Source organism: Ruditapes philippinarum, unplaced genomic scaffold (assembly GCF_026571515.1).
Source record: "Ruditapes philippinarum isolate M1 unplaced genomic scaffold, ASM2657151v2 ctg316_1_1_1_1, whole genome shotgun sequence".
Taxonomy (NCBI): Eukaryota; Metazoa; Mollusca; class Bivalvia; order Venerida; family Veneridae; genus Ruditapes; species Ruditapes philippinarum.
In genome coordinates, this window is record NW_026855923.1 from 149,842 (window position 1) to 221,930 (window position 72,089).

The 72,089-nt window shown below is 31.6% G+C and overlaps 5 protein-coding genes and 1 long non-coding RNA gene across 11 annotated transcripts; 3 read left to right on the forward strand and 3 right to left on the reverse strand.

Annotated features, from left to right (window-relative positions):
• Positions 1-4,960: 4,960 nt before the first annotated feature.
• Positions 4,961-8,855, forward strand: LOC132744848 (probable serine/threonine-protein kinase roco6). Its single transcript, XM_060733638.1, has 4 exons — positions 4,961-4,982; positions 5,537-5,574; positions 6,312-7,991; positions 8,508-8,855. The coding sequence occupies exons 1-4, from the start codon at positions 4,961-4,963 to the stop codon at positions 8,853-8,855; spliced, it is 2,088 nt and encodes a 695-aa protein (XP_060589621.1).
• Positions 8,856-14,584: 5,729 nt separating this feature from the next.
• LOC132744819 (uncharacterized) lies at positions 14,585-24,091 on the reverse strand. 3 transcript variants are annotated; one of them, XM_060733602.1, is made up of 8 exons: positions 23,956-24,091; positions 23,173-23,218; positions 22,323-22,394; positions 21,973-22,042; positions 21,094-21,155; positions 16,047-16,527; positions 15,484-15,547; positions 14,585-15,351 (listed from the first exon to the last, which is right to left on the reverse strand). In XM_060733602.1, the coding sequence occupies exons 2-8, from the start codon at positions 23,210-23,212 to the stop codon at positions 14,713-14,715; spliced, it is 1,428 nt and encodes a 475-aa protein (XP_060589585.1). In that variant the 5' UTR covers positions 23,213-23,218; positions 23,956-24,091; the 3' UTR covers positions 14,585-14,712. The 3 variants fall into 3 exon arrangements, with proteins under 3 accessions (XP_060589585.1, XP_060589583.1, XP_060589584.1); XM_060733600.1 differs by having other exon boundaries at positions 15,481-15,547; XM_060733601.1 differs by having other exon boundaries at positions 15,481-15,547; positions 23,173-23,215; positions 23,956-24,082.
• A 2,591-nt stretch (positions 24,092-26,682) lies between these two features.
• LOC132744825 (uncharacterized) lies at positions 26,683-35,247 on the reverse strand. Of its 4 annotated transcripts, none has more exons than XM_060733611.1 (6): positions 35,027-35,247; positions 32,135-32,193; positions 31,394-31,451; positions 29,878-29,992; positions 28,814-28,883; positions 26,683-27,767 (listed from the first exon to the last, which is right to left on the reverse strand). In XM_060733611.1, the coding sequence occupies exons 3-6, from the start codon at positions 31,428-31,430 to the stop codon at positions 27,204-27,206; spliced, it is 786 nt and encodes a 261-aa protein (XP_060589594.1). In that variant the 5' UTR covers positions 31,431-31,451; positions 32,135-32,193; positions 35,027-35,247; the 3' UTR covers positions 26,683-27,203. The 4 variants fall into 4 exon arrangements, with proteins under 4 accessions (XP_060589594.1, XP_060589593.1, XP_060589592.1 ...); XM_060733610.1 differs by having other exon boundaries at positions 29,878-29,995; positions 35,027-35,246; XM_060733609.1 differs by lacking the exon at positions 32,135-32,193.
• A 3,444-nt stretch (positions 35,248-38,691) lies between these two features.
• LOC132744826 (orexin receptor type 2-like) lies at positions 38,692-40,789 on the forward strand. Its single transcript, XM_060733612.1, has one exon. The coding sequence runs from the start codon at positions 38,981-38,983 to the stop codon at positions 40,187-40,189; it is 1,209 nt and encodes a 402-aa protein (XP_060589595.1). The 5' UTR covers positions 38,692-38,980; the 3' UTR covers positions 40,190-40,789.
• A 22,503-nt stretch (positions 40,790-63,292) lies between these two features.
• Positions 63,293-67,201, reverse strand: LOC132744849 (uncharacterized). Its single transcript, XM_060733639.1, has 3 exons — positions 66,565-67,201; positions 66,079-66,180; positions 63,293-65,508 (listed from the first exon to the last, which is right to left on the reverse strand). Exons 1-3 carry the CDS (start codon positions 67,199-67,201, stop codon positions 63,293-63,295), a joined length of 2,955 nt encoding a protein of 984 aa, XP_060589622.1.
• A 558-nt stretch (positions 67,202-67,759) lies between these two features.
• On the forward strand, positions 67,760-71,181 carry LOC132744827 (uncharacterized). The gene is made up of 2 exons (XR_009627750.1): positions 67,760-67,994; positions 70,508-71,181. It is a non-coding gene; the product is annotated as an uncharacterized LOC132744827 (long non-coding RNA).
• The last annotated feature ends 908 nt before the right edge of the window (positions 71,182-72,089 follow it).

Below are 72,089 nucleotides of genomic sequence, written 5' to 3' on the forward strand. Positions count from 1 at the left end.
TGCTGTGATTAATGTTTTCTAGGGATCACTATTTATCCAGTTTTCATACTATATTTTAATAGCGCAAAAGACGTTATGTCAAAAAATATGCACGTCCATGCAATACAATATTTTACGGAGTGATTATAGCGCGTACAATCAAAACTATGTCTACCACTATTTTGTGTAAACATTTGACGTCAATTGATAGAAATCAAGTTTATATATTCAAAGTAGACAAAATCTACTTAATTTAATATATTCTAAGACCCCGATGTTAACGTTAACTCCGAAGTTATCAGACATTGGGTTCGGGTCAGAAATCCTGTTACAGACAAGTTTCATATTTAAAAGGGAAAGAATGGGGATCAATATGGTCCTTGGCACTGATATTTTGCTGACATAAAGGTAAATTGTGATAGACATGAAGATATAAATTATTTTATTAGCAGGATGGCAGTCTCATTGTGTAGAGTCAACGTGACTTTTACCCGTATAGACAGTGTTGTAAGTTCACCAAAAGGGAGAGAAAGTGGAAAAATAATAATGTTTAACTTAATCAATTAAAACCTGTTACCGATGCTTGTAAAATGTATGCATAAGCAGTTTCATTTTTATTTACACTGTCTCAAAACAATTCGCACAACCTTTTTAGTTGTGTTTATTTAACACAACGTAAAGAGAAATAGTTTAATGTAAACGGTCCTGGAGAAATAGTCATTTTCAAACTTAGGTGTTCTCATTTGATATAAAGGTAGGACAATAGGTAATGGCAATTTCACCCCTGTTCATTTTCTTCCTTGCCTATTGTTAAAACATATTGAGTCATGTTACTACTGTATGTATACGGTTTCTAAAGATAAAGCGAGGTAATAATAACGATACTGTTGATAACAATAGTTTCAGATAAACTGGAGATCGAGAAAAATGACTTGGAGGTTTTTGGGCAAATCGGATCAGGAAGATTTGGTGTGAGTCTAATATACATTTTATTTAATATAGTAGGCATTTTAATATTAACGTTGTTTTTGTAAACAACTTTTCAATGGATACAAATTTTCTTTTGAATTAAGAAAAATGATAGTTTACTTTTCTTGAGTGTTACTTTTAATTTAGCAGCGAATCAGTTTTACAGTCCACAATCGACTATGAATCAGAAAGAGCATCGAAACAAGAGGGTATCTGATTTTTACGAAGGGAGTGTATCCCCGAGTATACAATGATACTGCCGAATCTTTTGTATTATATGGTAGAATGAAAACCCTTTCCCTGATCTCTGACACATTTTCAATAGAAATGTCCTTAAGCTAACACTATAGTTTTATTTTACATTCATTTGAATTTCAGGTAGAAAAAATGGAATTATATGCGTTAAAATGTTATTTATCAATTATCAGGTTTTACATAGAGGTAAATTTGGAAAGACAGAAATAGCAGTTGAGATTGTTAAAAACATTCATAGTTTTCATGAATATATGTTGACGGAGGCCAGAATTATGTCGTAAGTTACTTAACTGAGTTATTTTCATCTAAAATTATTTATTTATATCGTCAAGTACTAGAATACATGGCATCCAGATTAGTCTTTTCAAGTATTTCTTTCAACATTTAAAAAAGTCTTTATAATAGATAGTCAGTGGGATGTGGGATATTATTGTTTTACATGTTTCCTTGATTTTTTTCAGTCATTTAAATCATCCAAATTTGGTACAGTTATACGGCATAGTTTCCAAATCATTACCGTTGATGAAAATAACAGAGTTCATGCAGAACGGTTTGTGCTTAAGTTTTGTTTTATCGTTAATTTGTTGTAATCAATTAATAACAATTTTCCTCTGACAAGATTAACAGCATTACACATGTTGGCTTTAAGAAAGAAAAAAGTGGACCATAACGTGTGTACTTGATATCTATATCTCATATATTTGAATTATTTAACTCACCAAACCACAAAATGCTCAGTGTTAACAATTTAGTTCACCCTGTGTCCGGCATCGGTCATTTTTTATTTTTACTTCCCGCTTAGCCCATGCAGCAACAGCGAAAAGTAGAAAAACCTTTAAACGACACCCCCTTCTTTAGCACTTGGAAGATTTTCATTAACCCATACAGTGGGAAGTCCTTTTGAAATATGCATATGGTTCCGATCTGTTACAGAAGATGGCTGATAAATCTAAAACTAGAAATTAGTTTTAAGGATTACGGGCCCTATCGGACACATTCGTTTTTTAATGTAAAAAATATCACCATAAAATATTGAAACTGTTTTAATGTTAAGTGCCGCACTTACTACAACTTTTATCCTGGGCTTACATAAAGGAATTATTTTTTACGTATAAAATAGGTTTGTTTGATGGTTTGTTTTTATTTATTTATTTATTTTTTTTGTAAAAATTAACTATGGTTTTGTATTCATTTTGTTTCTATAGAATTTATAAATTGGCTAAAAGTAAAAATTGGTCATTGATTTTAAGAATTTATTTTCATCTACTTTCCATTTCACAAGCTCAAGAAGTTTTCAAGCAACTTGAGCAGCGACTATGTGTAAAAAATCTCATAACATTTTAATAAAACATCTACAGATATATATTATCATGCTGTAAACATGTATAGCACTCTGAACATATATAACAATTTGTGTTTAATATTTGCTTGCTTGCACCGGGATATGTACCCTAGGTAATCCCTTTTAAGAAACCTTGGTGCGCACATTTGTGAAATAGTTGTGCATCGCACATGAATAAACGTAATTAAAAAATAATTTTATGCTGTGTGTGTGTGTGTGTGTGTGTGTGTGTGCGTGTGCGTGCTGTGCGTTTGTGCATGGGTAGGTGTCTCGGCGCGCGCGCGTGCGTGTTTGTGTGTGTGTGATTTCCTTTTCTTTTGCTATTTTCTTGTCCAAAATAACCAATTTGACAAAATAATTCTGTAAGAATCTTTAGTATATCAAGTAATCTCTTATATTTGCGTTTTTGATAGCTGTACATTCAGATCGATATTTTGGTTGTATTTTATTTTTAATAATTTTACAATTTATTTAATTTCATGTAATCTCTACATGTTATTGGTTTTATTTGAAATAATTCGTCCCTATTTTATTACTTCAGGAAACTTATACAGTTATCTTAAAGCAAATAGACTAGGTCTTTTACTTGATTGTGAAGTCTTGACAGATATGTGTCGTCAAGTTTGTCGAGGGATGGAATATTTACATAATCAAGGATATATTCTTTGTAACTTATCAGCAAAGAATTGTTCGGTAGGCAAGAATGGGATCGTTAAAGTTTCAGATTTTGCTAGGGCGAGGTTAGTATGTCTACTGTATTTTTTTTAAATATAATTTTAATATGAAAAATAAAATGAAAAAAAAATATAAAAATTGAAAGTATGTCATTTATATTGATTATCGGAATTATTTTAATTATCTCCCCTAGCACTATATTATACCTTTGAATAAATACTATGGCTTGCTGTTTTAGCAAAGTTGCTTTCAGAAAATTCTTACATTTTCCGCTAAAGATGTTATCCTTAATTCTGTGAAAAAGGGAGATAATTTGACGGCATGATTTTATTGTAACTGTTTGAAACAGAAAGTGTACTTTTTTGAAAAAGGTAGAAACCTTTAAATTTGACAACCTTTAACTTAAAAAAGTAGTAAACCTTTTAACTTGTAACATTACAGGAATGAAAAGTGAATAAAGTAAATGCATTATTACCATTTCCTTGCTGGTCATTGCAATGTCGTACTTACCTCATAAAATTATATATAATAAAATGAAATGAGAACACTGCCACATTTTAAAGTGAACATATTTATATACAATGTCCAGTAGTTAAAAGAAAAAATAAAGAAACTTTTATATTTGATTTTCATATTTAAGTTTGTATTTGGCTTACCAGGTTTATAAGAAAAGGAGAAACTGTGAACTTTAATGCCATACGGGTTCCATGGGCACCACCCGAAGTTTATCACTCTGGTAAAGGAGATATCAAGTCAGATATCTGGTCATTCGGTAATTATGCTATTTTGTAATAACATTTATTCGTTTAGTAGTAATAAAGAATACATTTGCAGTCAGTAACTTATTGTCCGTCTGAATATATCATAAATAATCTCATCATTTACAATGAAAACATTTTGTCTGTTACAATACACCCTGATGGTATTAAACACTTTGTTTACATCAGGATTTTGTTATGATATTTCATTTTTACTTTTTTAATTCATAAATAATTACTCGATATGTTTTCTTCACAAATGATAAACCTAATTTAAGAAATGTTGAGAAAATGTTATAATTGTGAATTAAAATGCCAATTTGAATACAAATCTCAGAAGCGTGACAATACCACTCTCCAGAATAGAAAAGCAAAATAATGCAAGATTCCCTTTACGCAAAGTGATATTTTACTTAACAAATACTTGTTTTATACATAATACAATAAAAAAAACCTTTCAGGCAGATTACTCCTCAGAAATGAATATGTTCCTTCTTCAGAAAGAGCAAACATGAAGTTAATAAGGTTGATATAATGGCTTTAGAATGTTAGATGCTGAGCGCCAAAGGTGAAATTGTTTGTCATCAATGTAGCAATCTGTAAATTAAAGGAGTATTTTGACTTCCTTTCAAAATGGTTAAAAACTATAACTGCCCTAGTTACTTTGGAAACTAAAAAAGGACACAAAAATTGAAAAACTGGTGTTAAATAAAAACAAAATCTTCGTGACTATGAGCTATTCAGATAAAATAAGCGTAACTAAACTGTACTGCCTTTTATGAATGATATACATATTGACACTCTTGTCTTTTAAATCAATTTGTTTAGGTGTTTTAATGTGGGAAATATTTACGTGTGGTGATGTGCCTTTCATATATGACCGTAACAGAAAGGTCAAAAGAATAAAGATTTACCGACCTCCAAAACCGACTTCATGTCCTAAAGACATAGACATGTTAATGTTGCGGTGCTGGAAATTGGTATGTTTAATAATATTGACTCTCGTATGTTGAGCATGTTTAGGATAAATATCGGGAAAAATTAGTTATATGTTTTCGAATTTTTACTCAATTTTCAAATCAATAACAAAAAAGTTATGTTTTGAAATTAGTTTCATCTGATTACAATCAGATACTAAATAATGCTTTGCATGATGTTAAACATAAGAAAATAAAACCTTAGTCAAACTGGCTTAATGCAATTATATGGCGTTCTGAATCCTTTTCGAGTATATTTGATAATTAATTTATCTTGCTTCTTAAATTTATTTTTGCTATCCAAACTTTTGTTTTCATTTTCTTAGGAACCTTCTAATAGACCTACATTCAAGGATTTGAAGACTCATCTTGAAGGTTTGCGCATATTTTCATGAAACAACAATATTTTCAAAACTTACTTATGAAAAAGAAAACATAGTTTCTAGTCAGCTTACGTATACACTTACATATCGTTTATTATATTTAATTTGTAATATAATTTGGTTGACTTATAATATAGTGTTTATTTCTTACCCTTTTTTGTATCCCACGATTCTATATCTATTCATTTATTTTTACAGAATGTTACTTGAAGATACAGGATGATGAAGACGATTGCGTAAGTAAATGTCTGTATTCAAAACGATCGTAGCAGCAAGAAAAATTTTCCTTAATCACATGATCATTTTGTGCCATATGAATATGAAACGTTTGAAATACTAACCAGAATAGTATTGCCGCCTTTATGAGAACGTAAACAAAATAAATAAAACTGATTTCACTATAGCTTTTGTGCTGCATCGATATAAAATACAAATGCAATATTCCATATTTGCTTTAGATACATTCTAAATATTTCGCTAATACACATTAAATTAGTTTTAAATTTTTAATGTATCTTTAAATGTTACCATTGATCAGGTACGGAAAACGCTATAGTTTTTTTTTTCTACCCATAAAATTAGTTGGTACATCTGTGTCGTCTGACCACTGACTACACTATTTGCTTCTACGTCAATATCGTCTCCATTATAATGATGAAAGCTTTTGTCCAGATTATAAGATGGAGAAGACCATCATAATATTTTGCGTGGTAAAAGTCGTTTGACTTAAAACCACGTCCCCTCATCACTTTTTTCCGAAACCCGAAAAGGACTCCCTTTATGTGATGAAGCTAGATTATTGAACGCCAGTGGTAAAATAATGCACGGAAAGGCATGTTGGGTATCCTCCACCTATAAAGCTAGAAAGAAGTCAGATGACATATACTATGCTGTGTTGGTGTGACGTTAAATCAAACAAAAAGGTTAATGCGATAAACAAAAAAAACGATATAACCTTACCTTTTTATTACAGGTTGCTGAATTAGGATTTGATCCCTTAGACAAACAACTTTTTATGCATGCACTGAAAGAAGGAAACGAATCAGATAACTTCATCAGAGTAATGGTTGTCGGAAATTTTAACCAGGGAAAAACAAGTCTAACAAGAAGGCTTTTACAGCTTCCGATGGAAAACATTGAGAGTACAGATGGTATAGATATTCATGCAGCAAATTGTGAAGACAATGTTACATGGAAAACAACTGGTTCCAATGTTGCTGAAATAAAAGGTGCACGTCGATTAGCAAACATTATAATACAAAGCATAAAATCAATTGATAATACTGAAACACTAGACGATGGCAATGAACAGGAAGACGATATAATGCTACAAGTAGAATGCAACGATGATGATGATGATGATAAAAATGCTGAATCATTTGAAGATGGTGATACATGTGATTCTCTTGACGAAATAGAAAATCAAGGCAATTGTCTAGCAGCAGTCACAGACAAATACTTTTCTAAAACATCATTTTCAAAGACATCCTCAAATGACAACAGTAAAATAGAGAAATGTTTCACATCGGGATTAGACGTATCTGAAGAAAAAGCAATCATAAACGAGCCAGTGCTACAAATAAAAGCAGTAGATTTGCTTTCAGAATTTACAGAAAAACTGAAAGATGAAAACTATGCTTCAAACCAAAATGGCAATGGTATAAACGTCAATATTTGGGACTTTGGAGGACAGTTCATATATTATGCCACACACCAGATTTTTCATTCAAGGGACGCAATATATCTTTTAGTTTTTGACCTAACGAAGGACCTTAATAGCATAGTAGAGGATGAAGACTTTCCAGACAAAAAGTTTGATATGAGGACATGCTTGAAATTTTGGATCATGTCAGTGCATGCTTTTGTCGGAACAAAGGACGGAAAAGAACCAACAATAATACTTGTAGGGACACACAAGGCCGATTGCATCAGCAAAAGTGATATCGAAAAGAAGTTTGACGACGTATATGATCTCTTTATAAAATCGAAAGCCAGAAATCACATCTACAAGATACCATTTGCTGTCGAAAACACAGATCCAAACGACCCCGGTATTACTGAATTAAAGACAGCACTATTTGAAATAGGATCAGAAAAAGCTAAAGGCAGCAAGGTTCCTGCAAAATGGATTCAATTAGAAGAGGCATTAAAAGGAAACAAAGAAAATAGAAAGATTTTGAAATATGAGGATGTTCAAAATATAGACAAGTCTACAGATTTGCCTATCAATGATGAGGAACAGTTACAGCTTTTCCTAAAATATCACCATGCAAAAGGAACAATTGTGTATTTTGATGAAGAAAAACTTCGGGAATTTGTCGTGATTGATCCGCAACTTTTGGTGGATGCTTTTAAATGTATCATTACATCTAAACGATTTTGTAAGTGGAAATCAGACATACATGAATTATGGGAAAAATTGATGGAAACAGCAGTTCTAGACAAATATCTGTTGAACACCATTTGGGAGCATGATGACAAAAACCGTTTCATTGAACATAAAGATATTCTGTTGGCTTTTTTGCAGAGACATCGAATATTGGCTGAGATGCAGGTAATTGATGAGGTTACTAGTGATGCAAGGGGTACGGGGAAATATATTGTTCCAAGTCTTTTAAAAAGCGAGGGCGATCAATCAATTTTAAAGAGATGTGTTGAAAAAGGAAAAAATTTTTCGTTAGTTTATACTGGGGGGCTTTCTTTGGGAAATACAAAATTATCAAAAAATGTATTTTAAAGAAATTTCTGCAGCAGTCTAGAGAGAAAGGCCGCCCTAAGTAGATGGCATATGTTGGTAATTTTAGAGTACTTCGTTCTAAACCCTTTTTCGGAAACCCTTCAACATGCAGGGTTTTTTGGGATATTCTTCTGAAAAGGGAATTTAGTTAGCAGTATTTAATCAATTTCCCTCCAGGGAAAAAGTTTAAAGTGGGTTTGTGACCGTTTCCCCTAAGGGTTTTGTAGAAACCCCGCTTTAAAAAAGAGTTCAGGCCGTACAAATTGCAACAAAAAACGATAATCCTTTTCTTAAATTTCCTAAAGTTGGGAAACCCTCCGTTCAAAAAAATGTTTAAGGAAGTAAAAATGTTCAAATTTTGGATTAGAGAACATTAAAAAGAAATATCGTGTATGCTGCCCAGATAATTCAAACCATGCAATAATTACGAAGAGTGCATTAGCAGAATGGTTTCAAGATGGAACTATTATTAATAACGAAAAAGGTCTGCAAAAGAAAGTCACGGAAAAGTACTTGACGAAAGTTGCCCAAACTATCGGTCAGAATTGGGAGCTATTAGGACCCATGTTAGGTATCAGCAAAGTAGATGTTGAACGAATAAAAATGGACCATAATCATTGTACAGAGACAGCTATTTTCTACATGTTGCACAAATGGAATATGCAATGTCCTAATCAAAATACCATGGGCGATTTGATAAATACAATGAAGGAATGTGAGGCAATCTCAGTGGATTGGGATAAAGTCAACAACATATTGGACGGGTTCTTGATTCAATGATTCAAGGTGAAGCAGTAAAAAAAGGAATGAATTATAAATTGCGCCGGATTAAAGAAAAAAACCAAATTATCATTTATTGTCCATTGAACAATGTGAGACTGAACTAGGAGTGAGTTCCTTTACAACTACACACAAAGTTTTTTGTTGGTTACAGGTGTTATTTATACTTTACCCATAATACGCATTTGTGTCTACAATGTCAGGCGAATAGACTTCTTGATGTATTTTAAATGATATGTTATTCGGAAAGGTTCTTTTTTATTTAAAGTTACACGTCTTTATAAGGCAATTTTACGGGCGAATTATTAACAATGTTGACACTGATGTAAGAATTGTCAGACATTTTAAAGTATGTTGACTAGAAAAAAAGTTAAAGTTAATAACAATATACAATAATGTGCTGTGACAAAAATACTGTAGATTGTTTAATTTTGTTAGAGATACAAGAACGTTATTCAATGAAATGATTCAAGTACATTGTTTACGTAAATTGTCGTTGACTTATTTTTCTTTCTTTTTTATGAACTTTATTGTCTAAATCTCGATTTCATTGTTTTATATATTAGTACATGTACATGTATAAAATGATCCAAAAGTTTTGTTATGATTCAACTTTACATAACTTGACTTATTTGATTGATACTATAAACAACTATTATTTTAATTTTATTACATGCTTTTCGGTGGTTTATAGAAATATATCAGTGATATAAAACTGGTAATTTCACTGTTTTAAACAGTGAAATTACCACTTTGATAATTTCACTGTTTTGAATTTAAGCCCCTCACGTTGTTTCAGTGAAATACCAGCGTGCACAGTACTGGGTACCAACTCAATGACGTGACGTCGTAAATGACGTCGCGTTGTATTATTATTTGGCGCGCTTTTCATTCAATATTAGGTTTAATGTCTTTTAAAAACGTTGTAATAAAAAGAAAATTTGTTTAGTTTAGTGTAAGATCGAAATATATTTCACCTTGTGAACACCAAAAGTTCATATTTCACTCGTGGCTGCGCCACTCGTGAAATATACCTTTTGGTGCTCACTCGGTGAAATATATTCCGATGTTACACTGAACTAAACAAATATCCTCTATATATTTAGTTACAATATTAATTGTTCAACTTTTAAAACACTTCATGACTACTTTTTTGTAAACCCTATACAAGCCGTGTTTTATGTGATTAATAATTTTATAAAATAGCAGTGTGTATAATACGTGCATTCTTTACTTGATTTTTTAGATCTATGTATATTTTCGTGACAGAACGGTCATTAGAAAAAAATCCCTGAGTAAGCCTAAGAAACAGACTGTTTAAATTATTGAATAGATCGTTGGAACACAAAGCTAAATATTTTGTTTTTCATCGACCACTACGTAGCAATATACATGTATAACCTTAGAATACAAACAAAATGAATATCTTGGTGAGGTAAAGATCATATTTCCAGGATATTTACCTGTGACTAATACATTAATTATAAAGGGTATTGATTTGAAACAGAGGAGTGCTTGTCATTTATTACCAAATTTATTAACATATGGTGTTAAGGTATAACCCTCCTAGCGCAATACCCCAGGTTTTAAAGTATTCAAATAGGCTAAAATCACTGTGGAACTTTGGTTCGATCAATATTCGAGTATATTTAAATTTCCCTGGTATAAAAAATATTTGCGAAAATTGAGTCTTATGGTAACTTGCTTCTCACAACTGATCCTTAATGCGTAAGTCATAAATGACAAACGGCCGCCGTGCTTTTTTCTCCAAAAAAATCGTAATACCGGCCGATGTCCGTCCGATTACCATGACAATCGGACAGTTTGCTCATCGGGCGGGCGCCGTCGGTTTTTTAAGTACTACTTAAAAGCTTACGGCGTCCGGTCGATAATTTTTGGAGTAATTGAGTTGACGACCGAGTATCGCCCGGTACCCGGACGATTCATGCACAGGCACAGGGCGGTCATAGTTTTGTGGTACGTCGATCACGCAGCTTGAGTTTGTTGTAGTTGCGGCTAGAGATTTTTGTAGTTGCCTAAAAAATGAATCTATGAATTCTTATGGATTTAACATGAACTTCCAACGTCCAATTATGTTGAGGAAAAGGCCGCATTATTTGCATGGTATTCATCTTGTCTCTATCAACTGCCTTCTTTGCTGGTATTTTGATCACTGACTGAATTGTAGAAGAATATCATTACAGCCCGGCGCCCATGCGGCGACCGTCCGATCCATTTATATCTCGCTCAGACGACGTCCAGACTTCGGGCGGCGGCTGCCCCGGTTTTTGGATGATGTCTGTAACAACATTTTGGCAAAAATTCCCCGGCGACAGTTTCATTCATGACACGCAAGGTATCAGATTAAAATCGCCTGGCGTCCGCGAAATGGTCAAAGCCGACGATGTTGTAAAAATCTTTAAATCAGGCGGCGGCCGTTTAATTTGTGACCTAGATATTAAAGACGTGGGTCAGTCAGCTTTTAAGAATTGGTAATTACAGATTACTTTTTTCCGGATACTGACCGCCGAGTTTTTACGAAATATGTGTTAAAATCGACGTAAAAAACTAACAGGCAGGCAAGCAAATGAATAGCATTTTATATATGTTTATTACTTTTGTACATATCTTGAACTTATTTTGGTCGTATAAACGATATAAACCATATTGCTCAGTCACCGATACGCGATAGCTGAAATACTGCTGCACTGTGACATTGACCCAAAAATATTTAATACAGTAAAGACCAGTGATAAATAAATTTATGTTTAATGTCATTTCATTTAGCTGAACAAAAATAATGTATCGTTTAACTTTTTAATTAATTTTGGCTATATCATGTTCACTTTAATTTATCGACGAAAACAAGCATTGACCGATAAATAATAATATAAATGCACACTTAGTTTGGTACATCACTTTCTCTTATGTACAAATTTATAGCTGTATCAGACTACCATCTGCCAGGTTTCTATTACGAACAACCCCCGAGGAATTTACAGGAATTTACACGACACGAGCATTAACGTTTATGTATTTACAAAGTACTTTAAATAGGCATGACAAATCCTTAATTCCTTGTACTTTTTTTTCCAGAAAATAAAATGATTACACCTGGATATTTCTAAAGATGTTCTTGTCGGATAAGCCAGTTATTCACTTTGATGCACTTTCAGCCTCTAATGGGTCAAATTTGAGCGGTGGCCTAGTGGTTAAGGTGTCTGCCTCTTAACCCAGAGATCATGGGTTCGAGCCCTACTCGGGTCACGACCATGTTTTCATACGACACCAGTACTTGTTGGTTCCAGGAAGCGGACTCGATTGTGATTTATATAAGTTGCAAGAACTTGTTTCGCAATCGAGCTTAAATAAATATGTTTAAACCAAATTTGACATTTCGTACTTTTGCGAGTTTAATGCCTACGGCACACATTATGCGGTGACAAACTCCTTGATTACAAGCCAAGTAGCAATCCTGACCTAAATAAATGTAGGCCTGCTGATTTTTGTTTTGTATTCAATCAGATAGGTGATAAATCGTAAATAAAAATTTCCTTTACACGCGTATAAGAAATAAAAGAACCCCTTCTCTAAACATATTTACATTTTTCTTACAAAATGTGACTTTATCCGTACATTTGTTTTGATTTTCCTCATTTTTAAATAATTTTTCAAAGCAGTTACTGTACAGTTAAATGTTTTTGGTCTATCTACCCCTTCCTTTATTGATCTGTTTTAGATGACCCTAAAGCAAGCTGAACTTCCTGTCTTAAACTTCTTTCAGTCCAATTTGGCGGCATAATGACTAAGATTTTACATACATGCAGACAATACCTTCATGTAGATTACCCTTGGTCAGTGTAAAGCCTACACTATAGTGAGTAAATTAGCCTAAGAAAAGAGCCACTTACTCTTAGTTCATCTAAATACATTTACTTGTAAATTGTAAAAATAACCTTAAATGTGATGACATATATTCAGATATTTTTTACTTTTTAATCTATATAAATACTGAAGCTCAAGACTATATCATACATTATCAGGGTTTTTCCCCTGCCTATAGCAGAACCATTAAGGGCCTCTCACCCTCTGGAAAAAATTAAAATCATAGTTTTCCTATAGATTTTATTTTCTTTCACTTTTGAAAAAAATAATATGTAATTACTGTGAAATTATGAAGACATTTCGGTTTAAAAATGTGCATCTAAAGTGCACCAAAAGCCACCAGTTATCAAGTTTCATTTTTCCTGGGAGAATCACCCATCAAAGAGAGAGAGGGGGGGGGGGGCATTTCAAACTTTTACTAACTAAGTTACTTTTTTATATAATTTCCATGAAAATATGCCTGTCAAGAAGGAAAGAAATTTAAAATAGGAAAGATTCTGAACAGACTAATAGCAGAATAATTGTGAAGCAATGCTACTTAGATTCATTATTATTTAGAATAATATCGGTCTCAGCAGTGTATGTCGGTTGTGTAACACCGGTTTAGAGTGATGCATAGGATTTGACTACGAATAAGGGAAGTCACTAACTCTATTTTTTTCAAGCGGAGATTATTTCACGGATAGGGAAAAAATAACAGCTGCATAAGAATAGTTCCTTATAAGTGTTTCACTTTTTTTCTTATGTATGGTGACATCATCCTTAGGCATGTTACAATAAGAAAAAGACAAACAAAGAGAAAGAAATAAACACAAAATGTGAATAGACATTACATATTATAAAGACGATCTTGAATGAGTGATGGTTCAATATACTGATTTGAACGAGTTGAATAAAATCATATTATGCGAGCCACTGACAAACACCATATATTTTATTCAACGGGTTCAATAATTCAGTACTGAAGCAACACGAATGTAATTTTCTATTTAGCACATATCAAAAATAAGAACTGTTAACAATGAGCCACGTTTTCACTGACGTGCATTTAGCGTGTCTTACACTATGTTTGTATAATAGAAATAACGTCACGTCAAATTATGTGCAAGGGCGGACAATACTGTTGTTTACGCGGTCACAAAAGTGGCAATGGTATGTGACTTACGGCCTTCGTGGTCAATTCCTACGCATCAAAACTCCAAACCGGTGTTAAATAGCCGATATACACCTCTCAGGCCGATGTTATTTCGATTCTAACACGATAAAATAAGGAAAATCACTAATGTTATTTTTCAAGCGTAAATAACTTCCGGTGCCGATTTTCGTATAACGCTGTTCAATTTCCTCACCCTACTGTTGCGAAGATATAGAAATTATTACACAATAGATATAATAGGAAAAAAAACGTTATTTTATCAAGTTTTCAACAATAAAAACTTACGTCGTATTGTCTTTACATCAGTGCCCCATTTATCATTCTTGTATGTATGAAATAACGTCAGCTTGTTTATGAATGAGTTGTTTACTTAGGATGACGTCATTACGCTGCTTACGGATTGGCGCCGTTTTGTCAAAATATTTATTAACTGATATGGATGTAATATGTGGCGTTAGTGCATGTGAGATATTATTTCGGTATTGTATGAAAAGAAAACATTATACGAACTGAAAATATAAATAAAAATGCCTTTTATTGTTGCTTTAAAATGCTTTGTAATCTATACAATCTAGGGTGAAAACATAACAGCGCATATACAAGTAGTCCCTAACAAGTGTTTATTGTCAGTTTAACACCGGTTTTTTTCCTTCTTTGTCTATAGTGACAAAATCACGTGAGTGTTAGAATTATGTACACTTTTTTAGTATTATGATAAGGTATTTTCTTTTCAACAATATATAATGTTGTATTATCAGAAATTAATGAGCTATGATTATGTAAATTGAATATAGTCTTGAAATGCATTTCTGATTATTATACTTTTTCAAGAATGTGATATGTATTTTCTTCAGTTTCACCAATGCTAACGTCATCATTTTGCTTAACTTTATGAGTTGGTAGGTCAGAATCACCCATCTTTTCTAAGTTAAAATAATCATGGTCGCCGTCTTTGAGACCATCCTCAGTCTTTTCATCTATGTTTGATTTTTGCTCTTCTACGCCACCTAACGCTCTTGTTTCGTTGCCATTGGTATTCTCTAGTATGAAGTAATGACCTTCATTTGAACGATCATTTGTTCCAGAATTCCCCGTACTTTCATCTAACGGAACAGAACCTTCATCTTCTCTGTTTGCTAGTCCTGTGTATGTATGCTCACTGTAAGCTTCTGCCCTTGCATTTTTATAAAGATCAGCATGTTCTTTAATTTCAAGAGCATTATACACATGGTCTCCTGTCTGGCTATTCTTATGTTGAAAATTGTCACGAAAGTCTTCTTTTGATATATTTTCTTCCTTATCCGTCACTTCTGGTTTTTTGTTAGATTCCAAGTGTGTGCCAAGTCCGTGATAGACATGCTCCTTGACGGCTTTTTCGTCATCGCATGTTTTACCTTTTAAAGTCTCATAAGTCATTTCCATTCTTTGCATGTTATCTTTAGGACTTGCAACAGCCTTTAGAATAAAAACAAATACGTATTTCATTAATTAATCAACTTTACGTATTTAGTAAAGCTACAAATATGATTAAGATAAAAGTCAACTGAAAAATTTCATCCAATGCAAATATTTATTTCATACCACTACCTTGTCATCCAATGGTGCATTACCAACAGTTGTGCTGCCTTCGTTTGAATCAATTCTCTTTTGTCTATATTAACAAAAAAGGTTATGACATTAATTTCGCTGCATACATTTTATTATTTTGAATTAATGAATACACGTGTTCTGTTACCAAAACATGTTGAGTTAATAAGAAAAACAAAGATAAACGAACTAAATTCTATTTCCATTCTTGCTGACAATATTTGTTGCACTGCTGTTAAAAGAAACAATATATCCTGACCCCATGAACGAAACGTACACTGTAAAAACGACTTCATGGGAACCATTCATATATTTCTTTTTCATATTAAAGAGTACAAGTATTAATAGATGATTTTTGTCATATGTGTAAATCATTTTAATACGCTAGGCTTTTATATAGTTTAATATTATATAGTTTAATAAACCTTGTTTCTAGTGGACAAATCTAGTAAACTAGACATATGTTTTGCATATGTAACTTTTAGTAAAACATAACGTTTGACCAAATGAAGTTGGACAAAAACTATCATTTTTCTCTAAGACAAAAATAAATGTCACATTACCTATTACGGAAATAGCGTATGACAAAGGCAATTGCTATAGTACAAAAGCCACCAGCAATGAAGGATATAAAACTGGCAATAACTACAGTTGATGCTTGTAGACATTCCTTTGTCGTATCTTGGGGTAGACTATTATCAATATGAGATTCCGATGATGCTGTTGTTGTTGTGGCTGCTGGTGTTGGTGTTTTCGTTTTTGTTACTGCTGCTGTTGTTTTAACAGTACTGCACACAGTATCACAGTTTGTAAAAGATGAAGCTGGACATGTTGGACAAGGCTTGCATTGCAATTGTATGGAGGAAATCAAGTTTTTGCAAACATCAGTTATTCTGGGTGGTTCTTCGGGTGTTTCAGATATCAAATCAAGAGATATATCAACTAGGTGCTGATTTGCTTCTTGGTGTTGATTCTCTTTCTTAACCACTGATATAGTAGCCTTAAAGTGTCCAAGCAGTTTAAAGAAGCATGTATTTTCCCTTTCTAAAACAAGATATCAAACTACAAATTATCCAATTGATATCCCTCATCAAATGCACAAATTAAAGCTTCTTTGTATTATCTACAGAACATAATACAAACCACAAAAAATGAGCGCTGTCAAGCCAAGAATGGCATCATTTAAAAATAAAATAACACTGAAATATTTTGTGACTTATATCATTTAGAATAGAACGATATTTAGATATTATTTTGAAATTATTTAAAGTGATTTTGTATTTCATGTTAATAATATGTAGAATATGGATTTTTGAGGTGAGATGCTCAAATTTCCAGTTCATTCGATAAGGAATAAGCATAATTTGGATATAGTAGTAATCTCAGTTTTATTTGGTGAGATAACACGAGTATCTCACCATATGTCAGTAACTGGACAATTTCATTTTATTTTTAGGAATCTTAAAGATCCTAAAAGTGAAAAGTGAATGTACATCTACATAATTTATTTCTTGATGCACTATATTGACTTTAAATATGTGTTTGAAGTGCAATAACTAATTAGTATACAGAAAACATATGATTCTTGGAAAAGGAATCTATGAAATGTCAAGTTGATTTCAATAAATTCACTTTGGTTTTGCGCCTGATAAACAAAGTTGTTGAAAAATACAAAGGGCAATAACTTGAAAATTATAAATATAAAAGATGGCCACGATGTCCCTTATATAGCTCATCGCCTATAAAATCTCTTCATGACAAGGCAAACAAACAACAACAATGCTGATAGCTTTGAATATACATGGAATGAACGGCAGTAACGAACTAATATCAATGTTCAGGTCCATCGGTTAATATGGATATCTATTAATGCTATAGAAGTCAGTGGTTGCTTTGGAATTTGCTTGTTTTCATATAAGTCACTGCGTCGCTTGAAAACATTTTGTTCTAAGTGCCAATTTGTTGTTTTTGAGAAAAAAGCATGTGAAGATTTAGTATTGCATAACTTTTTTATTTATTGTCGGATTTTGAAAATTTAAAAACTATTAAACGTGATGTCGAGAGAACATCTCAATATCGTTAAAGATATGTGGATTTTAATATTTCCTTGCTTAAAAACCTAAAAAAACATTTGGAGATAGAACAGTCCTTGTAACTTTTTTTTCAAAAATTGTTACAATCAGAGTGTTCAATGTGACTTAGAACATTATGTTTTTTAAGTTGAATTGATTTATATCATATAAAACAGTATGTTTTATCTTTAAAAGGCTGCCAAAAATGCTCTCGGCTAATTATCCCTTTATTAGTTGACTTTGACACTACACTATTTCTTAGACCATATGTATCTAACTTTATGAACTATGACATTCGAAATCTTGTTAAAATCCTTAAATCCATTACATTATTAAATGACATTTAAACAAATAATTTAAATAAATAAAGATAAAATACCCTCATACATTTTGTAGACATGTTATCTATTTTTAAAACTTTGGCCACATTCAAAGTGATTCAATGTCTGGAAAGAGAAAGTTTTAACCGCAAACGGGAATAGAAACTTCCAAATCTTCTAGAATACTGGAAAAATCTTTCAATTTTTTTTATGAAAATTCAAAACATGGTCAAATTCAAATTCCTTCCAAAAGTATGAAATAGTAGTAATTATTATGTTATGCGCTTTACACTTTCTGTTTATGTTGGTAAGAAATTCTTCTAATTGAAGGTATGTAAAAAAATGTTTCTATAACTTAAGTAGGCAATGAAAACATATCTGCTAGAAAATACCTTAAAGGTGGAACAGGCATGATTTATATTTGAAAAATGTCATATTTAAAGATTGTTCGTGTACAAAAACATAACATACATAATGCTATATAAATATTCATTTAGAAATTCAAAGTCAAATTACAAGACAAACAAAATATACGTATTAGAATATTTTTCTTCCTTCTGTCTTTGCTGTAAAATGTTCGTACTTTAAAGCAATCTATTAGTTATATAACATTAACGCATTCGAAAACATATATTATATGTAAACGTATAATATCTATAAATTTTCTTAAAGGCCTTTTTTTTACCCCAAAAATGCTTTTATCTTAATCTCTCAAAAGCCTGATATTTGGAGTTCTATTATAGTTCCCAAAATATTCCACGATGGTCAGTAACCTAAACCATCTTATGCTTTTGTTTCATATTGGCAATGAGTACAGTCAATTTTTTAAAGTCATATGTGGCTGTTATAAAGATAAATAATTGGTTTCTGAGGCAGAATGTGCCTTTAGTTAAAGAAACTTTAGAACATATAACAAATGTTCTTTTTTACGAATTTGTTTGATGAAATTGTATAATCACAGTTGTTTCTATCCGAAAATACACATCCGAAATTACTTTCAAATCATGATCAGTTTTGCTTGTTGTTTAATCACATGCAGTAAATTTACAGGACTTAAAACTAAAATGTCAATGATTGGAGGGAATAAATGAATACATAATATCATTCAATACTTATATTTAGTATTAATATATGAAATAAACAACAAACCATCCAAATCAAAATGTTTCGTACAACATGGCAACATGGCGGGTGTCCTGCTATCACGTGATTTTATGCTATGTTTTGATACGATAATTTTGGATTTAGAACAGTATGTTGCATATATCCCACAGGTCACGTGACATTTATCGCTGATTTGATTAGTCCAGTAAGTTAGAACAGTCTATTTATCAAGATATACTAAATTTGTGGAGATAGAACAGGATGGTTTCGTTGTAATTTATTTATGAAGCTCTGAAGCACTAATATAACATTCCAAGGAGATAGAACAGTCCATTACGGACAAAATTGTGTATTTAACTTGATTTTGGAAAAATTGGAGATAGAACATTACAGTTTTCAAGCGACGAATGTCTGGTTGCTTTGGAAGTCAATGTTTGTTCAGGAAGTCACTGGACGGTGGCTACTATAGTCATCACTGGTTTATGTGGAATATCAAGAGTTGAACAGTTGCTGTAGAAGTCACTGGTTGCTTTTGTAAGTCAAAGGTTGTTTTGAATGTCAATAGTTGCTATGGAAATAAAACCACTGGTGGTTATGGAAAGTCAATGGTACCTATGTAAGTCACTAATTATTATGGAATTTCAATAAAGTCATGATAGGGAAAGTTACGTGTTGCAATGAAAAGTATCGTATCTGTTTGCTATTAAAGTAACAGGTTGCTATGGAAAGTCTCGAATGCTATATGGAAACCTTTGATTGATATGGAAAGTCATTAATTGCTGTAGAAGTCATTGACTGCTATGGAACATTTTTGCTTTGGAAGTCATTGGTTGTCATGAAAAGCAATGGTAACTATAAAATTACTGGCTGTATGCAAGTCACTCTTCAATTTTAACCATAATTAACTATGCCAAATATATCAGCTTTAGTTTTTGTCGTTTCTGAGAATAAGATTAAAAAACACTTTAGTGTTTACATATATGAAGGCTGTACCAATGTTAACCCTAGGTCTACAATATGAACAAACTTTGTGGAAACCAAATAGACAATGTTTCGTGCCAAAGATCTAAGGTCTAGTATTTGTTGGTTTATTGAAGTGGATTTTCAAATTTCTACCAAATAATATATAAAAAAAACCTTTGGTTAAAAGGGCGAGCCAATTTTTACCCTAGGACAAATATTTGGATACCTTTATATGCGGTTCACAAGACGTTGTTTCATGCCAAATATCTAAGCTCCAGTCATTGTGAATTCAGTGAAAAGATTTTAAGTATTCACAATATACATATTTGAAAATTATTTACCCCGAACAGGGGCTAATTTTGGCCCAGACAACCTTGGAAGTGATCAACTAACAATGTTTCGTGCAAAATATCTTATTTCTAGCCCTTGTGATTTTAAAAGAATTCTTTTGATAACTTTACTACATAAATAAAAGGAAAATCAAAGCCCCCTCACCCCGTACTCAGAGAAATTAAACCAACGAGCTTTCACATCAACAAATTTGGTAGAGGTCCACCAGACAATGTTTCATGCAAAATATTTAAGCTCGATAATTTTGTCAAATACATCGAACTTAATATATAATATTTTTTATTATAATGCGTTGTTGTTATGTTTAGAAGTATTTGAGAATAGAAAAATAATTGATTTACGCACAATCAAGTGACTAAAAAATATTTTATTAATTGCATTACATTTAATTCTATTTAAAGATTGTGTCCTACATATGCACCATTTAGAATTAAGGACCATTCCGGTGAAGTTTGATAAAAATCCATGTAATGGTTTAAGAGGAGAAATTGTTGATATCTATGTATGAAAAACGACGGTCAACAGGCACCGTATGACGGACGATAGACACACTGCCATTACGTCAAATAAGCTCACCTTTGAGCACTCTGAGCTAAACAGCTATGGTTCTTAAACATTGCAATCCTGCTATTTTTGTTAATGTAGCTATGAAGATTCAGTTGACAGTTCCAATTCTGTAAAAGATATAGGCTGGAGTAAAATTAAGTATGAAGGACACATATTTAAAATTATTATTAAGTTATTATCATATGTCTCTGTTAGACAGGAAATAACTTAAGAGGTAGAAGAGATAGTTTTACCTTCTGAACAACCACTCCTTAATTTATCCCAAATCTCTTTCGCAACATGCTCTTCTGTGTAGCTGTTTATATACCATAAAAGAAACATAAAATGCTTGTTCAACCAATAGTCTGACACATGAAATATACATACATATTCAATTACCTATTATAGCTCTAAGAAATAATTATCATGACTGTCAAGGAGATAATTTGAAACATATGTATATCTAATAATTCGACAGGCGTCTGTGTACTATTATCTAAATTAGCAGACATATTTCATGTATACTGAATTATTGAGAAACATTTTGTTTAAACTGAATAACTCATAATACACGACTAATATCTTAGTATGTATATACCAAAAAGCTCAACATCCATTCTGAATATTGTGATTTACAAATTGCATAACATGACTTAAATACTTACGGGGCGATCCAAAATATCTGATACTATTTCAGTGTCTTGTATGTTTTACATACATCATGCGATTTAAATATCAATACACATATTTAAACTAGAGATTTTAAAATTTTATTTAACATTAAAGTAATTCTGTTTGATAAAAAATAAAAATGAATCTCACCAAACAAGATTTACATCAAATGTATGAATCAGTATGCATATAAATTGACTCAATACATAAACGTATTTATTAAAATCTAAACATACATGCTAAATATAAAATATTGAGGTATAAAAGTCACTATCATTTACATCCCATCAAAGGTTTTGGTAAACAGTACAATATGCATTTCTTGGCTTGTTTCTTTTTATCAGAAAAAGAAGGCGAACCTAACATATTATCAGCAAAATGTAAGTTTTCAGTTGACGAAAAAACAAAGAATTGATTTTTTATCTTTTCTAGTAATTTGGTGAAATAATGAAACATCTTACATGGTAAAAGAGTTGTTGGTTTTTAATGCCAAGCTTGACAGCATATGAAGAAGTTGTACTGTTGGTTTAACTGAAACGATTAAAAAATAAATAAAGGAAATGCAAATACATTATATTTATGACAAACTTAGATGTCATCTTTTAAAAAATAAACTGATTGTATTTTTCAAGTTTTATCTAACCAACTAAAATGGTATCAATTCCAGCACGATTCCAGTGCAAGATTCAAAACATTAAGTCAATGACTTTTTTTACTTGAGTTTCTTATTTTAGAATTAAACGTGTGCATGGATATAAAGCTTAAGTATTTATTTTAAAACTACGATATGAAAATAAACAAATATAATCACGGTTTTCTTCGCATGTTTTTACTGCGCTGTCGTCAGAAAAGACCAACTGTCCATTGATTTTCATAAACCATGCTAAAATGTTTAAACAACAAAAGGAATTTATTAACTTCAGTTATTATATTTTGTGTTTGCACGACACTTTCATTTAAAGACAAAATGTACCAACTTTTGTAAGTACGATTGATAAGGAGGAATTCTTATATACTTTATATCTTCTTATATATATAAATCATGTACAAAACAGGTTTTCAACGTGAAATCAAATACGTTGATAAATGTAAAATACTCTTTTTTTGATACAGACATTGTATGAAATGACATGTTATATATAATTTTGAAAAATAAACAAAACCAAATTACTGCTGATTTTCTTTGCTTTCAAATGTTAACAATCTGCCTAATGTTTACTTATGTTGTTAATTAAGAGAAGCAATTCATTACATTCAGTCGTTAATAATTCGGCATGTATTTGATGGAATTGTTCAAACACATACACCGATTAGACTCCAAATCGTGTTGTTTTGTCCTTTAAATTTGTCTGCATATTGTGAACGATATCAGGTAGATCTATCTAACTATCTTTCGAAATTTTATGAATGTCTCCTATACTTTCAGAATATTTTATAATAATCACATTTAATGCTTGTTTTGAACGTGACCTTTTGTATTAATGGGTTTCAAATTGCATGCGATTAAAAATTTCTAATTTCTTATCCAGATATAGAAGGAAGTTTTTAGTGTGTTCTGAAGAGAAACTTTTCATGCATGAAATAAAGCGATTTATGTACATTTTTTATAGATTTATTTCATCTTTAAATACATTATTTAAATAATTCAATATCGTACTTACCAAGCAAAACATATGTTGAAATATAATTCTGCATTGTCATCTGCTGCTAAAAAGTAGATATATATGTATACCGTACAACTACCAACATTTAATTGTTTAAAAGAACCGAATCTCTTCCTTCAAAACACATTCGGATTACCTTAACCATGTACGTATATATCTAAACTTGAGTTGTTTTTAACCAGTACTGATGTCATATTACTTATCATGATCACATGACCTCAGCAATTTTATCAGTGATGTAATTAACATACATGTAAACATGCTTTGATATTAAATGTAAATATTTATGTTATTCAACATCTAAATAAAATTCATATGTATCATGTTTGAAAACGGCCTGGCCGTAAAAGTAGTTTTTTTATACCATTCTCACAAATACAAAATGTAGTCTTTACTGCTGTTACTGCCGATATTAACTTCAAATTTAGTAGTCATACTATAACTACTATACTGCTGATACTACTAACTTCAAGTTCAAGTACGTTATTTGTATACATAATAAATGTCGCTGAAGAAGGCCGAGAGCCCTAGATACCGTAAACTAATTTAGCGTATTTAACTAACGGAGAAAATATAGATTAAAAGTTAGGTACTAAATGTAATATGCGATAAACTATGCCATATTTCCAAAAGATATAAAAAAACAAATACAAATATGTAGAAGCTCAAAACTATTGTACAATTTACATAGACAAAAAAGTAAAATGAAGCTTTATTTATTCACCTGTCATCTGTAAATATCAATATAGTGTATTATTTTAAAACAATTACAATACTTACATGGTTGTTTTTATTATCAGTCCAAAATAACCACTCGTCACTGAGCGTTCATTTTCTTTTCAATATGGTACTTAATTTTTGCGTTAAACGTACTGAAACTTTGAAAAATCCATACAAAACAAGAACGTGTTCAATTCTTACGACAGATGTATTGTAATATATCTGAAGAAAATTCGGAAGTTAATATAACAAAAATGTGAAAGGGGTTCCCCCTTCTTTTTGCTTTGATCGTAACCTTGTGTATAAGTGGGTTTCAAATTGCATGCGATTAAACATTTTTTTTTAATTTTTAATCCAGGTATAAAAGGAAGTTTTTATTGTGATTCAATTTCACGTTTGTGTAAAATTTTGTAAAGTATTTTAACAGTACTGAATACGGAAGCCCTGGAGGGACATTTATTATTTAAAAATTATTACTTATTACCTATTTTTTATAATTTATCACTTATTGCTTACCATGCTTACAGACTATTACTTATATTTAGTATTGAACAACGACATGGTTGGCAGGAAAAACTGTTTACATGAAGACAATTACTGGAAGACATGAAGGAGAACATCATTTATAGAAGGTCATATAATACGGAAGCCCTGGAAGAAAAATTATTATTTATTACTTATTATTTATTACTTAACATGTTTAACATAATTATCAATTATAATATATTACTTATTATTTATAACTAATTTTTTATCACATATTATTTATCATTTATTACTTATTTGAGTCGAATATATCATTTAAAATCTGTGTATGTTGTAGTCTGATTATATAATGTATGCAATAAATATGTTAAAACTAAATACTTCTTAAATTATTATGTAACTAAAAATATTCGACTGAAATAAGAAATAAATTGATAAATAGTAAGTTATAAATAATAAGTAATATATAATAATTGATAATTATATAAAACATATTAAGTAATAAATAATAAGTAATAAAAAATAATCTTCCTTCCAGGGCTTCCGCATAACATGACCTTCTATAAATGATGTTCTCCTTCATCTTTTCCAGTAATTGTCTTTATGTAAACAGTTTTTTTCCTGCCAAACAAGCCGTTGTTGAATACTTAATATAAGTTATAGTCTGTAAATAATAAGTGATAAGTAATAAAAAATAGGTAATAAGTTATAATTTTTAAATAATAAATGCCCTCCAGGGCTTCCGTAACTGAAGGCCTAATTCAATTCATTTTAACTTTTCGTACAAAATCATATATGCCTTCTTCTTTTATAGGTATGTATTTATTGCAAAAAAGAAGATTTAGTAACTAACTTAAAGAATGACATTGGAAAAAGAGTCAATTACATTTTAGTGTGTCTTATATTATTTTTGATATTCACTTTATTCCTTTATTCCACCACTTAGAAAGTAACTTAATCTTACAGAAAATAAATTATGAGTTTGTAAAATTGTCCTTTTCCTCCAGCTAAATCGTTACTTTAAACTATAGATAAGACATGACTTCAGATTCTTTTTGTACTGAACACATTACTGAAACGGAATAAGGGAAATATTTAAAAAGTGGGTATAACAATCATGACAATACAGCACTTTTAAGAAATACCAGTTTAAAATCAGCTTTTAGCCCAGTAGTTTACCTTTTTATCATATTTGAAAGAAGTGGTGAACGTAACGGAAATAAATCGAATATCACATTAAATTAACGCTCAAATTCTTAGAACGTGTGCTCATTGATATTCCGAATAAATAAGTAAGGTTATAAAGTAAGTTATACTCTATTTTATCTATAACGTGTTGTACGTTGTAGCAAAACATCCACCAGCTTATAAGGAAAACCAGGTAATAAGTGCACGGAATTCGATAGTAATTGTCAATAAGCAAATATATTGTCAAACTAAAACATGTCAGCTTAATTCTGACGGCTATCAATGGTTATGATATGAGCCGTGTCACGACAAAACCAACCTAATGGGTTTGCAACCAGCATGGATCAAGACCAGCCTGCGCAATACCTAGAGCAATATATCCGATAAAACTTAGCTTTGTTTGGTTGTGTGAAACAGTATGTTCATCCAATATGGTAAATATTCCAGTGGCGAGAGTAAACATAGCTAAACATAATTTTGCGAGGACGAAACCGTCAAAATAGGTTATTACTGTTGTTTATGTTTAATGTGAAGCCTAAATATAAAAATATATGATTTTCGATAGATATCAATAAATTACCCCTTATTGCAATACAAAAAGTTATTTCGAAAGATAGAATAAATTTGGATTTACTCTTTAGGCAAGTTAATAAAGAGTTTGCTCTGTGGTCATGAAAATATTGAAAATGTAGAATTCTTTGTTATGATGAAGTAACGCTAAAACTTTCAAAAGAAAGTAAAAAAAAAAACGCAGAAACACGTATGCAGGTATCAAAATGATGTCACTACAAAATATTAAATAAATAATTTATTGATAGTATAGCATGATATTCATGTAAATACAGCTTCTTATTTGTAACATGTAAAGCATCAGTAAGACTGCGTAACTGTATAAACTATCACACACTGCTGTAACTAACAACATAAATAGCTTGTTTTCTCAAATTTAAGCCATCTCTATTCGCATCGCATAAGAAATACATGATAAATAATGTTTAAGCACCATAAAACGGAACAGATCGTAACTGTTACCTGATGTTGGCAAGTACTGTATTTGTCATTGTTTTTGTTGTGTTATTTTTTGTGTTTTTTTTTTATTATTATCATTTCTAAACAATTCTTTTTATGACACTTAAAAGCAGATATTTCAACTAAAATAACTTTCTACTTGCAACATTATATTCATCAATACATTTGATGATCAATTAACTTTAACTTTCAGAACGAAATTGTAATGACACAATACAACACCAAAAGAAACAAAGCACACCACTTTCGCTACGTGACAATATCATTTTAAATGTAACATGTTCCCGTACAGTTGATGCCAAAAAGTTGCCAAAATCTGCAAGGGCAAAACAGAAATGAAAGCTTGTATATAAGTTCCCTATTGCAAGTAAAGAGGATAAAAAATTTAGCAATAGTTGATGAAAATATTGTGTCAGCTTATATAATATTTTAGCTATGTGAGTACTTTTATAGACGGTTGCATGCCCTAAATAACCTCAAATTGTCAAAAATGGGAGAATAGTGAACACCCAATAATGCGTGCCATCCGAAAAGCATCTACATTGAAAGAATTCTAGATGGAATGTCTCTTACACAACATGAATAGATATGAAACTAACATATCTTCAAATATTTGATAGTGCACTAATTCTAAAGTTATCGTTTTGAAACACCAAATCTTCGTGTTCATAAACTGAACTCCCTCTAGATTTTTCAAACAACTGACTCGAAACAACATTTTTGTTCTCGGACCTCAGCAAATTTATGACAGGGGCAACTTCTGTTTCAATTTGTCCGTTTGTTTCAACATGACAGTTACTCTCTCCGCTGTTACCCTGATTTGATACAATAGACACATCGTTTGTCTCATTGTTGCCCTTTCCATATTCTTCATTTTCACTTTCTATTTTTTCTATCTTTTGTTCATGTATTATTTCTTTTCTTTCAGTCGGTGGTATATTTTCAGTGTTCCTATTTTCCGTGTCTTGTTTATTCTTTATTTCGTTCCTTTCAATCTCCTCACTGTTCATTACTTCTTCAAAGTGTTTAGTCTCGACTTCTGTGTTAACCACAGCTGCTTGCACTTCGGGAGATGATGTTATATTTGCAGATTCTATATCTAATTTCTGGTCCTCTTTATTAGCCCTGCTTTTTCCTGAAGATCTTTCAAGTGTATGTTTCTTCAGTACCTGTTAAAATAGAAAATTTAACTTAAAATATAAGAATTACATACAATTATATACATCAAAAGTTGTACCAATTTAAAAAAAACAACCATTACCTCTCTACCTCATACGGTATACATTTTCCTTCGTGCATTCGTAAAAATAACCATTAAAGATACGTAACAAGATTATGTTCGCAGATGTACCGTCTTCAATTATAGAGGAATTTATATCTTTAACATTCTATTCATAACCCGAGTAGATAAATCTTTTTATTCCTCCAAATTGAATATTGAAGAGCAAAAACTTTGTTGTGTTTGTTACGATTTATAACAATAAGAAGTCATGAAGTGTACATGTATGACACATTTTCTTTCTTCCTGTCTTTTTTTAAAATGAACTATACATTTACAGCCGTTTATGACTCATTGAACAGACTGTAGTGGTGTAGTTACATCAACTGTATAGACATATCAAATTCTTCCAAACGTATTAAAGCGATTGAAATTGATAATGCGGAAGTTAAATTAATCGCTCTAGATTTTTTTTGCAAATTAAATTAATAGCCGGGTTAGTTATATTATTTATTATAAAGAGTAAACAAAATAACAACTAGTTTTTTTTTACACACACGCGTGCGCGCACGCACACACGCACGCACGCACGCACACATACACACACACACAAAAATACCACGGGATTTGAGAACTACCGGTTACTAATATCTGAATCATTATTTCTTTGTCTATATAGCAGAATAAACAAACTTTATGTTATCACATTTACAGCGCGTATCAGTTTTAGGCTTTAAAACAATCGAATAAAAGTATTATTTTTGTATAAACGTAAATGTAAAAAGGATATAGGATTCCTCCCGCCCGGTTCGTAGACTTAACATCATTTGTAGGGCATTTAATAACATCGTTGTTGCATCTGCATTTTGTTATGAAAAGATGCATGTTCATCAGTTTCAATGTTTTCATTTATTTCCCTTTTGGATCATTTAAACACAATAATTTTTTATTGAATAAACAGAATATTTATTTCAATAAAACGAGTAAAGAACGTACTTTTATTGTGGCCTTTTGACTAGCTCCTTCAAACTTGCCTTTGAATGGTTCTTCTTTCTTTCTAAAACACCTGTACAAGGAAATCGCAAATATAGCTATAGTCTACTTAATTATTTTTCAATTAAGGTAAAACGCGACTTATTTAATATAATATTTAAGGTCAAATTTTGCATTTGTACTTGTAGCGGCTTGCAGTATTTCAACAACCAGTTGGTCCCTGCGTTGAAGGTATGAATAAAATAATTTTCTTATAAAATAAACAAACGTTTATTAACATGAACAAAGTAACGATTCGAAACAAGGGACATTAATCACGCGCCTGTTAACAACAATTTACAAAAGTTGTTCCCCTTTTCCCTTGGCGAGCTTGACAGTAAGTGGAACAGACTAAGTCATTTAACTTGATAATAATGATTTATCTAGATCTAATTTTGAAAACAAAAACTCTTAAACTTTAACATAAACGAGGTAGGTTAAAGCATTTGAAAATGTTTTTTGTTCAATAGAATTGCAGTATTTTAAATGAACGTAACACATTTACTTGGTAAATCGATGGAGGTAATTTATGAGTTTAGTTAATAGACTGTTAATGAAAAAATATTTCAAACCCTATATTGGTAAGTTTTCGTTATTAAGCATTTACAAAAAATAAGATTTTAAATGCTTATTTGTGAACATTAAACCATAATTAAAAAGACGATTTTCCTTCTTTAGTGGAGAAAATCTGGACATTTTTTTATTATTTATGAACATGCGTTAGACACCTTGGTGTTTATTAGAATAAAATTGGTCCCTTGACCAATAAAATGTAGCAAATGCTTATTAGTAAACACTAATTATTTTCATAAAACTGTCGATTTACTAGACTGCTTCAATTTAGTCGATTTTACTAAAGTAAATATTTTATGATTCATTTGAAATAATGAATTCTATTGGATAAAAAAATCAAGCACTAAATTTCAAATATAGAAACATCGCTGTAACTAAAATTAAATGACCATTTTTGTGGTACATAGAATCATCGTAAGTACTGTACTTTATGATTTTAATAACAGAACGCTTACATCTTTTTGTTTCTTTCCAATTTTATGATGAAGAACACAAGAACGATTAGAGCAACACCAGCAATGAAAGATAAGACTGAAGTGAGTGCCATCTCTGAGGCTGTAAACCTCGGATCTGCTGAAAGAAACAAATCAATTTTCTGATATCTTTTGTTTAAACAATATTTATTTTCAATAAATTGCTAATGTATAGCAGCGATGTTAGATTATAACATGTATTAAAGAAAGATAGATTAAGTGCGTAAGGAAATAAATAAATTCATCATCTTATATCTTTTTCTGTATCGCATTTATTATCCTTTTGGTTTTTTTACTATGTAAATATGCATGTATATGTTTTAATAAGAAGGGAGAATAATAGATCGTTTCTGGTGAATAACTTTCACTTTCTACAGAAGTAATGTGGAAAAACCCCGGTGAAATGTATTCTTGATAATTATATGTTACATATCATGTTAATATTCAAATAAGAATATGTTTAATTTCGTATACAAGTACACATATTTCCTCGTTTGAGATAAATGGGTATGTAACCCCTGCTCATTCTGAGCCACAGTGCGAGCCTAAATTATCTGTAAAACAATATTGTATTGTAAAATATTTTGAGACTTAACTTTGAATGAAAATGTGTCCCCAACCAATACATGCAAGGTACGTTAACTGCAGTGCAGGTATTTGTTACATTGGATTTTGTTTTCTCTGGGGTTTACTTATTTTGACGACAGGATAGAAATGTCATAATCTGATACTCGTACATTGGTTACTTTTTAAAGAGTTTTATATTGTGACAACACGGAACGAGTTTTTATTTTTGCCTATGATACAAAAGAGAAAGAACGCCAAAACACTTGGCAATCTGATTTATACTCGGGGGGCTACGCCTCCTTGTACAAATCAGATAGCCTTGTGTTTCGATGCTCTTTTTTATTACTTAACTTACGTTTTTGTTCCATTCCAATATAACTAATCTCATCATACTATAAACATAAACAATAAGTGATAAAGTTGAATAGGCGTTTCATTTAACAAAAGTACTCACAATAATATGTATACACTTCATATATCAAGGGCACAATTAAAACCACTTATTTTATATATTGTTGCATATATAAACAACTTTAGTTATTTCGTACTTATACTCAAGTACTTTATATTTATGTCAAATAATAAAAAAAACCGTAACTTTTCATCAATTATAACCGCACAATCAACAACAATAACAACTATAGAAAATTACGGAGTACTGTCATGACTATCCGTGTTGGCCTTCAGTTATTATATTATGAATGTTGTTAAATAAAAAGGGTACAACCCGTCTTGCCTTCTGTGACTTATTATGGTATGGTAATATTTGCGAGGAAGTAGGCAAAAGATTTTAACATGAAACGTTTTGAAAGGAATTCGCGTAAAATACATGGTAGTCTCAGGATTCAAACTCAAGACACAACGGACTTGATACTCTGACTGAAAACTGACTTGAACTATTTCTTAAAAAAGTAATGATATAGAGTCTTACTAGCGTGTGATCCACATTTGCTGCAACAATCAGTCATGTCGGAGTCTGGAGTAAAATTCTGAAAAAATATTGTCATTTCAGTAAATGTTGATTAACATCTAAAGGGACTTTTTTTACAGTTGTATTTTGTAGCATTGCCCTATCAACACTGTTAAAGTCATATGGCGATATTTTAGATTTTCTACTGGTAGAAAACTGAATTGTTTTGCCATGATAATTACTTCAACCAAGAACAGACGTTTGAGTAGATAACCAATTCTTTCTGGAATTCGAATTTAAAGCGTTAAGCCGGAAATGACCTGAAGCCAAGCAGTGTTCTTAATCATTAAGGGACGGCGGACGCATTTTAAAAGGGACAATAAAAAGTGATCGAAAATGTATATATAAGTAACTTTCAAAATTCGCTTATTAAATATTCTTAAAACCTGCACAGACACACGAACTGAATGTCCGTAACTTTGTGCTGTGCTGGCCATCAACTAAAAACCAAAACCTCAATTTACTGCTGTATGGCTGTTTAATTTTACAACCTTTGATAACAACAAAACATAAAGAATGAAATAAGTCAACTCCATATGCGTAAATCCCCACCCACCAAAAAAGCAAACAAAACATAACAATAAAACTAACAGACAAAAACACACACACACAGGCTGAAGCCAAAAATATTTTTTTAAACAATTGTTACACAAAAAAGGAATTTGAAATACAATGTAGTAAAAAAGTAAATATGCCACATACTGTAAGTGCTTTTATTATTACTGTACATCCAACTAATTCAGTAACTTCTGTCTCACAAACTGTTAATGAAGTGAATTCCTATGAAATACTAATATTGCCAGATTATATTTTGCAAGAAATACCTGAAATGCAAATTCTTCGAGACGCTGTCGAAATAATAACGACAATATCTTCTTCTCTTATATAAGAAATGAATCATTTATATTTCACTGTCAAATTTATACTTAAAACTGTTCCAACAATGTAATAGTAAAGTTCAACTGTTAGCAATTATAATATATCGTCATATTTGTTTCTAACAATGAGCATCCGTGTGGGAATTGACAACAAATCACTTCGCTCTCACAACCTTGGTACTGAATTTATGTATAGACAAGACCTGCATGTGAATTTGGAACATTTCGTTCGAAATTTAAGGAAATTAAATTTGAAAAAATGAGCAACCAGCAGTGGAGTGCCTTGTAAGACTGCCAGACTGGTAATATACTGATCAGATTCAGTTTCAGTATGGTAACGGTCATACAACTATATTATTTAGCTAGGTTACGGAAAGCTGCTTTTCTACTTAAGCACCTGTATTCCCATGAAAAACTAGAAGTCTGCTGCCTTTATCCAGCAAAGCATGACAATTACAATACATGAACGACGAACAGATCATTAGTTCCCGGTCATAATTATCATTATAGTTATGATCTCCCTGCGACAATTAAAATGTACTTGGCGTAGAACGTAGAATTATGGCCCTTATAAGGTAATGAATCCGATTATAATTTTATACAACTGTGATCCCCTGAGAAGAGAAAGCAAAAGGTCAAGATGGTCTGAGTCGCTCATCAGAATGCATATTACATATACCAAAAATAAACTTGCCTGTTTAAGTGTTCACGTATTTTGAAATGTCATTCATATGGAAAAAAAATCTCTTTATAGCTCAGTAACGACTTACAAGCATTTGCCTGCATTGATCTTGTACTAATTAAAGCTAAGTAGCTTTAATTGATACAAAATAACTTTAATAAAATAATAAGCAATTTAAATAATTATTTCGTCACTTCAAAAATTTTCTGTGTACGAAAGAAGATACTAGAATACTATGATCTAACACATTCATTAAAATGGTTATTATTCCTTTTATCAAAAGAGCCAAATGTGCCTTGATATTTGTAACTACTACTACTAGTATTAAATTTGAACGGTAAATTTTACACTTTGAAGGTTAATGTTTTGTTCTATCGCAATTGCATCTATCTAGTATTAATATTATCATCAGAAGTGTCTACGGATAGATATTTTAATATTGTGATACTGACATCAAACCAGACTGACATCAAACCAGACTGACATCAAACCAGACTGACATCAAACCAGACTGACAATCAGACTGACATCAAACCAGACTGACATCAAACCAGACTGACATCAAACCAGACTGAATTTACAATCAGTGCTACGGATATTCATTTTAAGTAGTCTTCAATTAAAACAAATGACAATATAGCGTTGTGACTGTTTCAAGGGAGAACATCAGAAAAAAACTGTGATAAACTTTTAACTCCTCTGCCCTGACTCAGTGACACGTACTCGTAACTAGCACAATTTTCAAAATTTGGTCATCGATTCATTCCTTTGTTCCAATATACACTTGTAAATACAGTCCTTAAAAGATAAAATCCTCGAGTGGCCTGGGCAATTTTACTAAAACTCACACTTTTATATAATAGATAAAACTTTGAAGACATATAAAATTTACTTTACTAAAGTGTTACAAAAATCGCGCATATAGATAAAATTTACATTACTGAAGTGAATCGAATTCTTTTCTTTTTAAACAGAGTACTCACACGAGACTATGATACAGAAAGGGTTGTTAGATCTAAAATAACGCCGAACTTAGGACACCTGGCAATATATAAAACATTTTAAATGATATTCGTGAAATTTAAAAATTGAAACACCCAAGTATAACATTAAAACGACAAAAAGATTAGATTTAAAGGGTATTAATTTTTATCTTATGAATATTTTTTATAAACTTTATAAACAGTAAATTTTCTTGTTTCCATGATAAAATGGTAGATTATTGAAAGATTTGTAACTGAAAATGTCTGTTATTAAACACACATGAATATAGTACATAAACAGAATAAAATCTTCCGTAACAAAAAAGCATTTCACACAGGTAACAATTGTTAAAAATTATGTGCCAGAAATTAACAAACGTATCTCTTTCGTACAGGTAATCTAAACGTATCCTTAAAAAATGCAGCAGATATTTTGAATTGTACACTTTAATATAATGTTATTTTAGAATCTCACCAAGGTTCATATTCAAGAAACGTATCTCTATGACCCCAAATGAAAACACACATATAATTAACTATATGTTTTGAATAAAAATTAACTGTATTCCTAAAAAAAATCACAAAAATAATATCATAACAGGACAATAACATCTTATCAAGTTATTTGAGCCGCGTCACGACAAAACCAACATAATGCGTTTGCGACCAGCATGGATCCAGACCAGCCTGCGCATCCGCGCAGTCTGATTAGGATCCATGCTGTTCGCTATTGGTTTCTCTACTTGTTATAGAGTTTGCAAGCGAACAGCATGGATCCTGATCAGACTGTGCGGATGCGCAGGCTGGTCTGGATCTATGCTGGTCGCAAACGCACTATGTTGGTTTTGTCGTGACGCGGCTCGTTTGTTCACGATAAAATGTCGTCTGTCAGTATACTATACATTAATTATAACAGTATAGAAAATCAGAAAGAATGCAGTAAATAATACACAATGCCACTTTTAACAAAACTGAAACTAAACTACTAAAATAGTGAATAAAACATAAAAAATAAAGATTAAATCTTCCAAATATCTTAACACACACTTACCACCATAGTTGATGTCGTTGTTATGTTTATTTGTTTTCAAAAAGCGGAAGTAAAATTCACAGCAGTTTTTGTTAACTGATATAGTTAATATTCTTTTATCCAAAATCAGATTTAAACTCGAATAGAAAGTGTCCTGCAGTTATGTATGAATAATAGATCCGGGTTATTTATAATATAAATATTCGCGTCTAAATAGACATGAATAAACTTAAGATAACCAACTTCCGGTACGCAAAGGAAGTATCTCAGATGTCTTACATGTACGTATACATAGATTTACATATTTCAATATTCACATAAAATGGAAACTTCCTTTATATAGTCATCAATCAATACTTAAAAAAAAAACAATAAAAAACCTTGACGTAATAATGAGTTATATGGAAAGTTTTATGGAAACACACTTTATGGAAACAATAGATAATTAACAAAAGACAATTCCTACAAATGTACTAACAAATCGTTATCTACTGTCATATGATAGCAACACAGCTGGGATAATAAGATTATTGACTTTCTTTTACATTCATAAAGTGAACTATTTCATTTAAACGTGGTTAAAGGTCACTATTCAGCGTAAATATAGTAACTTTTGGCGTCATATTAGCGCCCTCTGTTATAAATATTTGAAAATGTGGCATTTAACTTGTTTTCCTTCTTAATCTCTGTGATGACTTTTCTTTATTTTTGATCTGCAATGATAAATGCTACAAAAACGTGGATATGATTTAACTATGAAAGAACAACGCTAAACAAAGCAATGTATCTTTAAAAAACAGAAATAATTCTTATTCGTGCTAATGCCTCAGATCGAACAGTAAGAATTTAGTTCATGAATACTTATTATATTTAAGATAATATATATACGTAGAAAAGCAAGCAAAAGTCGATATGATATGAATAGTTTAGTTTATATATTGCATTTTTTGTTTCTATCTATATAAAATTAGTTAAATACTGATTACGGAGAGTTTCTTAAAAGGTTTTCAAGCTTCCTACTCAATTTGTTAATTTTATTCTATGTACCTTATTATGTAAATGTATAGATTATATAAAATATTGTTTAAACCGACTGTGAAAGTCAAAATATGTGATTTAAAGGCCCAGAGATGATTCAATGTTTAATTATTTTATAAATATATTTTTTTTTGGTTTTTTCATAATTATATAAGAAATAGTTTCCAGGAAGTTAATAATTGGCCAGTTCCCTGAACAATTTTATTTCATCTGTTGCTTTTTAGCAATTAGTACAGTTATAGTGTTTTGTATGGAACTCATTCTCTTAAACCATTATTATTCATTATAAAATTCATAATTGTCCTTTCTAAAGAATCAAAATATTAATTGGTTTAGTGAGATAACGTGCCTTTGAGAAAAAGCATCAGGACCTTATAACCAAACTGATGCTTGCTGTTAGATATAGATCTAGAAAATACAACAACATTTAATCTGACGTAGAACTTTGTTTTATACAAGGGATAAAAATTGTACTGATAGTGGTGAAAATATATAAATAAGAGAGCTACTATGGCAAAAACCAACAAATGGAAAATGGCAAATTATTAAGGATTGATTGTGGAGAATAGAGACAAAAGATATAAAGGCCCAAGTATTGCGATGATTTACATGAAATTACCTCAATTAAGAAAAACATGTTGTATTAGTTATTGAAAATAAATAACAAGTTTGTGCATTTTTGAAATTGACAGGATAAATATACACGATAGTGTATGACCGTTTTAGATATTGTTTCATTGTATTCACCTGTCAATGACAAAGGCATACTGATTATACGTTTAATGCATACAATATATTACATGTAATCTTCGATAGACTTTCGTTAAGTTTCGTAAGATGAAACGGTAAGTTGCGATTTTTTTAAATTGTGTCTAGGAACTAATTATACTACTGATTTGTATACGTATTGTAAGATCTAGACAGCGTAGGTCCATGTTCTTTGTTATTTTTTTTCAACATCATTGAAGCTATGATTGTTTTATAATTTTGATGTTCTTTTGTTTTAACATGTTTTGCAATTGACTTGGTCATGTTCATATGCTTGAATTAAGACTTAATATTTGAAATTCATTAAAAATTAATAAATATCATTTCAGTTACGTAATACACAATAAAAATCGAGACAAAGCAGTTTTTAAGTTGCTTCATATCCGTGTAGATAATTTTGCAAACACTAGGTCATTTCTATTTAGATATACTGCAAAAGTAAAGAAAGAGTTGCTCTAAAACAATGCCAACTGTCGGGATCAAACCACATAACTCACATATATTCGGCAACTAGTTAACCGTATGTGCTATTGCGAATATGACGACGACCTATATAGCAATGTAACTTTTCAAAACATTATTTATTTACATTTGTACTCCTAATTAATTCTCGTAAACTACACGAAGAGAACCGAAGTGGGAAAGAATGTTTAAATGAGTGTTATAATGTATTCATAATTGACAGGTCAATAAAATCAGATTATAATTCCTGTATGAGAACAAAATGTACGAGGTTATTAAAGGGCAGATGTAATATTGTAATGTTTTGTCTGTAATAAAATTATTTGCGAAAAAAAAATTCTCAATGAACATATTTGTCATTTGTCAATAGAGTACAAATGTTGTACTTTAATATGCTCTTCAAAGCCATACAAAACGACGAAAAAGATATTTTTTTCCCTAGTGTACTGCTTCCTTAAAACTATCGAAATAAAATTGCGTCATTAAGTAACAATTGTAAGCATAAAGCGCAAAATGCAAAGTCAGTAATTCCTAGGCGGCTCCGCATATTCTACAAATATTTTATGATTTTCTAAGATACTATTTATCATATTTCTTTTCGAATGTCAAGTATCCGGTTAAACTTTATAATGGTAGAAAACAACAACAAATGTGTGGAAATTATAAAGTCATTTGAATTCATTGTTTTACTGATTAAGTCAGGCTATTTTGCACTACATTATTTCACACAGAAGCCACGAACATTACGAAGTCAATTCAGATATATATAATTACAAGCTTTGAGCAATAGACATGTATCATATATGATCAAGGGAGCATATTGAAATCGTGTTTATCACCTGCGGTCTGATATATGAAAGTTAGAAAACCTTTACACCTGGCAGTATTCTAGATTTTTGTGAGACAGAAGAAACAGCCTTCGTTCTGCCTAATCTTGCTATAAACAACTTTTAAAGAGAACTATTCTAGTACATTGGTTTTGTATTTTTTCTACTAATCAATTTCATATTGAAATGCGTTTCATCATACTACATTTGAATATTCAAGAAGTGGTAGAATAAATTATGTATGAATTATAGAAAGATATTCATGATCTAGAACAAATTCCACACGTTTTCATGTTTTATCCTTGATATATGTTACAAATGAACGCAATTGACAGTTGTTAGATAAAATTAAACAATTTTTTAAGGTCATTAACACCAGGTATAGTTTTGTGTAGCATTTAATATGGTTGATGATAACTATTTCGTAATATAATGCCAATAAGGGGTTTTATTTTAGATGTATCAAAGAATGAATTATTTTCTCCGTTTGACAAAGCAAAACACACAAGGAAAAAAAAAGGATTGTTTTATTTTGTTCATCCTGTTTCGAGCTATGAATCATTAATGTATCATCTTTCCGTCCGCCTCCTACAACAGACCGAGTTTCATATTTAGCACGTTGGTATCTGTATGTATTAAATATTACAAAGTGCTGTATATCTTTATTCGAAGACTCACTATCGGAACAATAAAAGAAATGTTTACTCATTGAATGGAGTTTTTAATGGATACAAAATACAATTATAGTACGTTTTAGTTACTAACAATTAATTGTAAGATGAAGAATCATTGATAATTCTGTGTGATAAGCAAAAACGTTGGCAACATGCAGCTGTTGTAAGCATCGAGCTTCCAAACATCGAAACAAACGTGTAAGGCAATGATGGTCTTTCAAAATGATTCGGTTACTCTGAATGAGTTAAATAATGAAGAAGTAAAACGACAGATTCCACTGATGATTTATCTTATTGTTATAAGTATGATCGGAATCGTTGGAAATTCGTTGGTATGCTATGTGTTTGCAAAGACTGAACGCAGGTCTACATACCGCACCTTTGTAACGTTTGTATCTTCGGTCGATTTGTTTACATGCTGTATATGTCTTCCGCTACAGTTTGTAATGCAGATACATAAATACAACTATGATAATAAATGGCTATGTAAAGTTTCGCTGTTAATGAATACGTGGACAACGATGACCTCTTGCTTCGTCCTACTTTGTATTGCATTTGACAGATTCAGAAAGGTTTGCTTCCCTTTGAATTGGCAGGTTTCACTTAAAGCAGCAAAATATATGTGCCTGGCATCAGTAGGTGTTGGACTGGCTTGTTCTTGGATTTCTGCAATTATCTATGACATACAAAAAGGAAAACATAAAGTTTATAATGTTACAATTTTTCAATGTGCAGTTACAGATGATATGAAGGAAACACTATTTCCTTTTATTAACAATTTAACGTTTGCCATCTGTTTCGTTGGGGTTTTTATCGTCACATTCAGTTTCTACAGCTGTATAGCAGTACGTATAAGGCAACAGATGAAATGGAAACACAAAGGTAAGGACAGAATTGGCACCGAAGAGAGTAAGGACAGAATTGGCACCGAAGACAGTAAGGACAGAATTGGTACCAAAGAAAATCGCAACCGAATACAAATAACAACTGAAATGTCTTATGAAATGACCGACGAGCAAACTGGCGTAACGCTTGAATCTGAGCAAGATTCAAACTTGAATGACAGCCCGGGAAAGAGAGATAAAGAAACAGATGTGAATATAAGAAAATTCAAAGCAAGTAAAAATAATCTATGTCACACTAAGAACAGGCCAAATCAATACAAAACTTCTAAAATCATGTTTATGGTGTCATTAGCAGCTATTGTCTCCTTTACACCAGTAATTTCATTGCTTTTGACCCGTTCATTGGACAAAACATTTCTAGAATCATTGGACAACACTCAGAGAACAGTTTATAATTTTTTTCTGAGGTCATATTTTATCAACAGTGCCGTAAACCCGCTTATTTATGGAATATTGGATGTTAAATTTAGAAGCTCGTGTAATAGGCTGTTTTCTTGTGATCGTGCGTAATTATAATTGACATAATCTTTATAATGTGCATTGTTAGTGGCACATTACAGAAAGTATGTTGCATATGTGTAGGTTCAATACTGAATTTAGTGTTTGAAATAATATTTGCACAATAGGATTGCAGTATTTCAAATAAACAGTCTAGTAAATCGACTGTTAATAAAAAAAATAAAACACTAAGCTGGTTCAAGTTTATTAGTACGTATTTACAATTTACGTCTTACCAATTTAATTTTGTAATAAATACGCACTTATAAACTTGAACCTTCTTGAGTAACGAGTTGAATTAAATCAGCCAGGACAGGCTCGTGTAGCATGCGTGTTCAATAAATTCAATAAAAGTATGGAACTGACACTTATTCGATATCCTCTATCAATCATAGAATGAATTTTTATAGGTTGGATCTCAAGAACTTGTATTACCATATGGTAAATTGATATTACATTGATGTACATGTATGTTTTACACAAAGGGCAGCCTTCGTATGTGTAACAATGTTTATGTGCTAATGTACAACGTTTGAACTGCTAAAGTAGCATGTGCATACAATAAGGAATGTTATACTTGTATTTCTGATCCTTAAAGATCGTTTAACGCGACATCATTGTTGTGTTTGTGGTATTTTAGTTCATTCAATTTGGCTATTTCTAATTTGGTGGTTCCAATATTCCTTACTTGACTAATGTATAATTGCCCTAAGTATATATGTGTCCTGCTTTTTAAATTGGTCTTTTGACCGCTTAATTTTCTGTAAATATGCCGGCTTGATAACCTCTAATCCTCTTTCGAAATTCCACTTTGTTGAGTTCCGCCCATTGTTTTCTCGTTTAGGGCATAAGCAATTTTTTTTACTTGGGGACCATACGCTGCTTTTCGTGGAATGGCACTTACGTGTCACATTAAAGGTTCAATGATCACCGTCGTATGAACACATCTGCGGATGTCTCTAAATTCAAACTTTTACCATTGCATGTTTAAATTTGAATACTGCTTTAGCCGGTGCTAGGAGTGTGGAAAGTAGCTTGCACTTTCCAGTACTGTCCAGGAACAGGTTCAATCAAACCAAGCCTACAATTATCAATTTTGCCGTTTCGGATTTTCTTTAGGGATTCTATTTCTCTCTATTTTATTATCATAGGCTAACATATACATGTATGTGCATGACTGTAAATCATTATATCTCATATTACACTAAGTACAAAATAACAGATTTGTGATTCGTATCTATTATACCGAAATGTTCTTTAAAAACCATTTGAAAAGCATCCTTATGCAGTTGGTGGTTGTTGAAAAAAAAATCTGGAAACAAAGTGAAACCACATTTTAAGAAGAATTGAATTACGGCAGTTGTCTCTTTTCAAGTTTTTTATGACATCTTGCTGTCATTATATCATAAAAACCGGCACATAAAAGCAAAGGATCTTGTATGCGGAAATAATATTGAATCATATATAGCATATTTTCCAAGAACGTTGAATCATCAACTTGAATATGCTTCTAAGAAGGCATGTAGTCGAAAGTACATGTATCTAAAATATGACCGTAAACATATGTGCACATCTTCTTGATAAATAATCATCTTTGTTTAAGGGAAAATAAAAGTATATGGTTAAATTAGCAGAAGTTGTTTTCTTAAAAATCTGTCCTTGTCCCCGGAAATTATTGCAAGGACAACATCTTCCACAAAATTCAATCTCCGACAATATAATCCTTTATCTCGGTAACGAAATGAACTGAAGACCTTCTTATTAAGATTTTAAATGTATTGTAATTCAAAACGATATACAAAATTTATGTGTAAAAATTTGACACGGTTTTTATGAATAAATACCAAAGGCTTCATAGAAAAATTTATACGTTTTTAAGAGATTATCTATGTTCTGGATACAAACACAAATTCACTTGGCCACCAAAGCCTCTTCCTTCCATTTCAAGTGACAACAATTTTCTTGAACATTGTCTTAAGAACTAACCATGGTTTGATCTTGGCTAATATATGGGAGGAACTTCTATAGAAAGGCAACAATTAACTGTCAAACATTCCTTTGTGTGTGTGTGTGTGTGTGTGTGTGTGTGTGTGTGCGTGCGTGCGTGTGTGTGTGTGTTTGCGTTTGTTTTCCCTCGCCACCGGAAAGAGACCATATGGGCGAGCATATACTTCATTTATAACCTAAGAATAGGGGAGCTGATGTGTATTTACTGAATGTTATATCGGTACATGTGTTATGTGCATACCATATCCCCCATGACAGGGTAGTCTCTACGTACGACCTCTGCCATGGAAGGAAGATGGGATAATCCCATTCTAAGTTTATTGATTCTAAAATTAATTATTAAAATTTACTTGTTTGTCCGACATTTGAATATCTTTTCATATCATCCAAGTTGGTGGTCTTTAAATAAGTAATCTCAATTTAATATAATCTGCTAGTTTAAAAAATAGGTCAAACCAAGGGCATATAGAAAAAAGAACCATCAAATTAGGCCACTTTTTAAAGGCACATTATGCCTCAGAAATGAATAAATATTAACTTCTTTAGAAAGACTAAAGTTTAATTTACAACGTTTAGATAATGGTTTTAGGGCATGTTAGATGTTTGTTAACTGAATGAATTATCACTAAATGTATAATTATCCGTCATAAAGACAGAAAAAATGTTAACAAAACAGCATTTTGACTCCCATACAAAGTCACCACTATAAATATACAAATTGCCAAGCAACAGCAGAAGAAGAAGACAGTTTAGGTAAATGGCCAATGAGTTAGTTAAAAACTGTAATACAAGAATACCAAAAATGAAAAAAAAAAACAAGAAATAAAAATGAAAGCATTTATGAGGCATAATGGGTCTTTAAGTAGCAAGTCTAAATGTTACATTGATAATATATTCATAGAGGTCATACACTCGGATAATATGAAATGATACTAAGATAATTGCGAGAAGCATTTTTAAAATCCGCTACAGGATAGAAAATGTAAGCCGCAATCTGCGGTCCAATTCCTAAGTTCCTTATAACAGAATACACGAAAAAGAAATAATTATAAACTTTTCCTTTAAGGCTCTTATACAGACTCCTGCTTGATCGATATTTAACTAATGTCTTTAAAAATGTTATTTTCGCAAACCGTTGCCCCTTTAAATTGTAAAATACGGAGAATTTTTGTTCTTTAAGGATGGGATTTCTATCCTTAAACGAGTTGCCTCCAGATTCATGCTAACTTCCATGAAAATTTTGAAAATGTATTTCAAAGTTAAATATTGTTAAGAAAACAAAGAAAGGAATTTTCAAATTTCTGTCCAACAGCTACAATTCATGTAAAGTACCAAAAACAAAAAATGTCAAAATATGCAGCAATGTAATTACATGTAACACACACGAAAAATGGTGATAATTATAATATAATCTGTCTTTAAAATTTCACACCTGTAAATTATTACTTGAATCTCGATGCTTTTTACTTTTCTAAAAATATAGTACATGTTTCTCAAGCTTGATTGTCCTGAATTATTTTGACTCATTTGGAGGCATGTAGCTTTAAATATTAATTTAGAGTAAGAAAACTGCTGGTGCATATTTTCAATATCCTTTTTTAAGAATATTATGTTTCATAATTAATTCGGATTCCAAGATGTTCATGAAAAGATTACACAAAGTTTATTTGGGACAACAACAAAACAATATCAAACTTTCACTAATTTTATTTTATAGTGATACATAGTGGCATATTTGATTTGTTCACTGAGTAATGTCTTAGTTAATCTTTGGCATTTTATGAACACGACTCCATTAATACAAAAGCCAAAAGGTTGGGATACCGGGCATACAAAACCCTGTGAGGGCTTCCCTAACAAAACAAACAAATGACACAAAATCAAAACAATCAAATGGAACAAACTGTATAAATTTTTGGAACAGTATGTTCTAGAAAACCATTGATCAAAGCTCTTCAAACAATACTAGTCTTTCAATTCTTCATTCACAAAATAGTCAATTTTCACAAATGTATATGAGCAACAACAAAGCATTGACACTGTTGCGCGAAATTGATTCTTGGAAGCAGAAACCAGTATCGCCAGTATCACAAAATGTCTATTTGCCGGCCGCCACTAGACTTCGGATGGTGAACGGGAGATTTCCCGTTTTCCAGTCGAAGGCTTCGCCAATATCATATATTTATTGGCTCCGGCGAATTGAATACTGAAAAAAAGTCTTGCCCAGCCATTCTATGATTTATAATACAACACTGTCATGTAGGTTATTCAACTTTAGCAAATAAAGCAGCATTCTAACAAATATATATACTAGCACTCATGAATCAAATATGACACTATCTGAAACACAATAATTTGGGTAGTTACCACCAAGATCTCGAGTTAAGTTCCAGTTCCATTTCTCGTGATATGAATTTAGCAAAACCATTCCAACTGCAAGTTAAATGTATATACATTTGACAGTGCATTTTTTCGAGATATTAATATAGCAAAAGCGTTCAAACTGCTTCAAATATGTTCTAGATACATGTATACTATAAGTGCATTCAATCAACGTGAACTATAAAATTAAGCATCAACACATCAACTTTTTAAAGGGACTCCACTAAGGTTTAAAAACCTAAAACATAACATTTGAATTTCTTACATAAATGAGCAGGGGCACTTTATACAAAAATATAGGCAAAGAAAGTTGAGAAATATACTTTGAAAAAAATTGAAAATCATATTTTTAAGCTTTTCATTAGGTGAATTTGAATGAAAAGCGTTTAAACGCTTTTCATTTTTGGTCATTTATTTACAATTTGAATTAATATTCTGGAAAAACGAAGTGCGCGAATGATCTGAAATTTTACACAAAGATTAGTGGTCTCAAACATACATCAAATGGAACATTTATCTCAAATAAATATTTTCAGTCCCATCATGTCAAAACACCTCAGTGGAGTCCCTTTAAATATACATTTCCTGAATCACGCAATACAGAAGTGACCAACAAGATCTTGAGACCCGCATGACCCTGAGGTCAGAAATTTCCAATTGCGCTCCATGGGTTTGAATCCTTCCAATTCAACCAACATGTTTAATAACATCACTATTCTTGTTACATTAATCAATTTTTCATTTGTTTTTTAAATTGCATGTAAACACTTACGCCCCGTGCAGTCATGGCAAGTAGAAATTCAATGCAATATTTGTAGCGGTTTATCTACTCAAGATCAGTTTCAACAATGCAGACCTGTTACACTGGTATTATATATTATGTATGCTATTGTTGCAATAACGTGTTATAAATTGTCCTAATTTTTACGCCGAAATTGTACCTAGGTTCGAGCTGTATATTTTCAGCATTTCATACCACCCATCCTGGTCAGTCTTGGACTGTCTGTCTTACAACTGTGTGAAGCGCTTATTTATAATAGATACTTAGAGTAATATACTACACCGAGATGTAAAAAGATTTAAAACGTTTATATATTTTATTGAATATTTACCAGTCCAATAAAATATCATTATTGGACAAAAGCATACTAAATTCCCAAACTTCAAGAATAATGGCGCAAGCTTGGTTTAAACAGTATTTATTTCATATATTACAAACATATACAATTATGATACAACAACATTATATAAACAGGATTGAAAAGGAAGTCAAAGACTTATGTAGATTTCTTTCCTGTAAATTGTAAAAATAAAGCAAATTGCAATGTAACAACACGTACTTGTAAGTAAACTAGTTACTAACATGAAACAATTATATAATAACGCCTAGAAAGAGTGAGATAAGTAATGAAAATACAGCAAACGACGAAAAAATGAGAATTACAACAAATGTGCGATTATATATAAAGAGGGTACGGAAGGAAAAAAAAAAGCTTAATCTTAAGTCTGAACAAATAGTTTCAACTTTTTCATATGAACACTCAAGAATTATAGTAAAGAAGAAGCATATATAGAAGGATAGTTATAGAACTCAGAGAAGGAGAAGTGGCCATTGTCTTTGATTGGGATGATAGGTCAGTTTTGCACAGCAAATATCTGTGATAATTTTTATATAAGAAAAGGAAATTTTACTTATGTGTCAATATAAATTATTTGAATTATTTTTGTGGTTATCAGGAGTATTTACATCCTGGATATAAGACCTAGTATCTTATTATTATTGTTAAATAAGAGACAAATTATAAATCATAATAATATAGTATAGGATTAATTAAAAGAATTTTGAATTATGAAAGCACGTGATAAACGTTCGTAAGTACACCATTTATATTGTTTATGAATTATGTAAGGAGTTAGGCAAGACAAAACCGCTGTGTGCTAGAGATATATTCATGTACAAGATCAAATATTTTGGCATTTGTTTCATCGCTAAGACCTCTATCGCCATACAGTATAGTTGACAATGTAACTGTTGTTATTTGTTGAAGCTGTTCCTTGAATATGGCTCTCTGGCGGGAAAATTGATTACAATTAAAAAAAAGTGACATGAATCTTCAATCTCACCGCACTGACAGAAGGGGTCATCAATAATGTTTTTAGAGAAGAGATCTTCCTTTAGAATGCTGCAATGGGTTCTAAGTCGTGTGTGTAAGATTTGGGACTAACGGTTACCGTGATAATAGTATATAGGTAATTTTGAAAGTGTAGAATTTAGTTTTTTCTTAAATATGCCGATGCTTTCTGAATTTCTGACTTCCACAGGTAGTTGGTTCCATTCACTGATCGTAGCATGAAGAAAATATTTAGAGAAGAATTGAGAATTACAATGTATGTTTCTGGTATTATGGCCATTTCTAAGATTATAAGGAGTGACATCATCAACAGATTCAGGGACTAGAGAAGATAAATATGGTGGTACCAGGAAGTTTGTCATTTTGTATCACATTATTAATTTGTGTTTAAGCCTTCTAGATTTAAGAGTTTCAAGACCAGTTTCTTTGTACAGATTTGATAGTGAGACTTATTTGGTGGCTCCAGTTATGATTCGAGCTGCTTCCAACTGTATCTGTTCCAATTCAAGTTCCTCTTTTTGTGTCAAATTGTCCCATACGACGTTTGCATACTCTAATATTGGCCGTATAAATGAGAAGTAAATAATTTCTAGGGACTTTCTGTCTAGGGTAAATTTAAGTTTCCGCATGATATTGATTCTTTGCCAAGCTTTGTGTTTAATATTAGAAATGTGTTCACACCAGGACCCGTTGTTGGATGACGTAACTCCAAGATGTTTATGGGATTCTACTTCAGAGATTTGAATATTATTCATAAAAAGAGGTGGATAATTATGTGTACGATGTTTTTTAGTTATAAGAATTGATTCTGTTTTGCTCGGATTGAACTTGACAAGCCCAGTATCTGCCCAATTACTTATTTTATTAAGGTCTGAGTTCATGATTTCAGCAGTGGTGATAGGATTTTCAACAATAAGATAGAGAGATGTGTCATCAGCAAACAGTCTAATGATTGATTGTATGTCCAAGACAATGTCATTGATATAGACAATAAACAGAAGAGGTCCCAATATTGAGCCTTGAGGAACACCAGCGTTGATATTAAGTAAGTCTGAAGTAGATCCAAAAAGTACAACTCGTTGTTGTCGATTAGATAAATAGTCTTTAAACCATTCAAAAAGTTTACCATATATACCTGTTAAAGACAATTTATGTATTAGACCTTTGTGCCAGACCCGATCAAAAGCTTTTGAAATATCACAAAATACCGCTCTAACTTCTTTGCCTTCATCAAGGGCTTGACAGAAAGTATGATAAATTGAAGTGAGTTATTTTACAGTAGAATCTTTTGCAACAAATCCAGACTGAAGTGAAGTAATAGTGTTGTTATCAGGAAAGAAGTTGTAAACATGTTTGTGAATCATTTTTTCATTTACTTTATTAAGAGTGCTAAGAAGTGAAATTGGTCTATAATTCGAAATATTTTGAGGATCTCCTTTTTTATACACAGCACATACATGGGCTAATTTCCACTGTGAAGGAACTTTACCAGACTGTAAAGAATGATTAAATAGGCAACTAAGTGGGCCAGCAAGTTCTTGAGAGAGTTCTTTTAGGATTTTATTGTTTATGAGGTCTGGACCTACCGCTTTTCCTACGCTTAGTGATTTAAGTATTGATGCGACTTCTAGTGGTGTTATATTTATGTTTTCTAAGTGATTATGAACAGTTTGTGTTGTTTCTGTGAGTTGTTTGTTGTTATCAGCAAGTACAGTTTGTGATTGAAAGAAATTATTAAAGGCATTGGCTTTGTCAATGTTTGTTGTGTATATTTTGTCGTTGTCAATGATAGTTGGTATGTTGCTATTTTGTGTATTTGGTTTGATAAATTGTTTCAATATTTTCCAATAATCTGATGATGTGAGGTTGTTTGATTTTAACCTTTCAGCAAGTATGCTTGTGTGACTTGTGCGTGCATTTCTAATAAGTTGTGTTGTTTTGTTTCTTAACTGCTTATAAATAACCCAATGATGTTGATTGTTTGACTTTTTAGCTTTATCGTATGCTCTTTTGCGCTTTCTGATGTATTTTCTTATTTCATTGTGCATCCAGGGTGGATCTGTTTGTCTAATTGTAACTGTTTTGTTAGGAATTGTTTCTTGAGTAAATGTATATAGTTTCGATGTAATATTAAGTGCATATTGATTGATATCGTTATGTTTTAAAGTGTTCCAGTCAAAGGTTGATACTTTTTGTCTAAGATTATTATAATTACCCTTTTCAAATTGCCATATTATCCTTTTAAAAGTATTAAACTTACTTTTAGTATACTTAAAGCAGCATAAAATAGGACAGTGGTAACGTATGTTTTGATCAAGGAAGGGTTCACCAATTCCACAAAAAGCAACAGATTCAGGGGAGGAAAGGAAAAAGAGATCTAGGATTGAACTTGAAGATTCGGTAAAGTGAGTTGGTTCAGTTATCAGCTGAGAAAGGCCGTTCTCCATGCAAATGTTATCAATCTTCTAATTAGATGAGACTTTCTGTGTATCAAGGTTAAAGTCACCTGTAACAATAATATCTATATTAGTATCTTTAGCCAATCCAATTGAGTTTTCTATATTTGTTAGAATATTTGGGGAGGAGTTCGGTGGACGATAAAATGTACCAAGGAGAATTTTTTTGTGCTTAAGTTTAATTTCAATCCAAATGCATTCTGTGTTGGATATTTCTAAATCGAATCTTCTTATTACATTTATGCTATTTTTAACGTAAACAAGAATTCCGCCATAATTATCAGTGATTCTGTCTTTTCTGTGTGGTGATGAATAGTTTTCAAAATGTATAGTTGAAGAGTCAATGTCTGGGCTTAACCATGTTTCAGTAAAAACTAAAACGTCAACATGAGATAGCTCAGTAAGAAGGATGTCTTTTTTGCTTAAAAAACTCTGGACATTGTAATGAACAATTGTTAAATTATTAGCAAAAGTGTCATGAAAATTTGATGCGTTTGTAGTTGTGGACTCAGACGTGGCTGTTGTTGATTCAGGCCCTGGATTAGGATGCACATCACCACATAAGATGATCAAAAAGGATAACCACAGCAGTGTTTCAAATTTTGAAAATCGAGATAAGCCTTTAAGTTTCCAGTGAAGAGCAGAGAAAAGACATATTCTCACCCTATATACAACAATATCAATGGACATTAGGTTATTCCTGGCATGCTGAGATAATGAGGTGAGAAATCCCTACAGAGACAATGGCCGGAAAAAGAAAGAAAAAAGAATGAGAAATATTGAGAAAAAAAGTAAAGTAGTTGGCTGAGATCGTATGGGCATGTAATACTACCCATATTGATAATGAAAATAAATCAAGAAGTTTGTAAGATGAGATACACATATAATAATTTATATGAAAACCAGTGGTAGCTATTTAATTGTATATATTTCGTATAAAAATTTCTGCGTTTAATAAACTGTGAGAGATGAATAACAGTTTTGTAATGAAAACAATTTCAAAGGGACAATTTGTAGTGTATTCTATAATGTTCATGAATCATATAATGTTCATGAATAAAACATGTATTCTAAATACAATAATCTTTTTTCTTTTTCTTTTATTATTTTCAAAAAGGGAGAGTAACAATGACGACCCATTACTTCTTCAAAATAAGTTGCTTCCCTTGCTTCAATGACCAATGCTGTCAATCAATTACACGCCTTACAATGTCATATTGGTTTAATTGACTATATTTAGTGCGAAATCATAAGCATTTGGACGTGAAATGTATAAAAGATCAAAGTGAAAAATATTAGATTATAGATAGGTTCATGAACAGCAGTTGTGTATTTCTATCACAAAACAATATTAGTTTGTATAATTATATTATTGACTTGATTGTAACAATCTAACCATCAACATACACATATAATTATTAATCTTTATATACGTGCCAACAAAATATTTCCCCAGTAAGAAAAAAAAAACGCCAAATAAACAAAACACTAAATTTCAACATCACCTTATTTTAACGATAAGAGAACATCATACCTGTGACAATAGAGTTGAGTTTATCAAATGATACATCTATTATGATCTCATTTCAAGATACAAAAACAAAAAAACAAACAAAAACAATCCACAACAAAATGTGAGTTGTGAATTATTAAAACATCATCAATGCATCATTATATCATCACAGCTAGCACTTGTCTGCATTGGTCCCAACAAAATTATCTTCATTTTTACAAAACAAAAGCAGAGTCATTATACAAATGAGAAACATACTGCTGTACTATTCATTCAAATTTTTGTGAATATATACATGTATTATCAAATTGATAATTTCATATACAAAAATAGTGTTGATTCGGATAGTGTTGCCACTGTTTGCATCAATTAATATAACCTATTTTCAGTACAATAGATTAAGTAGATGTGTGCACAACGGTCGCTCTATACGAAATTTGTCACATGTTACAAAATATAACCGTACAGAGTTATCATTATCGTTCTATCAATAATTCATATTACAATGTCAGCAAATATGAAATACATTTTGGGAAAAATGAAACCTTTGGTTTAGTAAGATTCACAGTCTGTCAAAAATAAGAATGTTGCACATGGTGTAGTTGGTTTATTTCGGTAGAGAAAATAGGTAAAACTGCATGTAAAAAACGCTTTTTCATTGACGGCTCTTTTAACAAATGAAGATAAAAATGGGTCAGGTAAGTACTACGTCTAGATTGGTCAAAATTTACACAAGTAGTATTCTCTTTCACTATGACTCAATTTAAACAAATTGATATAGGTCATGTCTTATTATCTGTGTAAGTTTTTTTTTCAGTGAAACTTCATACAATATTGGATTAAAATATTATAATGAACTTTTACACAGAATTAAGGTATGCAAATATTATATTACTATGTCCCTATAAACTTATGTTTTAATATAAACAATTAATTTTTTTTTAATATGCAGGTGAAAAAGTTCTGATTTGTTAAAGGTATAAATCTATGAAATACTAATAGACATTAGTCTAACACAAACTTAGTGTAGGTACTAGGTAGAACCATTTATGTCATCATATTATAATCAAAATACATTTAATTAATATGTAGACAGTATTTCTAAATAAGTTCTGGTTATTATTGGTCAATGTTAATATTTGTATTAGTCTACGGAGCGTAACGCTGTAAATCTGTCATACTTTGGATTTTGATGGATTCATCCTTGCCTTTCACTTGCCTTTCACGTAAAGGATTTCAACGAGCGGAATATTTTTATTACCAGCAAGCTTCTAAAACAGGGCTACCGCTATCATAAATTACGGAAATATTTTACTAAATTTTACAATCGTAACTTTGATTTAATTTCCAAATTCAATAGTGATTTAAAAACTCTTCTGCGACAAGGGATTAGCCAGCCTGGTTTTTATGGCGATGTGATTTACAAACTTCGTAAGATTTTGGGTCATGGTAATTTTCTGCTGTTTTTACTAAAATCATTAAACGTTTTATTAAAAGAGGTTATGACCCTACTATTTTAAGACATACTGCATGTTTAGTGTTCAACCCTTTTACAGTTGGACACTACGCTTTCCTCTTTTGATTGCATCTGACGGACCAAGTGGGAGACTCTATGATGGATAGTTCGTAAAGCCCTTTGGGACTGAATTGTCTTAATGTTCGTCTTCTGCCTTGCTTCGTCGGGCCCTTGTAGGTGATTTTCTTGTTGCTCTGTCTTCCTTTAGGACATTGAGTACTTTTGTTATGGTCATTGGGTTTACTTTTATATGTTTCTACATGGTCATTTTAGTGTTTTACTTATTTAACCTTTTGTAACCATGACAACTGTTAGAATTTCACTTGGCGGGGATTCATTTTATTTACACTGTCTCGTTTATAGGAACATGGTGGGGCTAAGAGCGAGGTTTGGTGCACCATTAACCGGTTTAACTCCCCAGCAGTCATTATTATGCTGCTGACCGTTCCAGGCGGCGCCCCACTGTGTTCCTCAGATGTATGTCTTATGTTGTTTCATACTGTTTTTGGTGACACTTTTGCTTGTGTCCCTTGTTGTTTTCTCGTCTACGGTAAGTATCTTCCCCATTGCCTCTAGTTTTTTATTTCTTTGATTACTCCCCACCCCCTCCCCCGGTCTCCTGTCCCCTTCCCCTTTGTGGGCCTATTTTTATTTTCTTTGAATTCCTAATCAGTTACAAATTAATTATCATTTAATGATTAACCTGTCCGTGCTCTGTCTTTGCCCTGTCCTGTTTTTGTTTGGGGTCCCCCTGGGCTCCTTGCCATTGGTTCTTGTTGCTGGGTCATGTGGGGGTTGCGTTCATTGAACGCCGCCTTTCCTTGTTGATCTTGTTTATCATATTTTTTTCAATGACAGAGGCTGCATTCTTCTTCAGGACACGACACTTGTAGAATAATTCATTCCTGGCTTTGGTGAGATCCTCATTTATGAATATATCAGATTTACGATCACGTAGTTTCTTTCTGCATTTTAGGAACTTGACTTTAGAGTCAAGACTTTTGAACTTAACTATAATTTATTTAGGCCTATTTTCTTTGGATTTATCAACACGATTGGATCCATCAATGTCATCAGGGCTTAAACCTACTTCACACGAATTGGCGACATCCTGAACGATCTGATCAGTGTTTTCACCTGGTTCGAAAGCGTAGTTGCCGATTCTTACACATAATTTTCTACTATATTGCTCCTGTCTGTCAACCCTCGTTTCTATATCAGAAATACTCTTTCGAAGGGACTGGTTTTCCTCCTTTAGTAAAGATATTTCTTCTTTCAGAGGTTTTGTTTGTTCATCTACCTTTGTATCTACCATTAGGGATATTTCATTGTGTATTATAGATTTCAGGACTGTTGCAATTCTATAAATATCATTGTCGGTTAGTGCAGTAGGGGTTGACTGTTGTGTCAGAATTGGCGATGGCATGCCAGGGACCACACCGAGTACATGTTGCGGAACCGCCATAGGTTGACCTGTGTTCAGCACAGTGGAGTTGAGAGTGTTGCAATTTTGTGATGGATTAAGTACGAACTGGTTATCACCAAATGTTATATTGTGAGAGTCAGTCATGTTCAGGTCAAAATTTAGTTCATTCAATTTATAGTCAGAATCTTCAATGTCACACCATGCACTACCTACACTACCTTCACTATCAGCAACAGATTCAGTATCTGTGTGTTTAGGCTTTTTCTCAGTTGAATTTTCTTGACCTGGAGACAACACTTTACGTTTATTTGAGGATGACCTTTGACCTTTTACCTGAATCTTTCTTTCTTCACTTCTCTTTTTTCCCATAATGTAACATAATTTTAACAATTGTTGTGATATATCTACATGTACGGTGCTTATTTATCGGAGTTAATATATAGTTTTGTCTAGTAGTCAATGACAGGTAAATATCAGGTACAACTCACAGGTGTTTACTTCTATGTAAATCACTTTTCTGCTTCATATATCATGGATTTCATCAATAGTTCATCTTTCTTGATTACCTGTATCTCATACTCGTAAAATCTTCTTGGATGCGTGAGAAATTACATGTTTTTTATCATTTTTTTATCCGCTCGAAAAATTTTAATGTTGTTACCGGAAACGGAAATCAATCGATTTGAGTCACTTTAAATATACATTTCCTGAATCACGCAATACAGTGGTGACCAACAAGATCTTGAGACCTGCATGACCCTGAGGTCAGAAATTTCCAATTGCGCTCCATTGGTTTGAATCCTTCCAATTCAACCAACATGTTTAATAACATCACTATTCTTATTAATCAATTTTTCATTTGTTTTTTAAATTGCATGTAAACACTTACGCCCCGTGCAGTCATGGCAAGTAGAAATTCAATGCAATATTTGTAGCGGTTTATCTACTCAAGATCAGTTTCAACAATGCAGACCTGTTACACTGGTATTATATTTTATGTATGCTATTGTTGCAATAACGTGTTATAAATTGTCCTAATTTTTACGCCAAAATTGTACCTAGGTTCGAGCTGTATATTTTCAGCATTTCATACCACCCATCCTGGTCAGTCTTGGACTGTCTGTCTTACAACTGTGTGAAGCGCTTATTTATAATATTAGATACTTAGAGTAATATACTACACCGAGATGTAAAAAGATTTAAAACGTTTATATATTTTATTGAATATTTACCAGTCCAATAAAATATCATTATTGGACAAAAGCATACTAAATTCCCAAACTTCTTTGACTATTATTCAATTGTTTCCATTCCAATTTCCATGTATTACCTTCCTTTCCATTTATTTTCATTCACTTTTTATTTTCACATCTCCATTTTTCAAAAATGTCTATTGCTGACCGCTTGCAGTTCATTTCTTTCCAATTTCAAACAGCGCTTTCAATTTTTCACTGCACCAACTTTTCATGTCCCATTTCCGTTCTCAAAACTTCACAATGTTTTCATTCTCATTTCTTTCCAGGCAATTAACTAAATCCTGTTCTATTAATTTAATGTATTGAACACTAACCGCAACATATAATTCATAATGGCATTTATTTATGTCCCTCCCGCCACAATAAATACAATATTACACCTTTTCAATATTTTACCTCTGTGTCTTTCACACTGCTGAATAACAAAAAACACAACAATTCTTACCGTCTTGTCTTGATAACTTGACGTAAAATATCATCTAGTACTCACCATTTTAACAACTATTTTTTAAAAAGAGAAATGCTAGTAATAGTACATTATACATTTCCTTCGGAAAACCTGGTTAAATATTGAAACTTTCTAACTATTTAATGCTATCACTGTCCCTTCAAATCAACACACATGCATTAAACCATTTTTCGATGAACCATCAGCTACTACAGGAAAAATACAGAAGAATTGGTTAACATGAATGATGACCAATTAGTGATTTAACAAAGATTACAAATGGCATTGATTTGACAAATGATCAAAAAAGCCGTCCGTTAGCTCAATAGGCTATGGTGGTCTATGAATCGGGTGACCCAATTTTGATTCGGACGGTGCAAGTCACTTTCCTTGAGATTGATATGAAATCCTCTCTAGGTTCATTCGCACTGTACTTTTACTCTGGCATGTACTCACCGTAGGGAACGTGTTACAGTATCGCGTTTTCCGGTTACAGTATAGAATTTTCAAGATGGAGGATTATTTATGAGAAGAGAGGTAGGTGATTTTTATTCAGGTCCATACTACTAGTAGTTTAGTTTCTAAAAGATGTTTTTGTGCTTTCCTTGTAAGGAACAGAATCCGGTATCTAGTCATATATTTCTTCAGACCCTGCACCGCAGATTTATCTATCTATTGTCTCATAAATGTGCAGATTTGACAGTGTGAAAATTTGAATCGAGAGACCAACGCATTTTTCTCCCATTCCGACATTATTTAAGCATGCCTAGATAAAGTAAATCTACAAAACGTTAGTCCTTTGTGTTTAGAAACATTTATAAAAGTAAATGACCAGTTATTTTCCTGTTGGTAAAATGCGTTTAGAAAAGTAAACAATGTTACAGTATAGAGCGAGGTTAATTTTGAAGGGTTACAGCATAGACGTGGCGTTTTTGATCCAATTTTGTTACAGTTTATACCCATATTTCTGTTACAGTTTAGATACTTGTCAAATTTCAAACAAAGTTCGTGTATCCATTATTTTTATAAAATAACTCATACCTTTCTATTTAATACATTCTTGAAAGGTTGTATTACTTTTTTCTTCAGCAGAAAAGTTATAGTTTGATATTTTTCTTACTTTAAGTTTCAAATTGAGACTTTTTGCAGAATGAGTAATGTCCAAAGTAAAGACTGTTTTCACGACAACAACAGTAACTTTTATCGAATTGTATTGAGAGAAGAAAGATTATTGCTTGATTTCATTACACATTATGATAATGCCTATTAGTAATAAAATAGAGAGAAAAAAAGAATCCTTAACAGAAGTCCAACACGGAGAACATGAAAATGTTACAGGCTGAGTTTGATTAAACCTGTTCATGGACAGTAGTGGTAACTGCAAGCTACCGTCCACGCCTCCTAGCACCGGCTTCAGCAGAATTCACATTAAACATGAACTGGTACACTTCAGATTTTTTTAACATCTGTAGATGTGTTCATTTGGCGGTTTCATGGAACCTTCAATGTGACACGTTATTGCCATTCTATGAAAAGCGGCATATTACCCCCAGGTTAAACATTGCGTGTGCCCTAAACGAGAAAACAATGAGTGAAACTAAACAAAATGAAATTTCGAGAGGGGATCGGAGGTTATGAATCCTGCATACCATAGATAAGCTGTCAAAAGACACAATTAACAAGCAGACAATACCCTAAGAATGATTACAGTATTTAAGTGAGCAATACTGTAACCTTAAATTTTATTTTATGTTGGAATTTTCATCTACCATAATGTATTTTGTAAGTATTTAAAAGGGTTCGTTACGTTTGGCTTTCTTGGATTTTAAGTTTCAACCACACTGAGGTAATGTGAAAACATTCCTGCTTTAGTGTAAAGAAAGACTCCATATACCTTTTGTGAAACATTTCAGACACAAGCGGGCACCTGACTAGTACCACCGACCTTCCGTTGATTAGCTTGATAGATTTCTCACATACAAAGAATCCAAGAAATAGAGAAAAACAAAATTCCTAAAGAAAGTCCAACACGCCAAAATTGAAAATGTTGCAGGCTCGGTTTGACTGAGCCTGTTCATGGACGGTACTGGAAAGTGCATGTCATGCTGAACGATCTTCAAGGATCGAAAATATAACATCAATAATCAAATGTACGGGAGACTTTGTACAGCCGCCACACGGCACAAATAACACGGATGTGACAATTAAATAGAGAAAAACAGAATCCCAATGATTGGATTTCATCTACAGCAGTAAATGAAAGATGATTTGAAGTCGACGGCCTTATCCCGACTCTGCCACTATTATGTACCTCCATCAGGCTCACTAGAGAAAATATTTTAATTGTTTGACCTTAATTTATACTCTATAACTTTCAATATTATTTTCTTTTTCAGAAACATGAAAACTGCTATACAGGATGTCTAAAATAAAAAAAAAAACGACTTTTACTTTAATGATGACAAAATAATCGTAACTTCAACAAAAAAGCATTCGACATGACGCCATGATCATGATTTGATTTCAATGCTTTTGGTTCGAGATGAAACGGGTCTTTAAACATTGCCATTTGCAAAATCTATATTTTGGGTTTTCGTATCCCCGATTGCAACCGAAACCATTTGAACAACTTATTTGGTAGAAAGTCATGTAAAATTCACCATATTTATCAAGTATTTTACTAAAAGGGGAAATGGATTGCTACACAAAAATTTTAGGGAAAAACGAACAAATAACCAGGGGCCAATAATGCAAAAAGGGACATGGGATTTTCGGAATTGTACGGAATTCCGTAATTTTAATATCCCTTTAAGAATAGGGGAAAACTTGAAAAAAGGAATGTACGGCCCCGTTATTATATCGCCCGTATATAACTATATACGAATCCGTACACTCGAAATATAGGGAAACTTTAAATGTCGAAGCCCGTTTTTTTTTTTTAAAAAATAGGGTTTTTTTATAAAAACCCGTTTTATTAAAAAAATCCCGAAATTTTCCGTTTTCCTTTGAAAAATAGGGATTCTGTTATAGAAGTGCGAATAAAAAATTTACTTCTGAAGTTTTCCCTTTAAAGAGTAAAAAATTTTCTGATTTTTATATTTTCAGACTTTTGAAAATTAACACAATGCAAAATTTCCTGGAGATATTAACTCGTCAATTGCGTACAAATAATATCGTCAGTGCACAGAACGTGTAAGACATCCACCTGTAACATGAAGACGCGGTATTCTAGCTCAATACCGCGTGGTTTGCTTTTTAGCATACACCCGCAGATAAATAGCGAATACTTTACAATTGCGATTCACGATTAGATAGTACTGTTTTGCATTTTGCATCTATGGTGAATCATGTTATTTTTGTAATTTCCTTTTCATTATCCTTATAATATTTTATAATGATAAGCCAAACATTAGAAAATGATAAAGTTGAAATTGTGATGTTCAAAACATGAATTAATTATAATAAAATCGTGGATCTGTGAAGTTGAAATCGTGAAAGTTAAAATAATTGTGAAATCACGAAGATGAAATCGGGATTGTCCACACAGCAATTAAATTTTACGTTGATATATGTCCTATAAAAATAGGCTAAACATAATATGGAAGACGGACAAAACCCCACCAGTTAAAACCCCACCACTCAAAATTTTGTAGAGTGGACAAAACCCCACCACTAAATTTTATAGAGTGGACAAAACCCCACCACTAAATTTCACAGAGTGGACAAAACCCCACCACTTATTGGGCAAGATTTGATGGATTATAATATATATAATATACACATTTTTTTCACATTTTATTTTTTAATTTCAATATAACATTTGTGTAATATAAGAATGAACATAATATAATACATGTACTTGCATATGTAAAAAAACAAACAATGATATCTCATTCATTCATTCATTCATTCATTCATTCATTCATTCATTCATTCATTCATGCATTGAATCAATCAACCAATCATTTATTTATTTATTTATTTATTTATTTATTTATTTATTTATTTATTTATTTATTTATTTATTTATTTATTTATTCATACATTCATTCATTCATTCATTACTCATTTATTCATATATTTATTTATTTATTTATTTATTTATTTAATCTTTTTTTTCAGGAAACAAAGATTTGCGTTTCTGTACACAAGTTTTGAATAGAAATCTTATGAAGTTCCGAATTCCCCAATTTTGATTTCTTTTCGCGCGGTCTCATTTATGACATAATATTGTGTAATAGCCACGTGCTGTATTGCTATAATCGAAGACAATACTGATTAAGCCGGATATTGATCCGGATATTGATCATAAACGCAGCAGGGTATATCGAGTGTCGGTTTTTCTCCGGTTAGGTAAATAGCGCAATTGGTGTTGAATGTCTTAACGGTATTTTTTACTGTCAATTTCTAATATAATTCATGTACGAAATAAGGGAATTAAATTGTAATCCTATGTGATTTTGTTCTAGATATTATAAAGACTCTAACCCGACATATCAAAATGAAACAGACATAGCTGCTGTATTCTTTCCAATGCTTTTGCAGCGTCGTGTTGTTGTTATCCTTTAATTTGGCGGAATTCGTCATTTAAACATGACACAATTAAGATTTATCTTAATGTAAACTTTGAAGTACCCTGCCGCCAGGTCCAATTATATCTAAGTTCACAAGCTAGAATCAGATGGATGTCACTGGGGTGTATGTACATGTATTGTTGATAGATGATGTCAAATTATTCGAAATAGCATTTCTTGAAAAATATCATCATCATCTCCCGAGTTTCCTCGTCTCCCATCAGCCGTGTTTCTGCATAATTCAGTGACTTGAACATTGTTAAGGACGTGCTATGTAAATTAGCATTTGTTACCTGGTTAAAATAAAATTATGTATCTTGGAAACAGTTTTTGTAAAAGTAAATTTCTGTTTAAAAAAAAATAAAATTGTCGTAGTTTGATTTAAAAACTCAAGTTAAGAACATACTAAATTATATATTGATAGTAAAATCACTTTTTAAATTGGACTTTCGAATTTTTACCGATACTCCAAATATTTTTATACTAATAAAGTTTTATTTTAATTATGAAATCCGCAGATAATGTGAAAGGATCTTTATACTTCATTTATGTGTATAAGAAAGTAATTTATTTATTTTAATGGGGATACGGACAAAAGCCCCCCTCCCATCTAAAAATGACAAGGTGGACAAAAGCCCCCCCCCCCATAAAATTTACACGTAGGACAAAAGCCCCCCCCCCACCCCCAGTCCATCAAACAATTGCTATTGAGAATCACGTCAGTTTAAATCTGGAACTTGATGTATTTTAACAAATAAATGCAATTGTATTAAAAGATAATTTACATTAAGATTTAAATTTAAAGGTACTAAAGTTCTAATTTGATTATTGTGTAATTCGTACTTATAATTCATTGATGATATGAATGTTTTTATGCTTACTTTATTATATATTGTGCAGTACAAATGTAAATGAATATTTTCAGAGAATCGCTTTTGTCCTATGTGTAAATTTAATGTGGGTCTTTTGTTTTACCCGCTTATTGTTGTTGTCACAAAAATTTGTGTAATTTATAAATATTTCTTAGCGCTTCTAAAACGTCTTTTATTATTATTATTATTATTATTATTATTATTATTATTATTATTATTATTATTATTATTATTATTAGTAGTAGTATTATTATTAATATCATCATCATCATCATTATCATCATTATATTATTATTATCACTATCCTCATCATCATCATAAGTGTTATTATTATTTATTATTAATATTATTATTATTATAATTATTATCAAAAAAAAAATAACCGATTGAGCATTAGAATCAAAGTTTTGCCTATGAAAAAGTATCAATGGTTATGTTATACATGTATGCAAAGTTATCGTTTATGGATACATGATATTTCCAATTTAATACATGTAATATTGCATTATTTTGGATCGAATAAAGGTCTTAGTATGCTGCTTTCTTCCGCATTATCACCGACCTTAATATAAATCAGTTGCATTGTTAATGCTACAAACGGTATCTAGGCATATCACGCGTTTTCAAAACAGCCAATGAGTTTAAAGCGTTGGTTTTGTATCACGTGAATCCTATCAACCAATCAGAAATAGCGCGGGCGAAATGAAAAAAGAAAAAACGGGATTGGAAATGGATAGTAAATAAAATTCAGAATATTGCAAAACAAGGTAGGTTAAAAGTTATTTTTTATCGTTGCAATTTCAATATGCGATCAATAGAATAGTTGCATTTTGTGAACAACAGCTTATTTCAGGGTTAAACTGATTTGTTTTTAGAAAACTTTAACACTGTTTAATCTGTTTCGCTATCCAATATGGCCGCCGGATTAGATTATTAAAGCAGGGATATATCCCTAAATTTAGACTGGGAGGTTACGAGTTTGATTTTGATTTCTAAACTGTATCTTGTTTAATTAATAATTTGTATGAAAAATGCAAAAACAAAAAAAATGAAAAGGGCATTTGTTAAATGCGTTAATCATAACTTCCCTTCAGGGTAAAAAAGTCACCGAGTTAAAAATAACGACATTTAAACACCGAAGATGTCAAGGTATTACAGCCCCTGTACATGGTAGTACAAAGGGATTAAACAGTGTGTGTGACACGACCTATGTATGCTTGATTGGTCAACTAATTGGACTTTATAATCTTGAGCGATCTCAATTATCACTTAACAGCAGGGGTGCGAATCAAATTATTTATTATGTGCAAGAAAGATCATCGAAAAGAGACACTCAAATTCTATTTATTTTAATAGTAATTTATGAAATTGATAGCCGAAAAATAGGTTATGTTTTATCTATTCAATATAATAACAAAAATTATCAAATTTAACAGATTAACATATTTTATAAGAAAATTGGTTAGTACTTCTAAAAAATAGGTTTATAAATTTTAAGATAAAATTGTTTCTCAGTCTTGATAATTTAACGCGCAGAATACTTGTTTTATGTTCGCAGTTTTTATTTTTATACAAATCCCCATTATTGATGCAAACATAAGTCAATTTAAAGACTCCGCTCTTTTCAATAATTTACTTTTTTTAAGTTTCTGTACACATGTTGTTATATTTCTTATTTATATTAACCTATTCTTAAATGAATACAAATCTTAAACAAAAATAGGAAACAAACATTTCTTTTTTTATTTAAATCATTATACATTTAGACGAATAAATAAAATGAAAATAATTGTCAGAATTTTTTTTTACATTAATACAAACCCATTATGTTGGTTTTGTCGTGACGCGGCTCATATGTTTATTTTTACATTGATACGAAGCTTAGAACAGAACAGAACAGAACATGAATTTTATTTTAGATTTGAGCATTTCGCTCCTCATCCATAACATGCTTATACATTATTGTGTCAAGTCAAACAATATAATAATATAATACAATATTGAAAATAACAGTATCTGTTATACATATGACAAAAGATGGTAAAAAATATATATCAGTATCATTTAACATGTAATTCTTAACGTACTTGACAATAAATTGAGCATTTATTTATAATTTATTTATTATTTATTGTAATAGATTATGCCTAATTTTTAAACCACAATTAAGGAAACAAACTAAATTATTCAACATTGTTTCATTTCTGGTTGACAGCAACTGGGTAAGTTTAAACATAGATGGTCTTTCATAATAATTTTTATCAATGTAACGTTTTCGTATAAGTCTGTAGCAGGGACACACACATATCATATGGAATTCATCCTCAATGTCTCTAGATAGATTGCATGTTCTTTCACCTCTTTCAATTCTATTCTGACCATATCGTCCGGTTTTAATCCTAAGGCATTGTGCGGATACCCTAAATTTGGTAAAAACAGATCTATAATTTTTTTCTACACAAAATACTCAAATACGCTGCATATTCAAATTGGTGCTCTAAATGTTTATATAAATGTAATACTTGATTGCTTTCTAATTCTGTGTGAATGTATCAACCAGTCTTTGTCTGAACATAGATATAAAGTGGGTCACATTTACTGTTAACGTTGTTTCAAACACGTATCCAAAACCATGTTCATATAATAACTTCTTTACTTTTGAAACCCAGTTAATCTTATTATTACATAAATCCTCTAATAACAGTTCATATACTTTACTTATTATACAATTATTAGAATTTTTGATCTTAAGAAAATACTTGACTATTTTAACATATCTGTTTACATACAACGGATATCGTCCTAATTCTCCATATATAGCTACACTACTGGACGATAATTTTACATTTAGAATTCTTTTGCAAAATTTTAGATGTATCCTTTCAATGTCTTTGTTTTTAGTAAATCCCCAAACTTCAGAAGAGTAACTTAAAATTGAGGAAACAAATGAATCAAATAAACTCAACATTGTCTTTGGGGTAAAATCAAAGTCCTTAGTATTATTCATTAAACAGTTCATAGCTTTAAGCGCTTTGCCGACGAGCATCTGTGTATTATAGTTAAAATTGCCATTTGAGTCAAATACCACACCTAAATAGTTGAAATTGTTAACAATAGCTAAATTTGTGTCATTGTAAGTCCATTTTTCATTTTCACGCAACGGTCCACGCTTTCTAAAAACCATAACTTTGGTTTTTTCAATGTTAACGGTTAATCCCCATCGCCTACAGTATGTGAGCAAGTCATCTAAACTTTGTTGTAATCCTTCTACAGTGTCCGAAAATAGTACCATATCGTCTGCGTATAAAAACAGCACCAGAGTCAAATCATCAAATTTTAAGCCACTTTCTGGTCTCGAACCAATGTACAACTCTAGATCTTCAATAAACATAGACCACAGTAACGGTGAACATATCTCTCCCTGTTTTAGGCCCACTGCTATTTCCATGAAGTCCGAGAATTCGTTTCCATGACGTACTCTACATTTCACTTGCTCATACATTGATCTTATGACCCTGAGCAATTTACCGTTTATTCCCAGTTTTGACATTTTGAACCACAATGCGTTCCGGTATACACTATCAAAACATTTTTGCATATCTATAAAGGTAGTGTAGAGGCGTGTACCATTATTTAACATGTGATTAACTATACTGTGTAGGCAAAATATCGCATCAGTGGTTGATAATCCTTTCTTAAATCCAAATTGTGAATCTGATATTATGTTATGTCTATCACTCCAGTCTGACATTCTCTTATTTAATATTGATGTGAATATTTTCGACATAGAACTAACTAGTGTTATTCCCCTATAATTATCGACAATACTAGCATCTCCTTTTTTAAACACTGGTATAATGATTCCTTCCATCCATGCATTTGGAAAATGTCCAGTCGATAGTATAACATTGAAAATATCCCGTAGATGCCCGCATATGATGTCACATGTTTCAATAAAATATTCATTTATGAGGTCATCACTCCCACCTGCCTTGCCTCGTTTCAAACAACTAATTGCATGTCGCACTTCATCAATTGTAATTACAGAATCTAATTCCGCGAAAATAGGGTCATCATAACAATATTGGTTATTGCAGTAATTCTCGCTTTCTGGATCAGTAGTAGTGTTAATGCTATCTGATAAATTCCTAAAATAGTCATAGAATTCTTGCACAGATATGTTTTCGTTCAGTTGTGTTTTTTTCTTTGAAAAATATTTCCAGAAATCGCACGGCTTTTTACTTTTAAGTGCTTCAATTTCTCGCATCTTTATAAGTTTACTCCTATTGCGCTTTACTTTTATCAAAGATTTATATTGTCTCTTTTTTAACATTAACTGGTGTCTATTTTCATTTGTCTTCACTTCATTAAATAATCGTAATGCTTCCAAATACTCTAACTTTCTTTCTCTGCACGAGTCATCAAACCAATCTGATTTTTTCATCACTTTTGTAGTATCAAATTGTATATTTTGTTTTCGCATGGTTAATTCCTTGTGAAACAATGGCTTTGCCTCTTCGTTTATTATTTGTGCGAATCTGTCAACCATTTCATTTACTTTGATGTTATCAAATATTTCCTCCTCTGAATAGCTTATTAAATTGTTTAATTCAGGCAATCTGCCAATCAATCTTCTTCTAAAAGTATCTCTTTTATCTGCAGACCATTTCGTTGACTGTAAAGATTTTAAATTGCTATCATCTCGTGTTATAGTGTTGATTGAAATAGTAAATTCTATAATTGCATGGTCTGAAAATATATTAAAATCAGAAATATTAAACGTTTTAATATATTTAAAATTGCACTGTTTAGCAAGAAGGTAATCTATAACAGTACTCCCATTGTATCCACAATATGTATACGGTCCTGTCGATTCTAATCGACCGTTACATATTCTTAAACCGGTCGCTTTGCACATGTCTAATAACTGTAAACCGTAAGAATTAAACTGTGTATCCATAGACGTGCGATCAAGCGGGATGTCTGGCACGTAGTCATCTCCGTCCAAAATTGAGTTCATTCTGTCATATTCGATAAAATCCGGTTTAAGTCCAATTCGGCTATTCATATCTCCAGAAACCAATACCGTTCCTCGTTGACTAAAAAAGCTTATATCATTTTCTAAAATGTCAAATAAATTTTGATTACATACATTATAAGCAGGCGAATCTTGTCCCCATATATAAGTGGCACATAGATATATGTCTTTATCTAACATAAAGAATGATTTATCCAGCTTTATCCATATGATTGTGTCAAAGTGATTTCTAATAATTGAAATTCCTTTCGCTATATAGTCTCTGTAAAACAACATAATACCACCACTACTTCGACGTGCATTTCTGTGTTGAAATTTGCGATAGAAATTGTGCGATGCATATCCTTTCAATTTTATATTACTATCTTTAGATGTCCATGATTCTAGAAGAAAAATAATATCATATTTAGATACTATATTACAGAAGTCTTCGTCCTCTTGTTTCTCTTTAGATAAGCCATTACAATTCCATACGGCAATCGAAACTACACCTTCTTGTAATTCCTACGGTACCGTCCCATACGGACCATCTGTATACACTTTACCATCCACGATAAGTTTGTTATATTTGATATATGCTTCCTTTTTTGCCTCTCGAGCCCTTTTCATAATTGGAACAAGTAATTTCCTTTGTGAAACAACTTCCGGCGGATATTGATCATGCATGAATAGTCCAGATTCTCTAGGATTGACATTATCTTTGAATGATTTTACGTAGTTTTTTGTCTTAAGGTTGTTGAAAGTAACTAATACATTTTTTGGCTTACTTTGTCTTCGAACGCCAATTCGTCTAGCACTCTCTATTTCTAGTGTTGTCAAACTTTCCTCGGGGATCTTCAAATCGTCCTGAAAGTATTTTTTGACATTTCCAAGTGTCTGTTCGGCTGTTTCATCCTTTGATTCTTTGATCCCACCAATGATCAAATTACACATCATAGACTTAGCTTGGATATCAATAATAGTCTCTTTTAATTTCTTATTTTCGGACTGTAAAATTGATACCTGCTCTTTTGTTTTATCCAAATTAAAATCATGTAATTCCACCATGTCCTCCACGGAACTTAATTTATCCTCACTTTTAGCCACTCTTTTATCTAAATCAGACCATAACTTATTGAGTTTATCATCCAGTTTTGTAACCTTTTCCTCCACCGATTCTAATTTATTGAGTCTAGTGTTCATTTCCTCAAATTTTCCACTAATGAATTTCATCAATTCCTCATTTGTTACTTGTTTTATGCGTTGAAACTCATATGGAGATGTCGCTCCGACATTTTGTGTACATTCTTGCGTAAAATTCGTTGGCATAACAGACACAGGCGTTCGACACTGATTACTGTACGGTAGTTGTACATATTGCTGAGGGTTATAGTTCATCCCGTTATTGCCTTTAATCTGATCCATAGTATAACAATCCGTATTGTTAGAATATATCAGGAGCCTGTTGTCGGTGTAAGAATTTTAAAACTCGTGAATATAAAATATCGCAACGAACCAGAAGTTTTAAAACGGTTTTGTTTGTATTGTTTTAGTATTAATAGTAATTAGCAAGACCGAGTTTACTCGCAATACAGGACAGGCAACTCTTGGTTTTCATTCGATATTTTTGGTTATTTATCTACGTTATTCAGGATTACCCAGATTTTAAATTGTATATACATGAACTGAGTTTTCGACATTTACAATGGATTTTTTATTGGACAAATGAAAATTTAAATATTTTTTTCTTATTATAATTAAAACTCTTTGTTTAGTTTTTAAGATAAACATTATATTAGGTGATATCGCATGGGTCAGTCACAAACACGCGCGCGCCTGTTTGAGGAAACAGTTATTTAATACTTCATTATACATAAATTTAAACGCTTGAAAAAACTGTATTGAGCCTTTGTACATCACACATTTTTCGACATTCCATATTTTGACATATATTTCACATAAAGCAATATAGTAACACACGCACGCACGAACACACAAAATACATAACTACACATGCACATAAAAGTGAACACGTTCCTACAGTATTAACACTTTCGCACATGTGATCACTTATGAAATATTTTCAATGTGCTCTTTATCATTTTATGCTGAAGTTATATTATGATTTTTAAGGACAGTTAAATCTTCTAGAAATGCAGCTGTGCCCTCTTTACAGCAATTGTAGATGAAGCAAAGTATGGTAGCAAGTTATATAGATGTAAGTTCACGTATATACATTGTTGTGTTTTGTGAATAAAATAAGACATTTACACGGACGTACTGTCTGTAAAGAAGAGTTACTCAGACTCATATATTCCACTCTGTACTGACATCATGTGTTTTATTCTTTCTCAAGGCAAAGTCAAATTTCCTTAATTACACGCATTTATTTTGACAAGAATAAATGTGCTTAGTTATAAATACATTGATTCTCTTTTATATCTTGTTAGAATCAATTCTAAGGCGGAATGATGTCACACTTCATAAAATGATGTCAATTAAGGCATATATGATATAAGCATTTTGCCGCGCATTTGAAAATGCTAAACCATACTTGCTTTTAATATGCAAAAATCAAATATATAAAATATAAGAATTAACTCGATATTACTGTATCAAAAAATATGTATTTCTTTACAGTTTAATCACTTTTATATATGTTAATGATAGTAATTTTTTTAGTTACTACGTGCGTAAAGCGATAAGTACGCCGCTTTGATAATGTGAGAGTGACGTTACATTTTCTTTTGTACATGTACACTAAAGTTAACAACATTTGAGCCGTGTCACGACAAAACCAACATAATGAGTTTGCGACCAGCATGGATCCAGACCAGCCTGCGCATCTGCGCAGTCTGATCAGGATCCATGCTGTTCGCTATCAGTTTCTCTACTTGTTATAGGGTTTGTAAGCGAACAGCATGGATCCTGATCAGACTGCACGGATGCGCAGGCTGGTCTGGATCCATGCTGGTCGCAAACCCATTATGTTGGTTTTGTCGTGACACGGCTCATTTGTCTTAATAGGTAAAACAGGGTTTTCAAAGCGAATATAATGTCAGATAAGAAACAGAATTTGAAATGTCTTGATGGAAAAGTTAGAATGTCATACACATTAAATTTTATCACAAGTTCGAGCCTCACAAGTTGTCTTACTTTTTTGCGTTTTTCTTTCCATATTTTTTTTTAATTTAACATTAGAAAAATGAATTAGGATAGAAAGGCAGTTTTGTTATGATATTTAATAATTTAGATATACATGCACGGATGATATCCTGTATAGTGTGTAGTATGTAGTAGTCATAGTACTTTTGCAGTGCCATAGTATTTCGTGCAAACTTAACTATAGTTGAAACAGTCTGTGTACAGTATCATGCATTCCGTATAAGTTTGCACCAACTTGCTAAATAGGGCTAAATATAGCTACATTTAAAACAAAATGAGAAGTTAATAGAAAATATCACAGCATTAATAATCTTTACAATAAATGTTACAAAATTTTCATTACCTGATTGATAATTATAAAGCAATATTTTTGGGAAAAAGTTGCAATCCGAGCCTAGTTGTCTTGCATTGATATTTACCACAACCTTACCTACTGCATTACTCTGAGAGTTGGTTAATTTGTTGATAATTTAATTTATATAGCTAGCCTGTTTGGAGATAATAAACACAATATGATATCTGTTTTACACCAGGATAGTGGACTTGACCACCTCGTCACTTAATTATCATACTAAACGCACAGTACTTGTGCGCACGTGAAATTTGTGTTGATAGTAAATGGGGTTTTACGGGGCGCACTTAATAGTGCATTTGCCCTTGGTTTTTTAAAATAAAAATTTCCTATGGGTTTTTTTATGAAATTTTCACATATGATACGTTTTTATTTTATTATCTGAAATTTTATTTCATACTATTCAGATTAATGTATAGGGGAAGGGGGAGATTTTTATTTATTTCGGGGAAAAATTATAAAATTTATTTTTAGAAAGGGAAAACCCCGTAAAATAGAGTTCTATTGTCAACTTTCCTATTTTGTTAAACAGGGCTTAAAAATAAAAAAAATTAAATTTTACACTATTGTTTATTGAAGGTATTCATTCGTTGCTGAGATAGTTTTTGAAACAATTGAAATTGAAACAAACAATAATCCAAATTTGTTAAGATTAACGTTTTTTATATAAATGAGAAGTATACTAGCTGAGTATTCCGCCTTTTACTTAACTGGATATCATTGTGCAAACACGGATCTACATCTGAGTAACAAATATCTGTACTTTTTAAGCCTTTTTTTCAAACGAATTGACTCATACTAACGATGCTAATATACATCGTAAAACGATCAAAAAGATTATGTCAGCACTTTTTCCCAATACAATGTTATTTTGTATTAATATATTTTTAATCAATAAAACACTCTTTACATAGAACAAGATACCATTATCATTTATATTACAGGTGTGAAATAAATATATTCGTAAAGGTTTTTTAACAAAAACATAAAACTTATCACCCGTCATAGATTAATCATTTCATTTAAATCCTGTGTAAATGGTTGCTTATAAATGACATCTTTACCCTAATAATATAAAATAATTTTGAAATTTGCGTTAGAAAAAAATGCATATAATGTATACGCTTAAAAAATGCTTGTGTATAGTCTTTTTGAAAGTTGTGATAACTATTTCACGACACTATTTAAACAGGATTTTTAACTCTCTTTTTCAGATACACACATGCCGAAGAAGATTGTAATATCTTGAGATAACATTTCCTACGTCACGAAATAGACACCGTCACACTGGTCTGCGTAACATTCCTATAGATGATTGATATATTTAAGTGCTTTTAAGAACTGTGTTTGAATGACGAATTTCTGTGAATACGGATTTTTAGTTTTAATGATTATTTTTAAAACTTTCTGTAATAATCATATTGTGCTATGGACTCATTTTCCTAAAATAATACGTGAATGTTAACACGAACAAATGATATGAATATCTTAAAAATATTTTATGGGTGTAATACAAGTGGCTCATAAAAATCATTGTTAAGATAAATAGAATCGAACTTCAAGTTGGTATAGTTTGTTCTACATTTAAACAACATGCAATTCATAAAGATTACGGCTTGAAAATATCGAAACATGTACATGTATAACTCGATCTCTAAAGAAAAGATCGCAGTGCGATTTTTTCCACTGTGATACGTATTTCATGACTCTGTATCGCATCATACCGGTATATCGCCGTTCCGTTGCAACGCTACATTAATTTGTCCCTCTGGAATAAGGCTTGCAACAATATATGACTGTTGTAGCGAAGACATGTTTATTTTGTTTAATATATGTATACATATTGAATATATGTTTATGAAGTAATAAATATTTAAGAGTGACTCGATTTGGTTTTAACTTTATTATTTGAAATACTCCAATTGTGAAGATAACGTTCTTAAGCATATGACTTTACAGTTCCCATTCAAAATGTGTAATAAAACATGTTCTATTGTACAAGTCTGCATTTTGGTCATGTATACGTGTCACTTATATGTAAATGCATGCTTTTGATATTATCTGTATCTTCTTTTATCAAGAAAATACAGTTATGTATTCCCTGTGGACAACTAAAAAATGCAATTCCGTATATCCCCTGTATATATTGAAAATACGATTCCGTATATCCCCTGTATATGTAGAAAATACCATTCCGTATATCTTCTGTATATGTAGAAAATACGATTCCGTATATCATCTGTATATGTGGAAAATACGAGTCCGTATATCCTCTGTATATGTAGAATATACGGTTCCGTATATCCTCTGTATACGTAGAAAATACGAGTCCGTATATCCTCTGTATATGTAGAAAATACGGTCCCGTATATCCTTGGTATATTTATAGTATACTAGGGATAGCAACCTAAATATAGTCCGTATACGGGATTTTATTATCCGTATACTTCAAAAGTACGAACAAATATACGTACATGTATATGGGGCAAATACGGAATTCCGTATATGCCTGATGCATATACGGACTTCCCGTATACCCGGTGTTCCCTATACGGACTCGTATACTTGGTCCGTATATTCGACGAATACATCCCGTACACGCCCGTATATGTCAAAAATACGGGACCGTATATTCCCGTATATCAGTATATTTTTCGCAGTGATAAGCTCACAGAGATTTAAAAGTCTATGTAGCATTCATACATTTTACCTAGTATATATGGAAAATATCGAAGTCTAAACTGTAACCGAAATCTGGGTATAAACTGTAACAAAATTGGGTACAAATCGCTAGGT

Excerpts from the sequence above, each read along its gene's own strand:
- LOC132744825 (XM_060733608.1), bottom strand. Across the intron at positions 28,884-29,877 it reads TTGGAAAGAAACAAAAAGAT|GTGTTTTAGAAAGAAAGAAG; the intron begins GTAAGCGTTCTG and ends TTCCTTGTACAG. Across the intron at positions 27,768-28,813 it reads GTCAAAAGGCCACAATAAAA|GTACTGAAGAAACATACACT; the intron begins GTACGTTCTTTA and ends CTATTTTAACAG.
- LOC132744819 (XM_060733600.1), bottom strand. The coding sequence starts at position 23,212 with ATGACAATGCAGAATTATATTTCAACATATGTTTTGCTTG. Across the intron at positions 21,156-21,972 it reads ACCAACAACTCTTTTACCAT|CTACACAGAAGAGCATGTTG; the intron begins GTAAGATGTTTC and ends GTATATAAACAG. Across the intron at positions 16,528-21,093 it reads AAGGAGTGGTTGTTCAGAAG|AAAGGGAAAATACATGCTTC; the intron begins GTAAAACTATCT and ends ATCTTGTTTTAG.
- LOC132744849 (XM_060733639.1), bottom strand. The coding sequence starts at position 67,201 with ATGGATCAGATTAAAGGCAATAACGGGATGAACTATAACCCTCAGCAA. Across the intron at positions 66,181-66,564 it reads AATTGGCGTTCGAAGACAAA|AATCATGGACATCTAAAGAT; the intron begins GTAAGCCAAAAA and ends TTTTTCTTCTAG. Across the intron at positions 65,509-66,078 it reads TGCACGTCGAAGTAGTGGTG|ACCATGCAATTATAGAATTT; the intron begins GTATTATGTTGT and ends ATATATTTTCAG.
- LOC132744848 (XM_060733638.1), top strand. The coding sequence starts at position 4,961 with ATGTTTAATAATATTGACTCTC. Across the intron at positions 5,575-6,311 it reads AGGATGATGAAGACGATTGC|GTTGCTGAATTAGGATTTGA; the intron begins GTAAGTAAATGT and ends TTTTTATTACAG. Across the intron at positions 7,992-8,507 it reads AATCAATTTTAAAGAGATGT|AGTGCATTAGCAGAATGGTT; the intron begins GTTGAAAAAGGA and ends ATAATTACGAAG.
- LOC132744826 (XM_060733612.1), top strand. The coding sequence starts at position 38,981 with ATGATGGTCTTTCAAAATGATTCGGTTACTCTGAATGAGTTAAATAAT.